The sequence below is a fragment of the Mastigoproctus giganteus genome, chromosome 4 (genome assembly GCF_048544385.1).
Source record: "Mastigoproctus giganteus isolate SK-2022 chromosome 4, ASM4854438v1, whole genome shotgun sequence".
Taxonomy (NCBI): domain Eukaryota; kingdom Metazoa; phylum Arthropoda; class Arachnida; order Uropygi; family Thelyphonidae; genus Mastigoproctus; species Mastigoproctus giganteus.
The window spans coordinates 5,382,816-5,454,904 of NC_143578.1; the positions used below are offsets into that span (position 1 = coordinate 5,382,816).

The 72,089-nt window shown below is 37.5% G+C and overlaps 1 long non-coding RNA gene across 1 annotated transcript; it reads left to right on the forward strand.

The window, feature by feature from the left end:
- The first annotated feature begins 7,303 nt into the window (after positions 1–7,303).
- On the forward strand, positions 7,304–33,852 carry LOC150086358 (uncharacterized). The gene is made up of 3 exons (XR_016546850.1): positions 7,304–7,670; positions 23,705–23,822; positions 33,763–33,852. It is a non-coding gene; the product is annotated as an uncharacterized LOC150086358 (long non-coding RNA).
- Positions 33,853–72,089: the final 38,237 nt, after the last annotated feature.

Consider the following 72,089-nt stretch of genomic DNA (forward strand, 5'->3'; position numbering starts at 1 on the left):
TATTTAGTGGTCTATGTTTAAACAAAAGAAAGACTAAATGTCAACAGTGGGAAATGTGCGGTGCATTATACCAGCCAGGGGGCCTCGTGGTCTCAGTAGGCCCAGTAACTATTCTAGGGATACCCTTTGTGAAATGTCCGGCAGTTGCAACTGCTGGGTTCTTGGGAGAATGTTATTGCGGAGTGGAATCTAGGAATGTTATTGCGGAGTGGAATCTAGGAATGTTATCATTTTCGGGGAGAGTTTGTATTATGTGGACAATTCTGGCACCGATTCTGATGAACATTGTATCAGTCACATTTAAGTATGGTGCTTACTCGAAGACTATTTTCTGGTTTTTCTGGAATAACAGGCAGCAGGAAATAACGCAGCAGATATTATTCTACAGAAAGCGAGAAGAGGGTACGCTATACCACATTTGAAGTGGGCTTCTGTGTTAAAGCACATCCGTGCGGCTCTGTGGGGAACGAATGCAGGCGGCCGCTTTGGCAAAATATAATTTGGGGAGATTTACTGGTCTATTGGGGATAGAAGATACTGGTCCAGCAGCTGAAATAATAACGCCATTCTATAAGTTGGTATCAAACATCTACATGAAGAATCGGCATGTGGTCTGGACATGAGGAGCAAGCTTAAAGTCTCAGAGATATATTGGAAAATGTTCGATATAAATGTACCACCAACGCAGTTGCCGCGAGGCTGGCTGAGACTGGATACAACCCAGACGTTCATTAACCTACATCATCATATAGGTTATGAGTCACGGAAAGACCTGACTTGGAGGATAATGCATGAACATTTGCCAGTGGAGACGAATAAGACCAGGTTCCGAGGGCATATGAAGGTAGCTAGCTGGTCTTGTTTTTTTTTTTGTTAGTTGTTGTCGCATCGGCTTCTGTGGCCATATTGCACCTCCCAAGTTTTTGCATTTTCTACTCTGATCCAAGCCCGAGCTGGGATTCGAACCCGCGACCTTTGGGTTGCCAGGCAGGCACTTTACCCTCCCGGCTAGCCTGGTCGGCATAGCTTGTCTCTATTGCAAGGCGCGTGAAACAGTCGAACACGCATTTTTCTCCTGTCCAGCTATGCAGCGTATCTGGATTAGTGTACACAAAACAATGGGAATGCATCTGACCAGGAAACAAGTGCTATTTTTACAGTTTCCGGTCCCGATATTTAGAGCGACGAGTATTCTGAACCCGTGTACCTGCTAAACGATGGGAAATATCAGGCTTGGAAAATCAGGAAAAGAAAAGGAGGATCTACTGTGGAGGTATCACAGTATGCCCAGTATCTGATATCATGACACGGCGAGGTGTATAAAGCCTTGAATGGTTTGAGCATGCTCAATGCTGATTGGATTCTTCCTCTTGCTCAGAATAATTACCTGAGAGGGCATAAATTCAAATTGAGGAAAGACAGATGTAGGATAGATGTGAAGAAATTTGCCTTTAGCCAGCAGGTAGTTGGTTGGTGGAACAGACTTCCATCCTTTGTTGTGAAAGTTGATAGCCTAAATAAATTTAAGGCTGAGCTGGACAGGTATTTGGAATGAACGGAAGGATGAAATGGGAGCGTTTTTTTTCCCCCGCTGATGCTGCATAAACTTGCTTTCTTGCATTGTATGCCTCTGCTAATGCTAAGTTAAATTAACCCTTGACATTTCCGAGCTGGAGGTATTATGCATTAAATACCATTTATTGATGATTTCTTACAGCTATTGGAAACAGAAAAACCATTATTCCATCTATTGGAGCTTACAGTTATGGAAGACCTCGATCAGGCACGTGTATTACTGAGATCTCAATATTTTCATACTTCGTTTGAAATACATTTTTTACCCGTTTATGAACACAATCTACGCACAGCAATTTCTTTTATTACAGTGCAAAAATTTTTAGCTAAATGTAAGAGAGAAGATAGACTAACCAAATTCAACACCTGTGCCATCTACCAGGCTGTTGTAGCTATGATGAGAGAACTAGAGGCCGGTTATTCTCTTAAATATAGTGCTTTCCCTTTCAACTAGATGGAAAAGGGACAGAAAATGTGTTCTGCGTAAAAAAATATGTAACTATTATATTTATGGACACGAATTTCACATTCTGTTGCTATTTTAGAAAATAATTTATATGCTTACTGGTATTTGCTTTTGAATTTGTCTATTGGTTACACCCAATAAAAAAATTATTCTCTTTTGCAAATATTATCGGTGTCTGTATGATTCTTTAGTATTATACAGAAAAATAACCTTTTAAGTGTTAAACAACTGCTTAATTTTAAATTCTACTTTGGAATAAATTTTACACATCAACATATACAGAGGTTTTTGAAAATAACATAATCATTTCGGATAAACTTGATACGAATTCAAGAAAACACACAGGTTTAATTTTTTTAACTTTTCAAGAACAGGCAATAACCTTTTAACAACTGCTTATTCTTAAATTTTACTTTGGAAAATATTTTACACATCAAGTATATACAGAGGTTTGAGAAAATAACAATCATTGCAGATAAACTTGATAAGACGCCAAGGAAACACATTTTTCGACTTTTCAAGTACAGGTGGAACTTCGGAAGAAAAAAATTAATTATACAGATATCTTCCCAGAAGATGGGGAACGGCCTTCCCTCCGCAAAGTAACCCCCTCCTGCCAATAAAAACAAAAAGACTTTCCCAATTAAGACCCACAATGCATTGCCATATAATTAATGTTAAAATATTCACAAAACTTCACTATGACGTCACAACCGATACATTCAAAGACTACATCTATCCCTCCAATACTAGGGGAGCCCATTAACTGAGAGGAAACATCGAAGCCTGCTGAACACAAAGACCCCAGATCGCACCCCACACAAAGGTAAAATTAAATTGAATGTTAAATTCAGAAATTACAACTAACGCCATCTATTGAGAAAAAGAAACCAATGCCAGAAAATATAAACCAATTTTTTCCCCCACTCTCTGAGTGGCAAACCTACCATACCGACGTTACATTCAAATCACCTCCCATTACTACTTTCATTTGCACATCTCCAGTCTGTTGGGACTTCCCACGATGCTCTCATAATTATGGCTAAAGGTTTGCTTACTTCCTTTGCCACCTTCTTTAATATAACTGGAGGTGGAAAAGGAAGTAAGCAAACCCCTAGATTATGATATGGCGAGTGTCTTTCTGGCAGCTGAGACTTAACGTTGGAAGATCAATGTCATTCATGGGGTGCTTGAATCCAAGGGGTACACAACCTTACAATTTTACATATTCATCTCTAAGGTGATGGCCACTTTATGTTTGGCAATGCAATAGTGTATCATGTCAGAATTATGGAAGAATATTTCAGAAGAATGAAACACAGATTTCGAATGCATGGCTCACTGTTTGTGAGCCATGCATTTAAATTCCGATATATACAGGTCGAAACTATATACCAAATGGTTAAAACGATTCCCGGATATTTAGGTCACCGAACAGCAAACAGTGGACCAGAGAAGGACCATCGTCATGAAGAACTGGATAATTCCAGCAATCTTGGAAAAAATCAAGCAGGATGACAGCGATCAACTATAAACAATAAAGAACACGACTGGAAGATTGAGGTGGTCTGTGAAGAGTCACAGACCACCTCAATCGGCAAATAATATAAAATTACCTCAACAACAATGGTGCAACACTTGAAGCCAACCACGCAGTATACTGTGCTCCCATAGCAGCCACTAGGATTAATGGAAGAGAAACGAGAGTCCAGCACCAGAAAAACCAAAAAAAAGAGAGAAACCCCAGCATGGGGGTTATCTCATTTTTTGGTTCTATCTTCTGCCGTGGTCTTCATGGGAAAGAAGACCAGGCAGAAGATACAAGAATTAAGAATCAAGATAGACCAGTTGACCCAGTAACAACAGGGTAATAGGAGTAAGAAAATGGTTGGTAAAGTGAAGAGCATCCTCAAGAGAGACAGCACCCACTGCAAACATAAGACCAAAAATCAGATAATAGGAGAATACTTGGACACACTGAAACAGAACCTCTTCCCACTCACCAGAGACTACGGCGATAAAAAGAGAGCTCCCAGAGGAAAATAAATAACCGAATCTTCGATGAGGATCAAGGAGCCTTCCACAGGAGTCTCAAAGAAGATGAGAAAGAAGGTAACGGACCACCCGAGCAGAAGATGATTGAGGAGTTCTGGGGCAACATATGCAGCAGGGAGTAAGACATAACAGCCGAGCCCCTTGGATGAAACTAGAACGTAAGAAAATCAACGATGTACAAGAGATGAGAGAATGGGAGATTCGAAAGGAAGAAGTAAAACAGTCAATCAGGACCTCCCACTACTGTTGAAGCCCAGGAATAGATAACATCCACAATTACTGGTACAAGAAGTTCACTTACACACACACAAGCTCCTAGCAGAGCAGTTCACCCGAATGATAAGGCAGTCTATGGCAGGAGCACAGTGGTATTGTCACTATCCTCCCCATACCTAGTGGAAAAGGACTGAGTTCGAATCCCGTCGATGACGCGAAGGATTTTTTCATGCTGTGGCTGTATTAGTCGCTCTCAAGTGAATATAGCAAGGTTTTTTTCCCAAGAAACGAGTTTTTCATCCAGCTAAGCGGGTAAATCGACCAGAGAACAAATGCAGTTTACAGACGTAATACACATTGGTATTGTTGTTGTTGTGTTCGGATTTAATGACACATAGGCTGCTAGGAACACATGGGTAGATGAAATTACTTTCCAGGTGACCTTAATGCAATAATTTTTTTTTTTAACCGAGTGGATAGAAACTTAGAATAAAGATAAAACTGTAGATAGAAATTTATCAATGCCCTGTTATTCAAAAATTCTTGATATACAATGAAAGGACAGGATTCGTGGGATACCTGGTTTCTGGACAATGCGACGCTGTCACCCTTCTCACTAGTGGATGAACCCATCACTTGGTAGGTATAATGCATCACTGCATTCACATGGTTGGTAATTCGATGTCAGTATGGATAATCGTGAGTTAACTGACTTTGAAAGAGGATGATAGTGGGTATCCGACGCATGGGTCACTCAATCGCGGGGTTAGTACACAAATTGCACTATCCCCGTTCAACAGTATCAAGAGGGTATCGGGAATACACCTTTCCGGAATGACATCTCATTGTGGACAGCGCTGTGGGCAGAAAGGTTGTGAAAGACATCTGGAGAACACCAAAAGAACAAATTTAAGGTCAACAAGAAAGGGGCCAGAAACGTCTGCACCAGGACCATCAGGAGATCATTAGCCACAATAGGTTATGGGACCACCAGAGTCCCATTGCTAAAAGGATTTTCAAAATTTCCCTAGATATTTTATATTTTTTTTAATGCAAGTATGTGTTTTCATCTTACGAATGTTAATTTTTAGAAGCGGGTCTCCTGTCCGTGCATTTTCGATGTGCACTAAGAAAAAAGGTAAAATGCAAGGAAGGAGTACAAAATAGAAGGCATTCCTTCTATTTTGCATAATATAACCTGGTGGTTTCAACCTTTTTTTAATAACGGCTCCCCTAATGCTGTAACCCCTTCATATTGGTGTTTTTTAAATCTCGGGAATATGTTATCCCGTCTGTCCGATGCGTAGTGTGATTTTATCTTAAGAATTTTTGCTTTTATTTTAAGAATATTAATTTTTACCAGAGTAAAAATTAATATTCTTAAGATAAAAGTGGATTTCGATGCGTTTTCCTTTTAGCGCCCCAGAATGCCAGCCACGCCGTCAGTGGAAATACGGCATTCACTGCAGACCACTTGCGTCGCATTCTACGAAGGTGTAGCAGTGGGTGCACATATTTTCCCTGCTTGTCGCCGAGATCGGAGAAAGCAACGGCATGTCACATGAGCAGTCTATGTGCATGACGTTTCTCCCACGTGACCAGCTTGCGAGACTGGCCAGTTCTGTGGCTATACTGTACATGTGTATACATTAATAACATATGGAAATGTTACCAAAAAAAAAAAAGGAAAAAATTTATATAGTTATCATAGAATGTCGGAAAACAACAATCACAGTTCAATATTAAAATTCGCACAAAATCAAACGTTTTAAGTGCAGTAATATTATAATCTTATTCATCTTTGCATACGTATGGATCGCATTGTTTGTTTATATTTCTGATAATGCAATGTTGCCAAATTAAAAGAAAAATTGCTATTTTTGGCAGGGAGGAATGAAATCCACCTAATATGAAACTCACCCCCCTGTCATCCTATCCTCCTGGAGTCGACACTGCGCGAGAGCGACAGAATTTTTCCTTGAAATTTTGTCACATCAAGTGACTGTATAATTTTAAGCGGTAAAAATAGAAAATCGGATTTCTCCGGATTCGTGAGTTTGACCTCCGGTGGAATTAAATTCCAGTCCCGCTCGCAAAAGAGGGACTTTTATTTTTGTATGCTTTGCTAGACATTGAAATTTTCGCCATATCAATTTTTAAAATTTTCTTCATACTGCGCTTTTTAGGGCCATATCTGTTCACATAAAACTCTAATTCAATAATTTTAGGGAAAAAAACCCGAAAATTTCTCAAGAGTGTACTGCTTCGGTAGATATTCGTTTTTTTTTCTTTTTTTCGTCATAAGTATTCTCTTTAATGTGTTTTCCCTTTGAGCGCCACCGAATGCGTGCTATGCCGGCTGGCAGTCAGGGGAAAGACGGCATTCACTGTGGAGCACTTCCGTGGCATGCGGAAAGGTCAGAGAATGACCACCGCACCGGAGCAATATGGCCTTAGTTGCTAATGCTCCTAAAAACCAAATAATAACAACAACAACTTGCGTGGCATCGTACGAAGGTGTAGAACCCCAGGGGCTCACATCTGGTGAGTATGGGCTTGGCACACCCAGGGTCCTGAGCTGGATATCATTATTCTTCTCTTTCTTGGTGATTCCTTTCTAATTTTGACACACACACACACACATACACTCTCTCTCAGGGTTACTCGGGAACTTTTTTTTTTTTTTTACCTGGTGCAGCATAAGCCTCAGGCTTCCTTGCATCATATGGATATTAATAATAATAAAGTGGGTACACATATTCTCCCTGCTTGTCGCCCAGATGAGATCCGAGTAAGCAACGGCATGTCACATGACCAGTGTATGACGTTTGGCATCACGTGACTAGCTTTCGAAAGTTTAGCCAGTTCTGTGGACATGTGTGTGGCTGGCAGGCACGCAAGCCGGTGGTAAAAATGCATTCATTTTAGCGCTACTTCGCATGCGTACAAGTGGAGTGCCCACATTTTCTCAGACTGCTATTGCAGACGTTCGTGGAATAGCGCCATCGATGCACATTCTGTGAGATGGCCGGTTGCTGAGTTCGAAGAAAAGCGCGAGCATAACGCCATTGATGTCATGTGACCGGCTTACTAGGGCAGTCTCGTCGGTTGTCTTGCCTCCGCACGCACGTATGTCACATGACCAATTACGTCACAAGTCACATGAACGGAAGTGACATCATAAACATCGCGTGACCTCTCCGGAGAAACGGCATCAGGCAGGCCACGTACCCATTTGTAAAGTTTAACCCCGAGATGGATGAACCGATCAAAACAACTCGCCAATTGATGGAAGCCGTACGGAACACAGGTGAAATGTGGCACCGTCATAAACACCGGATATCACAACATTTTTAAGGTGGGTTGTTTGGTGTTTAGGTAAGTTTTTCTTTGAGCTTAAAGTTGTTATTAAGTCTAAGATATACAATATAATTGATTCTTTGGTGGGCAACAAGAGTTTTCTTTTGATTGAAATGCTAATAAAAATTATTACGTATTTGCAAAAATACTCAAGGAACTTAATGTCTGAAATAAAAGAGCTTTCATTTTTTTTTTTTTTTTTTAAGTGTCTCCTCCGAGAAAGAATGGTTGGTGGAACACACTTCCATCACTTGTTGAAGTTGATAGCCTAAACAAATTTAAGGCTCAGCTGGACAGGTATTTCGAACGAACGGAGGGGTGAAATGGGGGTGGTGTGTTTTTTTTTTTTTTTTTTGGCAGATGCTGAATAAGCTTGCTTTCTTGCATCATATGCCTCTACTAATGCTAATTTCCTAAAAATGAGTAAAATACTTATAAGGTGTGAAAAGGAAGCGTCCTGGTGAAGACACTGCAGATTCAGAGAGAAAAAGAAAAGCAATATCAATAAACGGAGGCGGACTGGGTCAAAAATTATTACCCAGGAAAATTTGTAGCAGCTCATACTAGCGTTTATGGCACAAAATCACACCGGCCCACCGGGGTTTCCCCGGTAAGGCTTATGGCCAGTCCACCTCTGTCGATAGAGAAAAAATATGAAATTGTGAAACGCTTTGAGCGAAATGAAAGGCCATGTGATATTGCGCGTGCTACAGACCTAAATGAGGCAACGCCGAGAATTACAAAGAATGCGGAGAAAATAAAAACAACTTTCAGTGAAATTAAAATCCATTAGATTAAGACACAAGAATTGGAAGAGATGGAACGGCTGTCATCTCTTTGGATAGAAAATCAAACAAAAAACAAGTCTGCTTACGAGAGAAGCAAAAGCATTAGCAATATTTTATTACGTAATAGTCATAATAAAATACGTTTTTAAATATTTTATTACGACTATTTTATTTAATATAATAAATTTTTTACGAATAAAATACGTATTTTATTCGTAAAAAATACTTTTTTAGTATTAAAAAATACTAAAAATACTTTATTATAATATAATATTTTTTATTACGTATTTTAATTTATTACGTATTTTTTATTACGTATTTTAATCGTTATAAAATACGTAAGTATTTTATAACGATTAAAATTACCCGATTATTTATTGTATTTGGTAATGTTTTGGTTCCAAATGTGTGTTCAGTCTTGGGTGGTCTGCACCTAACCCTACTTTTCCCATAGTGTCTGTTGTTTATATTGCACGATGAACACAACTATCGTGCTATACGAGGACAGACTGTACTTCCAAATATGAAAAATTAATCTTACTTGCAGCTCATGAAATTGTTTACTAGTATTCATCCTCCAGTTTTGTTTCTTTGATTGGTTATCTACATTATAATAGTTGTTCACAAGCTTAATTAGCCACTGCACTATAATTAGACTTTCCTTTTATGTAATTCATTACTTTCAGGAGTTCTCTTGTTAGCCCCAAATGCCATCCAGTGGCTGTATATCAGGATTTGTTTGTTTGTCTTGAATTTCTATACTTTACTTCAAGCAAACAAATAGTAAGAATAAGAAGTAAAATTCCTCTTGTACCACATGTATGTGGCACTATATTTTTGCTTAATAATATTTCATTTTGTAATACAAAATGAAACACTAAGCAAAAATACTGTGACATCTTGGTGTCACTTTTCATAAACCAATCATCAAGATTGTATAATGCTGTACAAATTGGAGAGGTATGGCATTAAGCATAAGTTGCTACAATGGTAAAGGGATGGTTGAGTGGAAGACAACAGAGAATGGTAATAAATGGACACTGCTCTTCATGGACAAATATTATTAGTGGAGTTCCCAGGGTTTGGTGCCAAGCCCATTGTTTTGGGTATTCAGTGATGTTGATGAAGGTATATCAGGATTAACATCCAAATTTGCAGATGATACAAAGGTTGGCAGGGTTGTTAACAACAGTAAAGATAGTATGCTACTTCAACTGGATCTAGATAATTTGGGCAAATGGGCTGAAAAGTGGCAACTGAAGTTTAACATTGACAAATGCAAAGTACTGCATATGGGTAGCAATAACCCAAGAGAAACATACCAACTGTGTGGTACTACACTCTGGGGAAGTGGAAAAGACATGGCGGTAATTGTGCAGTCAAATATGAAGTTTGCTGAGCAGTGCAGACGGGTTGCCAGAGCAGTTCATGCAGTCTTGTCAATGATATATAGGAACTTTGCTAGCAGGAACAGGGAGGTGATTATCCTGTTGTATAAGCAATGGGCAGGCCACACCTAGAGTACTGTGTACAGGTCTGGATGCCTCATTTTAGGAAGGATGTACGGTTGCTAGAATGAGTACAAAGGCAACAAGATTGGTGAGTGGTACCAAGGGGTGCTCTTACCAAGAGAGGCTTAAGTTCTGCAAACTGCAGCACCTGTGAGGTGATCTGATTGAGGTGTATAAGGTGAATGCTGATGGGATTCTTCTTGCTCAGATTAAGAACCTAAGGGGACAGATTCAAAATAGAGGAAAGACAGTTGTAGAATAATAGGTGTGGAAATTTGCCTTGCCAGCAGGTGGTTGATTGGTGGAACAGACTTCAATCTTTTGTTGTGGAAGTTGATAGCCTAAATAAATTTAAGACTGAGCTGGACAGGCATTTGGAACAAATGGAGGAGCAAAATGGGAGGGGTTTTTTGGCTGATGCTGCATAAGCTTGCATCATTAGCATTAGCATTAGTAGAGGCATATGATGCAAGAAAGCAAGCTTATTCAGCATCAGCCAAAAAAAAAAAAAAAAAAAACCCTCTCCCATTTCACCCCTCCGTTCGTTCGAAATACCTGTCCAGTTGAGCTTTAAATTTGTTTAGGCTATCAACTCCAACAACAAGTGATGGAAGTCGGTTCCACCAACCAACCACCCGCTGGCCAAAGGCAAATTTCCGCACATCTATCCGACATCCGTCTTTCCTCAATTTGAATTTATGCCCTCTGAGGTGATTATTCTGAGAAAGATGAAGAATCCCATTGGCATTGAGCATGCTCAAACCATTCAAAGCCTTATACACCTCTATCAGATCACCTCGCCGGTGCCTAGTCTCCAGACTGTAATTTGCAAAACTTAAGCCTTTCTTCGTAAGAGCAACCCTTTGTTCCATTTACTAATCTTGTTGCCCTTCTCTGTACCCGTTCCAGCAGCTCTACATCCTTCTTGAAATGAGGCCTCCAGACCTGTATACAGTACTCAAGATGTGGCCTAACCATTGCCTTATACAAGGGAATAATCACCTCCTTATCCCTGCTAGAAAAATTCCTGTATATCATTGACAAGACACCATGAGCTACTCTTGCAGCTCGTCTGCACTGCTCAGAGAACTTCATATCTGCCTGCACAATTACCCCCAGGTCCTTTTCATTCTCCACCACTGTCAGTGTAGTACCGCAGAGTTGATACATTGCTCTGGGGTTACTGTTACCCATATGTAGTACTTTACATTTGTCAATGTTAAACTTCATTTGCCACCTCTCAGCCCATCTGTTCAACCTTTCCAGATCCTGTTGCAGCAGCATAGCGTCAGTAGTGTCCTTAACGACCCTGCCAACCTTTGTATCATCTGCAAACTTAGACATTAAACTTGATATCCCATCATCAATATCATTCATAAACACCGAAAACAACAATGGACCCAACACTGAACCTTGAGGAACTCCACTAATAACATTAGTCCACGTTGAGCAGTGTCCATTGATTACCACTCTCTGTCTTCTGCCCCTCAACCATCCCCTTATCCATAGCAGCAATTTGCCTCCAATGCCACACTGCTCCAATTTGTGCAGCAGTCTTCCATGAGCAACAGTATCAAAAGCCTTTCTAAGATCCAAATATATAATATCAAAGTTATTCCCTGCATCCAGTTCTTTTGTGACTACATCATAGTATCCAATCAAATTGGTCAGGCAAGACCTGCCCTTAACAAAACCATGCTGCGTCTGAGCTATAACCGAATTCTTGTCTAGATGATCCTGCAGTGCTTCTTTAACCAGTGCCTCCATTACTTTTCCTGGAACCGAAGTTAAACTAACAGGTCTATAATTACTTGTGTCAGCCTTTGATCCTCCTTTGTGAATTGGGGTTACATTTGCACATCTCCAGTCTATGGGTACCTCCCCTTAGTCCAAAGAAGCTCTCATAATTATGGCTAGGGGTTTGCATACTTCCTTTGCTGCCTCCTTTAATATAACTGGATAGATCCCATCCACCCCAGGTGCCTTTTTTATGTTTATCCTCAACAATCTCTCCTCCACTTTCCTCTCAGTTATTACAAAATCATCCAGCTCACTGCCAATGTTTACTTTACCTACATCATTCTCCTTCCTGAATAACTCCTCATGCGTGAATGTAGATGCAAAATACTCGTTTAGATTGTTAGCCACCTGAGCAGGATCCTCAACTGTTGAACCATCAATATCCAGTGGACCAATCTGATTCATCCCTTTCCTTCTCGAGTTCAAGTATGTAAAGAACTCCTTTCCGTTTTTCTTTGCATCCTTTGCCAAGGATTTTTCGTAGTCTGCCTTCGCCTGCCTAATCTCCTTTGTGACTTGGTTACAGACCAACTTATATCTATCATAGGCTTCCATGTCACCCATTAATTTGTATGTATCCCATGCATTTTTCTTCTCTGCCACATGTCTCATTAGTCCATCTGACAACCATTTAGGCCTAAACCTTGAACAATATTTCTTAGTTGGTATGTAAAGCCTGGTAGCCACCAAGATTAGTTCCTTGAATGCTTCCCATTTTGAGTTTGCTGTTGGTAACATCATCAGTTGGTCCCACTGTATAGAATTTAAATACTGTCTCAGACCATCATAGTCGCCTTTACGAAAACAAAAACCCTTCCCTTTACCTCTGATGGTAGTTACCTGCTTGAGTAAATCCCACTTCAACACACTGTGATCACTGCCACCTAGTGGTTGATTTATCTGCAGGTTCTTAATGCATGAAGAATCACTACTGATAATCAGATCAAGAGTATTGCTCCCTCTTGTTGCCTCACGAACATGCTGATGTAGAAAACAATCATCCAATAAATCCACAAAAGCCTTGCTAGTGTGCGAGTGACCAACCCACAAATTCCAGTCAATATCTGGGAAATTAAAATCCCCCATTATAAGACTCTCTGATTTACTGGCCCACTCTATTTCCCTGTACAATATATTATTATACTCATCAGAGTCATTAGGCCTATAGCACACTCCTACTCTCAATTTTGATTTCCCTATGCTTATGTCACACCAAACTGACTCGACACTGCCCTGTCCATCGATGTCAACTGGCTTCACTTCCTTTGACTTTATGTGTTTCTTAATTAATAGCATAACCCCTCCTCCCCTCCTGTCCTGTCTATCCTTTCTATATACATTGTATTCCCCAAATTCCAGTTCCGCATTACTTATATCTGTGTGACACCACGTCTCTGATATCCCAACAATATCTGCCTTTGATGTTTTGAGCAATACCTCAAATTCATCAAATTTATTTACCAAACTCCTAGCATTGGTGTACACGCAGGTATACATGCACCTGTTTCTATTCTTAGCTACCCTAACACAACCCATGTGTTTACTTGTAACGCAATGACTACCAGCAGTCTCTGAAATATCCTGCATCTTGTTTTTCAGACTTCTGCTCATTTGAATAGAAGCAGTGCAAGAATCACTTCCGCCTCTGCCAGTGGCTACTGTTAATCTATTAGTCCTTGTATCCCCCCCCCAACTAGCAGTTTTCCGATCCACCTAACACTGCCTCGACAGCATCAGCAAAAATTCTTGCACCCTTTTTATTTAAGTGTATCCCATCCCTGTAGAAGCAATCTCTCCTGTTAACAAGTACAGTCCAGGCTGAAAAAAATTCTACCCCTTGAGCCTTGCACAATCCCTCCAGGGCCGAATTGATCGACAAGGCTCTCATCATATACTCCCTCCTATCGTGTCTGGGCAGAATTGCAGACACTTTCAAGTTCAACCCTAATTCACGGCCTTTTTTTCAACAGTGACCTGTACTTGCTAAGTAATTCCGCCGGTCTTCTACTCTTAATATCATTAGTGCCAACGTGTACAACTATATCACCCTTTCGAACTTGTCTGTTTCAGGCATAAAAAATATGCCATAAAGGTTTAGGTTAAAATAAAAATTTGGAATTAGGGCATTAAAAAAATTAAATGCATAGCAGAAATTAACATTGAAATGAAAGTAAAAAAGGGAACGTATTAGACATAATTGTGAATTATAAATACATGCCTAACACATATTTCCCTACTTGTTACTTTTGATGTTAATTTCTGCTACACTAGTTTTTTTAATGCCTTAATTCCAAAATAATTTATATCTAGTTTTAACTTAAACCTTTATGGGATATATTTTATGTCCAAAACCAAGACACAACCATCAAAAGAAATGTCTGATATTGTCATCTTTACTTGCAATCTTGATTGGATTCTTGAAGTGGCACCAAGGTTGCAAATTATATGGCAGTGTCTTTTTGTTTAGCATTATTTCATTTTATTTTTTTTTTCTTCTTGCTATCACTAAAATAATTATGATCGCTCTTTATTACCTTTCTATTTCTCTTATCACTACACTAATATTCATCATGGTCGTTGGATTTCTGATTATCAGTAGCTGTAGTCCATGTAAATCTGTTCTTTTTTTTCTCTCCCCCTATATATTTTTATACTTTATAAATTTTTGAACTATTTAAAATATCAGTTAATCTATTTAAATAGATATACTGATATTTAAATAAATAGATAACGAAAATCTATAGTTGCCCCTATATAGCCAATCTATAGATATCAAATAAATATTGGGTATCAACACTATACTGATCTATGATGGCTGCAAAACTAGTAACAGCAGATATTTTTAGTATGATTTGACTGAGTTAAGTAACATGCTATATCACACACATGATTAACAATAATAAACATCCCCTTCTCAATTTGCGCCTCTGTAGTCAGGTGGAAAGGAGCAGCAGTGCATAGCACACGCTTCTTGATTAGACCGGGGTTCGAGCCCGTCACCATCAAATACGGAGGATGCGGAAAGGTCAGGGAATGACCACCGCATATTCCCGGAGCAATATGGCCTTAGTTGCTAATGCTCCTAAAAACCAAATAACAAACAAACAAACCTTCTCAATTTAATGATTCATTTCAAATATATTTTCTTACATTTAGTGCCATGGCATATTTATACACTTATTAATAAACCTCTTATGTACTCTGTTGTAAGAAGTTCCATGCACAAAAAAACTTACACTGCAACTACTGATGTATTCCTCACTCCAGAAAATGGCAGATGGACAGTTGCAAATGCTCTGTTTTTTGAAAATATATCTGTGACATTTTTTGGCACATAACTAGTAGAGTACATTAAAGCCTTTCCAAAATAATCAAACCAACTTTCTTCTTCTGGCCTCTTCCTATAAAATTAATTAAGATATCCATATCAACAAAATAATTCTAATCTGATGTTTTTATATTAACCAATCTATTACTATGGATTAGAACCAAAAGTAACGCTAGTTAAGTAATTTAACAATACTTAACAATTTCACATTAAACTGTATAGAAAAAAATCCAGTCAGTATTGTGGTTTACTTGAATAATATACCAGCATTCTTAATATTTTAAAGAGTCTCACATGTAGAGCATCTTTTCCAATGCTGAAGTATAAGGGAGGGGGAAGGAATTTAATTGGTAGAAGAAAGTTTGATGCACAACATAACACTTTATACATTGCATAATTTTAATCAACATATCTGTATAAAGTAATGGAAAGGAAATAAACAGCAAGCAACAAAGCAGAAAATTTTTCCATATGTGGAATTTATAGTTAGTGCCAAAACTAGAATACACTATACAGTAGGGCCTCGTACGGTGAATGCCCCATACAATGAACTTTTCGTACCACAAACCCGGGTTTTAACCTCTTCCCTTACTATTTTTCCCAATTTTTATGTCAAAAAAAAAAAATACCAATTTTTTCAATAATGATTTTTATTGCTTTTATGCTGTGTAATACAATGCTTGATTATGGAACAAATTGAAGTATTCAGTGAGATATTCAATATTGTATATTCCTAGAATTATTATCCCAATCAGAACTGCAATACTCCAGTCATTATCCATAATTAATTCTTCATTATTAATTATCCATAATTAATTCTTGAAAATTAAACAGAACCTTGTGCAGCACAGTACTCAGGAAAGAATACCAGGCGACAACAATATGCAAGGTATCAGCAGGTGTCATGATGCCTGTCTCAGATAAAATATTCCAAGAAATGTGCCCACTGGCAAATGGCACAAGAGCCATATTGCACTACTTTACCATGCATCAACAGCTTCTCAGGTGACGCTTCACTGCTTCTGACAGCTTCACTTGGGTAAGTATTGAAAGAACAAATTCGTACACAACCACAAGATACAGTATCTCGGGATAATAATTTTACATTAAAATGCTAACCCAAGTTAACTTGGGATAATCAGGGAAGTGGTTAATACAAAACAACACATTTGTTTTATTTACCATGTCTTTCTTTTGTTTCAAGAAAGTTCCAAATTTGTTTTTGAAAGTTTCTTTTGAAAAGAGTTTAAAAAAGATTCAAAAAATGGGTCCCAAGAAGAGTGTCAGTGTAAGTCAGCCCAATAAAATAACTATTGAAACCAAGAAAGATATCATTGCCAATCATGAAAAAGGAGATAGGGTAGTTGATCTGGCAATTGAATATGGAGTTGATCTGGCAATTGAATATGGAGTCAACAAATCCACCATTGGAACCATCTTGAACAAGGAGACCAAGAATGCTGAGGTTGCAAAGGGAGTAACCAGATTAAGTATCCTAAGAAACCCCATCGTCATTGAAGAAATGAACTTGCTGCTACTGTGGATCCACCAAAGGCAAATGGCAGGAGATACCATCAGCAGAGAAGCCATCTGTCTGAAAGCCAAGCACATCTATGCTTACCTGAAGGAAAAAACTCCAGGGCCAAGCTCCGAAGAATCTGAATTTAAGGCAAGCAGGGGATGGTTTGAGAAGTTTAATGGGAACACTGTCATTCTTGGTCAAACCAAGTTTTTAAAAGGTGATTAACCTATCTAAGACCTTTAAGTAGATTCCAAAACAGACCTGCAAATAGATATTTTATGCAGAAAATTGTGCTTTCTCATAATGAGAAGGATCAATACAGAATAGCTGCAACTAAGCAATTGTAAACTAACTTATAAAAGACAGTGGAAGGAATAGCTTTTTGAAATGGTATGGTGAAAAAAAAAAAAAAAGTTTAATTGGCTGGGAAACATTATCCAGTCAAGTTATGAGCAAAATTTCATATGCAAAGTTAGGTTATGAAATTTATGTGATACAGCTCAAGTTTCAAAAAAATATGAAATTAGAAAGTGCAACAGAAACTAACAAAGTGTTGTTTGGTTTTTAGGAGCATTAGCAACTAAGGCCATAATGCACCGGGGATATGCGGTGGTCATTCCCCGATCTTTCTGCATCCTCTGTATTTGGTGGTCATGGGCTCGAATCCCGGTCTAATTAAGAAGCGTGTGCTACGGCACTGCTGCTCCTGCCCACCTGTGACAACAAAGGAAGAACAGTAATGGTCAGAAATTTAAAAAAGCAGAGTAAGAAAATAATTCTGTTCAGATATTTTAAGAAAATATGGGAGAAAGATAAACCTAACAACTGCAAAAAGCTACAAGAAATTTGCACAAGCCATGCTCTCTTAATTACAATCAAGAAGTCAGAAAAAAGATAGCCATTAGTTTATATGGAGACAGTATAACAGAACCAAGAAAAACTGACTAGATTGATTATTATAAATAATGCAACCCATTCATGGGTATGCACACACACATGAAGAGGCTGATAAGAATTCCTTTAATCTGATGGGATTTGAATCCACCATACTGTCCAAAGAAGGAAAGCTAAAATTAGCATAAAATAATTTGTGCTAATTCTAATTGGGGGAGGGGGAATAAACATTTTAGATAAACCTGTCTTTAACAATCATTTTGCCAGTTGTACCCACATAGTCACAAAAGTTTAGATGAAAGCAAATTTGCAAAATTTATAACAATGCAACATCATTCCTAGTTAGAGAAGAAAGGATTAAAATCCAAACAAATCTCTGCCAATAAATGTTGACTGGAAAGGTCAGCAGTAAAAATAATCCAGGAATTATACATTAGTACTAGGATTAGTAGGAACAGATAAATAAATACTTAATGACTCATAGAAGAATATCTGCTTAATCTAAAATTAAGATACAAGGGTATCTTTATGTGGATAAAACAGACTCAGTTCACTAGTTTAGTTTAATTTCCTGATAGCAAATAACTGTTTTCAATTGCTGCTACCAGCAGATTAGTGAAGCCACTGACTTTTCTTTTAGAAGTAATCAAATCACAGGAAAACTTCTATATAATACTGCCTTCCTTTATAATCTTATTTCTTATCCACTGTCTTTTAATCACACATGCCAACAAATTGCTTTTATTCAGATTATTCAAATGCAAAAACCTTTCATTTAAATTTAACTGACAAATTTGCAGTTACAAGACTGATTTTACCTTATCATTCCTCGCCTAAGCTCGCAAATAGTTTGTCCACCATCTATATTAAAAACTTTAATAACAGTTCTCTAAAAATAAAGCACAAAAAAAATGTTTCAATACACCAGAAAACAAATGTGTATAAGCATGTGAAATTGAGTTGGATTAACTATATATTCTCCAATATCCAAATTTAAAACATGTTTATATCAAAAAAACAAGTTAAATGAAAATACAGGGAATTCCCATAATTTTAAACAACATTAAAATAAACTGAAATCAAACAATATTCACATAAGGTTGTTTTTATTATTTTTTTTTTGTTTTTATTAAAAAAGCAACTTATACTAAGAGACAAACATTTACATTACTTGGTATTTTTTTTAATTAAGCATGGGAAAGGAATTCAAACTTGTATAGCACTTTCAATCACCAGCTAATTAATTATATAGGGTGGTGGTTATGATTAAAGATTGGCTGCTAAAAATAAACTTTCAGGGATTGGCTGCTAGGCAATAACACTTCCAGCCAGGCTAACAATATAGGACACAAATAGGTGTATCAGGATTAAGGAAGGATGCCATCCTTTGTCCACTAAATGCTGAAACCACATTTTCAAAAGTAGCAAAATTTGGTAATGTGACTGAGTCGTACAGCTACATTTTTATAACAGCATACATAAAAAACAAATTTTTTAAAGTCAAATAATTTAATGAAATTTTATAAGGAAAAATTATCATTAAGAGCGAGGGTGATACCCCGTGAGCTCTCTCCTTGTGGATGACCAGTAAAAAGTGGAGTGGAGAAGGAGATAGTGAGAGATGCCCTGTGAGCTTTCTTTTTGTGAACAAGTTTGAATAAGGTGGAGAAAGGACGCCAGATCCATGCAGCAAAAAGTTCCTGATAATTATCTATAGCAGATTCAGGTGAAAGCAGATGAAGGAGATCCTCAGTGAGCCAAAAATGGAAGTTTGAAACCTCCCCGGAAAGGAAGGAAAAGGACAATAGTAAGTACTGTAAGTTAACAAGGACTGTTAGTGAAACAGTATAGTGATTAATTAATGAAAAAGGGCTAGCACTAGAAGTAAATTGATAGATAAATTATCTCTGAAGTAAATTATGTATATACTAACAGAATTTAATTAATTTAAAAGGGTTATTGTAAAATGCAAGAGAAACAAAAGGATGAGTAATAGAAAAATTGTTGTTCAAATACTTGTGTTAGAAGGATAGTGAGGTTTATATGAGAAGTTTTGATTATGTTTTAAGGATAGATAATTGAATTATATGAGAAGTTTTGATTATGTTTTAATGATAGATAATTGAATTATAGGAGAATCTTTGAATGTTTTAAGGATAGATAATCGAATATAGTGTTTGCATTGATGAAGAATTGTTGGTTCATCTGAAAGACTAAATACATATAGAGACTTTAGGAAAGTTAAGATTAGTCTTCAGTGTATTGTAACAGAATGGTGAGAACACATAGTATAACCATGGAAGTAGCATATTGATTGTTAATATAAGGAACACAATTGTATCAAGAAGTAAATGAAATAGGTATGGTGAATGTGTATAAGTCTTAGGAGTTAGTTAGTTAGGGCAAGAAGGATGAATCTGTGTTTTCATATAATGCCCAACTTAGAAACTTAGATTAGCTAGTGAAGGGAAACAGGAATAAGAATAATTTATGCAAGGTATCCTTGATTTAACTTTGTATGCATATTACATGTTTTTGTATTCAATTGTATATTATGTTGTGTGTGTATGTGTATATATATATATATATATATATGTGTCACCAATGAAAGTAAAATAAAATAAAAATAAATATAGATGGAGAAGTTATTAAACACAAAATGCCGAACCTAGTTGAAGAAAAAAAGAGAAAAAGAATGTTAAGAACCTATATAAAATTAAGTAGAATTAAATCTGAATTAATGCCGAATTAACAGGCCAATCATATGTACAAAAGCTGAAAGAAAAAGAGGGGAGGGTAATAGAGATAAAAATTATAAAATTTAAAATTATAAAATAAAAATTAAAAATTAAAAATTGGTACATAGATCAGGTATTTCATCAGGGGGCTACACCTGATCATGTACCAAACACTGTGTTTCTATGCAAATTCATGCTGATGGAGAAGCTATAGAAATGAAATGGATAAAAAAAAATTTAAAAAAAATTTTTAAAAATCTTTTAAAAATTTAAATCTCCAGAAACATGAGTGAGGTAGCCCCAACGCAGTGTATTTAGATTAATAAATTAAGTAACGAAGTGTATTTAGAAATAAATTGAGTCGATAGTATCTAAGAACGCAAACGCAGTGTGTTTAGTAAATTAAGTGTGTAAGAACGTAAGTTTAAATCAAAAGTATGTAATTTAAATAATAATCAATAACAAGATAGCGGTATAGAAAAAGGAAGCAATGCAAGGTGGGGGAGGGAAAAGAAGTTAAAAATATAGAGGCGAAGATAGTGAGAATAAGAAAAGTGAGAATGTCCGAATCACCCTCGTATTACACTAATAGTTCAACGGACGGAAAAACGAAGATCAGAAAGTAGAAAGATGTAAAGAGAAGGAAAAGAGTTTAAAGGATACTAGGCAAGCTGGGTGTGTAAGTACCCAACCTCATAGAGAGGGCCTTGGCTGTGAGAGTGTTAGTAGAAGTGGAAATTATTGATTATTATTTAAATTACATACTTTTGATTTGGGCGTCTCCGTAGCCAGGTGGGAAGGAGCAACAGTGCGTAGCACACGTTTCTTGATTAGACCGGGGTTCGAGCCCGTCACCACCAAATACGGAGGATGTGGAAAGGTCAGCGAATGACCACCGCATATCCCGGAGCAATATGGCCTTAGTTGCTAATGCTCCTAAAAAAAACCAAAAACAAACAAACAACAACTTTTGATTTAAACTTACGTTCTTACACACTTAATTTACTAAACACACTGCGTTTGCGTTCTTACATACTATCGACTCAATTTATTTCTAAATACACTTCGTTACTTAATTTATTAATCTAAATACACTGCATTGGGGCTACCTCACTCATGTTTCTGGAGATTTAAATTTTTAAAAGATTTTTAAAAAATTTAAAAAAAATTTTTTTTTTTTTATCCATTTCATTTTTTTTTTTTTTTTTTATCCATTTCATTTCTATAGCTTCTCCATCAGCCATGAGTTTGCATAGAAACACAGTGTTTGGTACATGATCAGGTGTAGCCCCCTGATGAAATACCTGATCTATGTACCAATTTTTAATTTTTAATTTTTATTTTATAATTTTAAATTTTATAATTTTTATCTCTATTACCCTCCCCTCTTTTTTCTTTCAGCTTTTGTACATATGATTGGCCTGTTAATTCGGCATTAATTCAGATTTAATTCTACTTAATTTTATATAGGTTCTTAACATTCTTTTTCTCTTTTTTTCTTCAACTAGGTTCGGCATTTTGTGTTTAATAACTTCTCCATCTATATTTATTTTTATTTTATTTTATTTTACTTTCATTGGTGACACTTATTTATATACATGTATCCTGTTTTGCTGCTTTGCGCATTCAGGTACACGTACTGTTTTTCCTTTTTCTGTTTTTCCTTTCCCTTTTTTTTTTTTTTCCACTTCTTCCTTTTCATATTTCATATATATATATATATATATTAGATAGTATGAATCAGAGCTGTAATAACTCAATATGTTCTACGTTGATAATAATATTAGTAAATAAATAAATAAATTATTTATTTATTTACTTACTAATATATATTAGTATATTTATTTACTAATATATATATATATATATATATATATATATATATATATATATATATATATATATTTGGAAAATTAAATGCACAAGGCATAATCCTTGTGCATTTAATTTTCTTTAAGTAGTAGTAATAATTTAATTTAAGTAGTAGTAGTAGTGGCATGTGATGCAAGAAAGCAAATGTATGAGCTTATGCAGCATCAGCCAAAAAAAAAAAAAAAAAATCACACCATTCCCTCCAAATGCCTATCCAGTTCCTCCTTAAATTTATTCAACCTATCAACTTCCATAACGACAGATGAAAGTTTGTTCCAGCAATTAACCACCCGCTGGCTAAAGGCAAATTTCCGTACATCTAATCTACATCTGTCTTTTCTTAATTTGAATTTATGCCCCCTTAGGTTCGTAATCTGAACAAGTGGAAGGATCCCATCAGAATTCAGTGTGCTCAACCCATTCAAGGCCTTATTATGGGTTTTGATAATTAACTATATAATATCGGTGTAAATACACCATAGTTAACCCATAGATTTGAGCTACGATTGTAGCGTAGAAGGCATCGTTTTAATTGTATCTCATAATGTGGTTGCCTTCACAACAAGATAGCTACTATTGCATTACTTCAAATAAATAACGCTTCTCTAGTAGAGAAGGCTACTGTTATTTATTTTCAGCGGTACCACCACCCAGACGATTGTTTCGAAGCTGTTTGGCTTCGTCATCAGTGGGCGGGCAGGTACCCAGGTAATACAAGCCATCTCAGTTGCGAAGTTATATCCACATTAATGTAGATGTGCGAAGTTATATAAAAATAAATGGGGAAAAATAAGATAAGGTGGACAAACACATAAGGGAACAAAACAAATAAATAAAATAAATATAAAATCATCTCTCTCTCAATTAATTCCACCCCCCCCACAATGTACATGTATATTATTTACAAAAATATTGTGCAAAATCTGTATATAATTTAATTTTACGTTAAACGTTTGACGATTTTTCTTTCTCTTGTGTATGTAATTCTATATTTACAAAAATATTGTTCAAAATTTGTGTGTGTGTGTGTGTGTATATATATATATATATATATATATATATATATATATATATACACAATTTTAGGATATATATATATATATATAGTATATATACACAATTTTAGGATATATATATATATATATAGTATATATACACAATTTTAGGATATATATATATATATATACAAATTTTAGGATAATTGGCATTATCCTAAAATTTGTATAGTTTTTATTAATCGGATTTAAAATTCGAAATTATACAAGGGTTATCGGGCTACTATTACTATTCTTTTTTTTTTCGTTCGTTTGTTTATTTGGGTTATTTTTATGTTAATTTTCGCTCTACAGTTTTCGCCATACTACTGGCTTATGTTTTATTTTATTTAATTTAAAATATTGGATGTATTTCAGCTTCATATGGAGGAATTGCATGTCGCTGCCTCTAATGAACGCCTAATTATTTATTTATTCACTTTATTATAATTTAATTTATGTTAATATTTAATATAATTCAATGATAGTATATATATATTATTATATATTTCTGTATATATGTACGCAACGAATTTCGCATTTAGCGTTCCAGTGACGTCGTGTCACGTGATCAAAACCTGTCAAACAGTTCTTTTCCGTTTATTGAAGCCAAATAAAAGAACTCATTTTAAGCAAACCTGATGCTGATATGGATGACTCACGGTAAGTGCTTTCATTTGTATCTATCGCCATATTTTTTACATAGGTAAAAAAAAAAAAAATGAACATTTTTCGAAGTCCCTGACTTCCTCAACTATGGATTTACTTAATTTTTTTTTTTTTTTGCTCAATTTGTTTTTTTTTTAGAATTGTAAAATTTAAAACAAAAATAATAAATAAATAAATAAAATAAGCTATCAAATACCGCGATTGCGGCATGCAGAAATTGCACAATTCAGATACGGAGAAACAAGCAAAAAAATAGGATAGGAAAGGACATAATGTTTATTTGTTTTTCTTTTTTAACCCTAAACTTATCTCCCAACAGTTAACGGGATATATATTTTTCAATGTCAAGTATTAATTATCTACGAAGTTCTCTTGATATAACTTCCGTATCAGTTAGCTATTAATTAATTATGTTACGTTTGTAATCTAAGTCGTTATATGTATTTAATTAAATAATCAATTTAACACAATTCAAAATCAATTTAAAACAATTAAAATTCAAATTAACGCAATTAAAAGAATCTAACGAAAATATTCAAAACGATTCATCGTTTTGAATATTTTCGTTAGATTCTTTTCATTGCGTTTTGAATTGTGTTAAATTGATTATTTATATTTTACTTTAATTATTTATATTTTACTTTAATGTACCGGTAAGTTGTCGATTTTTTCGTTTTAATTTCTGGAGGGTATCATACGGAAGTGTTCTACGTACTATATTGAGGGAAACTCCTCTTATTAATTTACTAATATTAGCATTAGTAGAGGCATTTGATGCAAGAAAGCAAGCTTATGCAGCATCAGCCAAAAAAAAAAAAAAAAAACCCACTTCCACTTCACCCCTCTGTTCGTTCAAAATACCTGTCCAGCTGAGCCTTAAACTTATTTAGGCTATCAACCTCCACCACAAGGGATGGAAGTCTGTTCCACCAACCAACCACCCGCTGGCTAAAGGCAAATTTCCGCACGTCTATCCTACATCTGTCTTTCCTCAATTTGAATTTATGCCCTCTCACGTGATTTTTCTGGGCTAGAGGAAGAATCCCACCAGCATTGAGCATGCTTAAACCATTCAAGGCTTTATACACCTCTATCAGATCACCTCGCTGGTGCCTAGTCTCCAGACACTGTAATTTGCAAAACTTAAGCCTTTCTTCGTAAGAGCACCCCTTTGTTCCATTCACTAATCTTGTTGCCCTTCTCTGTACTCGTTCCAGCAGCTCTACATCCTTCTTGAAATGAGGCCTCCAGACCTGTATACAGTACTCTAGGTGTGGCCTGACCATTGCCTTATACAATGGAATAATCACCTCCTTATCCCTGCTGGAAAAATTCCTGTATATCATTGACAATACTCCATGAGCTACTCTTGCAGCCCGTCTGCACTGTTCAGAGAACTTCATATCTGCCTGCACAACCACCCCCAAGTCCCTTTCATTCTCTAACACTGTCAGTGTAGTACCACAGAGTTGATACGTTGCTCTGGGGTTGCTGTTTCCCATGTGTAGTACTTTACATTTGTCAATGTTAAACTTCATTTGCCACCTCTCAGCCCATCTGCTCAACCTTTCCAGATCCTGTTGCAGCAGCATAGTGTCAGTAGTGTCCTTGACAACCCTGCCAACCTTTGTATCATCTGCAAACTTGGACATTAAGCTTGATATACCATCATCAATATCATTTATAAATACAGAAAACAATAATGGACCCAACACTGAGCCCTGAGGGACTCCACTAATAACATTAGTCCACAATGAGCAGTGTCCATTAATTACCACTCTCTGTCTTCTCCCCCTCAACCACCCCTTTATCCATAGCAGCAATTTGCCTCCAATGCCACACTGCTCCAATTTGTATAGCAGTCTTCCATGTGCAACAGTATCAAAAGCCTTTCTAAGATCCAAGTATATAATATCAAAGTTATTCCCTGCATCCAGTTCTTTTGTGACTGCATCATAGTATCCAGTCAAGTTGGTCAGGCAAGACTTCCCCTTAACGAAACCATGCTGTGTCTGAGCTATAACTGAAGTCTTGTCTAAATGATCCTGCAGTGCTTCTTTAACCAGTGACTCCATTAATTTTCCTGGAACAGAAGTTAAGCTCACAGGTCTATAATTACTTGTGTCAGCCTTTGATCCTCCTTTGTGAATTGGGGTCACATTTGCACATTTCCAGTCTATGGGTACCTCCCTGAGTCCAAGGAAGCTCTCATAATTATGGCTAAGGGTTTGCTTACTTCCTTTGCTGCCTCCTTTAATATAACTGGATAGATCCCATCCACCCCGGGTGCCTTTCTTGTGTTTATCTTCAACAGTTTCTCCTCCACTTTTCTCCCAGTTATTTCAAGATTCTGTAGCTTACTGCTAGAGTTGAATACACCTCTGGCATTCCCCTTGCTGAATAACTCCTCATGTGTGAATGTCGTTGCAAAATATTCATTTAGTTTGTTAGCTACCTGGAGGGTATCATACGGAAGTGTTCTACGTACTATATTGAGGTAAACTCCTCTTATTAATTTACTAATATTATTATCAACGTAGAACATATTGAGTATTACAGCTCTGTTTCATACTATATAACCTATACTATACTAACGCTACTAGGTTTGGTATGTAACAATCGTATGACAAAGAAAAAGGCGGGAAGATAAAATCTTTAAATCTACGGACACCTAATTAACTTTCAAATCTCGCTGTCTCAATTCAGAATAAGCTAACAACCCTGAATAGGTCTATAAGCTACTTTCTGATTTACTGGCCCACTCTATTTCTCTGTATAATTGTTCATTGTAGTCATTAGGCCTATAACGCACTCCTACTCTTATTTTTGCTTTTGCAGTGCTTACGTCGCACCAAACTGACTCAATTTTATGGAATATGTGATAAAAAACAAATTCCGGATGATCAATTTCCCGGTTAACCTAAAAATTAAAAAGTCACCGACATAGGTAAGAGATACGTTCCAGGACTTTTTACTTCGTCAAATTTTACTTACTCGGGAATGACTAATAACATATTGCTACTATATTATTATTATTGACAAATCTGAATTCCGCGCGATACTTGTTAATGTTTGGCCATTTTCATACATCCTTATTAGTTTAATTTTCTGATCCAAATCGATGGCTTTCCTTTTGTTGGTAAATTTCCTAGTAGTGCTGTCGCTGATAATGGGCAAAACAAAATTTTCTGAAAAGAACTTAGCCTTAGCATTAGTAGAGGCATTTGATGCAAGAAAGCAAGCTTATTCAGCATCAGCCAAAAAAAAAAAAAAAAAAAAACACAAACACCACTCCCATTTCACCCCTCCGTTCGTTCGAAATACCTGTCCAGTTGAGCTTTAAATTTGTTTAGGCTATCAACTTCAACAACAAGTGATGGAAGTCGGTTCCACCAACCAACCACCCGCTGGCCTAAGGCAAATTTCCGCACATCTATCCGACATCCGTCCTTCCTCAATTTGAATTTATGCCCTCTGAGGTGATTATTCTGAGCAAGATGAAGAATCCCATTGGCATTGAGCATGCTCAAACCATTCAAAGCCTTATACACCTCTATCAGATCACCTCGCCGGTGCCTAGTCTCCAGACTCTGTAATTTGCAAAACTTAAGCCTTTCTTCGTAAGAGCAACCCTTTGTTCCATTCACTAATCTTGTTGCCCTTCTCTGTACCCGTTCCAGCAGCTCTACATCCTTCTTGAAATGAGGCCTCCAGACCTGTATACAGTACTCAAGATGTGGCCTAACCATTGCCTTATACAAGGGAATAATCACCTCCTTATCCCTGCTAGAAAAATTCCTGTATATCATTGACAAGACACCATGAGCTACTCTTGCAGCTCGTCTGCACTGCTCAGAGAACTTCATATCTGCCTGCACAATTACCCCCAGGTCCTTTTCATTCTCCACCACTGTCAGTGTAGTACCGCAGAGTTGATACGTTGCTCTGGGGTTACTGTTTCCCATATGTAGTACTTTACATTTGTCAATGTTAAACTTCATTTGCCACCTCTCAGCCCATCTGTTCAACCTTTCCAGATCCTGTTGCAGCAGCATAGCGTCAGTAGTGTCCTTTGTATCATCTGCAAACTTGGACATTAAACTTGATATCCCATCATCAATATCATTCATAAACACCGAAAACAACAACGGACCCAACACTGAACCCTGAGGAACTCCACTAATAACATTAGTCCACGTTGAGCAGTGTCCATTGATTACCACTCTCTGTCTTCTGCCACTCAACCATCCCCTTATCCATAGCAGCAATTTGCCTTCAATGCTACACTGCTCCAATTTGTGCAGCAGTCTTCCATGAGCAACAGTATCAAAAGCCTTTCTAAGATCCAAATATATAATATCAAAGTTATTCCCTGCATCCAGTTCTTTTGTGACTACATCATAGTATCCAATCAAATTGGTCAGGCAAGACCTGCCCTTAACAAAACCATGCTGCGTCTGAGCTATAACCGAATTCTTGTCTAGATGATCCTGCAGTGCTTCTTTAACCAGTGCCTCCATTAATTTACCTGGAACAGAAGTTAAACTAACAGGTCTATAATTACTTGTGTCAGCCTTTGATCCTCCTTTGTGAATTGGGGTTACATTTGCACATCTCCAGTCTATGGGTACCTCCCCTTAGTCCAAAGAAGCTCTCATAATTATGGCTAGGGGTTTGCTTACTTCCTTTGCTGCCTCCTTTTTTGGCGCGCCTCCGTAGCCAGGTGGGAAGGAGCAGCAGTGCGTAGCACACGCTTCTTGATTAGACCGGGGTTCGAGCCCGTCACCACCAAATACAGAGGATGCGGAAAGGTCAGGGAATGACCACCGCATATCCCGGAGCAATATGGCCTTAGTTGCTACTGCTCCTAAAAACCAAATAACAAATAACTAACAAGCTGCCTCCTTTAATATAACTGGATAGATCCCATCCACCCCAGGTGCCTTTTTTATGTTTATCCTCAACAGTCTCTCCTCCACTCTCCTCTCAATTATTACAAAATCATCCAGCTCACTGCCAATGTTTACTTTACCTGCATCATTCTCCTTCCTGAATAACTCCTCATGCGTGAATGTAGATGCAAAATACTCGTTTAGATTGTTAGCCACCTGAGCTGGATCCTCAACTGTTGAACCATCAATATCCAGTGGACCAATCTGATTCATCCCTTTCCTTCTTGAGTTTAAATATGTAAAGAACTCTTTTCTGTTTTTCTTTGCATCCTTTGCCAAGGATTTTTCGTAGTCTGCATTTGCCTGCCTAATCTCCTTTGTGACTTGGTTACAGACCAACTTATATCTATCATAGGCTTCCATGTCACCCATTAATTTGTATGTATCCCACGCATTTTTCTTCTCTGCCACATGTCTCATTAGTTCATCTGACAACCATTTAGGCCTAAACCTTGAACAATATTTCTTAGTTGGTATGTAAAGCCTGGTAGCCTCCAAGATTAGTTCCTTGAATGCTTCCCATTTTGAGTTTGCTGTTGGTAACATCATCAGTTGGTCCCACTGTATAGAATTTAAATGCTGTCTCAGACCATCATAGTCTCCTTTACGAAAACAAAAACCCTTCCCTTTAACTCTGATGGTAGTTACCTCCTTGAGTAAATCCCACTTCAACACACTGTGATCACTGCCACCTAGAGGTTCATTTATCTGCAGATTCTTAATGCATGAAGAATCACTACTGATAATCAGATCAAGAGTATTGCTCCCTCTTGTTGCCTCACGAACATGCTGATGTAGAAAGCAATCATCCAATAAATCCACAAAAGCCTTGCTAGTGTGCGAGTGACCAACCCACAAATTCAGTCAATATCTGGGAAATTAAAATCCCCCATTATAAGACTCTCTCATTTACTGGCCCACTCTATTTCCCTGTACAATATCTTATTATACTCATCAGAGTCATTAGGCCTATAGCACACTCCTACTCTCAATTTTGATTTCCCTATACTTATGTCACACCAAACTGACTCGACACTGCCCTGTCCATCGATGTCGACTGGCTTCACTTCCTTGGACTTTATGTGTTTCTTAATTAATAGCATAACCCCTCCTCCTGTCCTGTCTATCCTTTCTATACACATTGTATTCCCCAAATTCCAATTCCACATTACTTATATCTGTGTGACACCACGTCTCTGATATCCCAACAATATCTGCCTTTGATGTTTTGAGCAATACCTCAAATTCCTCAAATTTATTTACCAAACTCCTAGCATTGGTGTACATGCAGGTATACATGCATGCATGCGCAATGACTTTAGCATTAGCATTAGCATTAGTAGAGGCATTTGATGCAAGAAAGCAAGCTTATGCAGCATCAGCCAAAAAAAAAAAAAAAAAAGTAACATAAATAAATAAAAATAACCACTTCCACTTCACCCCTCTGTTCGTTCGAAATACCTGTCCAGCTGAGCCTTAAACTTATTTAGGCTATCAACTTCCACGACAAGGGATGGAAGTCTGTTCCACCCACCAACCACCCGCTGGCTAAAGGCAAATTTCCGCACATCTATCCTACATCTGTCTTTCCTCAATCTGAACTTATGCCCTCTCAGGTGATTTTTCTGAGCTAGAGGAAGAATCCCATCAGCATTGAGCATGCTCAAACCATTCAAGGCTTTGTACACCTCTATCAGATCACCCCGCTGGTGCCTAGTTTCCAGACACTGTAATTTGCAAAACTTAAGCCTTTCTTCGTAAGAGAACCCCTTTGTCCCATTCACCAATCTAGTTGCCCTTCTCTGTACTCGTTCCAGCAGCTCTACATCCTTCCTGAAATGAGGCCTCCAGGCCTGTATACAGTACTCTAGGTGTGGCCTGACCATTGCCTTATACAAGGGAATAATCACCTCCTTATCCCTGCTAGAAAAATTCCTATATATCATTGACAATACACCATGAGCTACTCTTGCAGCTCGTCTGCACTGCTCAGAGAACTTCATATCTGCCTGCACCACCACCCCCAGGTCCCTTTCATTCTCTACCACTGTCAGTGTAGTACCACAGAGTTGATACGTTGCTCTGGGGTTGCTGTTTCCCATATGTAGTACTTTACATTTGTCAATGTTAAACTTCATTTGCCACCTCGAAGCCCATCTGCTCAACCTTTCCAAATCCTGTTGCAGCAGCATAGTGTCAGTAGTGTCCTTGACAACCCTGCCAACCTTCGTATCGTCTGCAAACTTGGACATTAAGCCTGATATACCATCATCAATATCATTTATAAATACAGAAAACAATAAAGGCCCCAATACTGAACCCTGAGGGACTCCACTAATAACATTAGTCCACGATGAGCAGTGTCCATTGATTACCACTCTCTGTCTTCTCCCCCTCAACCACCCCTTTATCCATAGCAGCAACTTGCCTCCAATGCCACACTGCTCCAATTTGTGCAGCAGTCTTCCATGTGCAACAGTATCAAAAGCCTTTCTAAGATCCAAGTATATAATATCAAAGTTATTCCCTGCATCCAGTTCTTTTGTGACTGCATCATAGTATCCAATCAAATTGGTCAGGCAAGACTTCCCCTTAACAAAACCATGCTGTGTCCTAGCTATAACTGAAGTCTTGTCTAGATGATCCTGCTGTGCTTCTTTCACCAGTGACTTCACGGGGTTAAGGGGGAAAACACACTATTATCACCTCACGCGAACTCACATTTTATTTTTAAAGCACATTTCTGAAGGTCATTGAATTTAAACAATTTGTACCTTCTGGCTTTTTTCTGAAATTATAAACGAGTAGTAAACTCGATCTTATTGCATTTCCGATAATACCGATAGCTGAAATTGTGTGAGATTTTACGTTATTATGGTGAAGTGTGTATCCCTTCACTGAAATCTTCAGTCATATTATAAACTGAAATTGAAGTTTTATTTAAATTAATAGAAATCATGACTCTGAGTAGAGCAGCAAAACAAAAGGCTGATTACAGACTAGTTTATATCTGCCATAGGCTTCTGTGTCACCTGATACTTTATATGCATCCCATACATTTTTCTTCTCTGCCACCAGCCTAATTAATTCATCTAACATCCATTTAGGCCTAAACCTTGAACAGTTTCTTAGTTGAAATGAAAAGTCTAGTAGCCTCGAAAATTAAGTCCCTGAGAAATATACATTTAGAATTCAACTTTGGCAACATCATCATTGATCTAACTGAATAGAATTTAAAAACTGTCTGAGACCTCTGTAGTCACCATTACGAAAGCAATAGCTTTTATGATAGTTAAATCAGTACATTGTGATCACTGTAACCACCCAGTGGTTCCTTTATCTGCAAATTCTTAATTCATGAATAATCACTGCTGATAATCATATCAAGAGTATTACTCCCTCTGGGTGCCTCTTGAGCATGTTACTGTAGAAAACAGTCATCCAATAAATCCACAAGTCTTGCTGGTGTGCGAGTGACCAACCACAAGTTCCAGTCATATCTGTGAAGTTAAAATCTCCCATTATATGACAACTTTATTTACTGGCTCACTCTATTTCTCTGCACAATTTGCTCATTATACTCATCAGATTCATTAGGCCTATAGCACACACACCTACTCATTTTTCCTCTACCACTGCTTATGTCACACCAAACAGACTCAACATTGCATTGTCCACCAACATTAATTGGATGCACTTCCTTTGATTTTGTGTTTCTTAACTAACAGCATAACCCCTCCTCTCTTCCTGTCTTGTCTGTTCTTTCTGTTTACACTACTCCCCAAATTCAAATTCTGCACTGCTTATGTCTGTGTGACACCATGTCTCTGATATCCCAACAATATCTGCCTTTGATATCTTGACTAGCACTTCAAGCCCATCAAATTTATTCACTATGCTCCTAGCATTGGTTATACTGCACCTGTTTCTACTCTGTTACCCTAAAACAGCCCATGTATTTATTTGTTCTACTATGACTCCCGGCAGTCCTGGAAATCCCCATTGCCTTGCTTTCCTGGCTGCTGTTGCTCAATTGCATTTCAAAAGAAGCAGTGAAAGAATCACTTTCACCTCTGCCAGCGGCTACTGTTAGTCTGTGTATCCCCCCCCAAGCTAGCAGTTTTCCCGACTTACCTAACTCTGCCTCGATAGCATCAGCAAATATTCTTGCTCCCTTTCTATTTAAGTGTATCCTATCCCTGTAGAAGCAGTCTCTCCTGTTAGCAAGCACAGGCCAGGCTGAGAAAAATTCTACTCCTTGAGCCTTGCACAATCTCTCCCTGTCCGAATTGATCGACAAGGCTCTCATCATATACTCGCTCCTATCGTGTCTGGGCAAAATTACAGACACTTTCACATTCAACCCTAACTCGCAACATTTTTTTAACGTTGACTTGTACTTGTTGAGTAAATCTTCAGATCTTGTACTCTTAATGTCACTAGTTCCAACATGTAAAACAATATCAGCTTTTGTGCCCTTAAAAGATGATATCTGCTCTACAACATCATCAACTTTTGCCCCTGGCAGACATACCTTGATCCTGTTCCATCTATCCTTCTTGCATAGTATATTCCGTATTTCCCTGACAATAGAGTGACCAACAACAACAACTAGTTCCTTTGGGACCAGCGCATTCTGCCTTGAAGATTGCCTCTGTGTTGTCTGATGCACAGGAGTGAGCTCTGCCATTGAGGTGGGCAACTGAGAGCTTGATGGTCCCCTCATTAATTTCTTCGAGAGCATTTACCCTACATCTCGAAGTTGTGTTTAACTGATTTCCCTCCAATTCCATTATTATTCATTTAACAGTGAAGTCTTTTTTTACCCAGGAAGTTCTGTAACACCAACTTCCTTTTGCAGGCACTTTAATCCGATAAATTGTTTAGATATAATAGATATTTACTTTTTACCTAAAAATAAGTACAATTAAAAAAATGAATTTTTTTCTTTAATAAGTTGTATTCCTTTCTATCCCATAAAGTTTTGAAGAGTCCTTAAAAGAACAAATGTATCGCCTAGAAGTAGAAGAAACTCATGTGAAACAACAAATAAATATCTGTGAAATGAACATCTCAGAACTGAAAGAAAAATCGCTTCTCTTAAGAAGAAGTTATTTGGAACTTCAGAAGCAATTATTGAATATAAAGAAAAGAGAAGAAAATGAGAAGAGAGAAGATCTGCAAGAAGGCTAAAATGTAAGTTTCAAAAATTATTAATTTCATTTTTTTATGAAGCTATAAATAACCTTATTTTTTTAAGTTATAGAATGTGCCACAAATGGTGACCAATACCCCCGTAGTGATTAGCATTGGTAGAGGCATATGATTCAAGCCTGATTTCAAGGAAATTAAGCCATTCATTAAGCCTGAAATGACTTCTTCATTAATATAGAACACATAAATGGGTCCAGTACAGAACCCTGCAGGAATCCACTAATAACATTAGTATACGAGGAACAATATCCATTGGTTACCATTCCTTGTGTTCTCTCACTTAACGATCCCTTTATACCTAGCAGTAATTTGTCCTTAATGCCACACAACTCCAATTTGTACAGCAGTCTTATATGAGCAACAGTACCAAAAGCTTTCCTGAAATTTTCATCTTGTGAAACTTCTTGGTTAAGGTGAGAGAAGGAGCGATTTGTCTGCTCTGATGCCACGTCATGGGGTATGGCCTCAGGTAGCCCACTCTGCCGAGTATCCATTGACGATGAGGGACAGTTGAAACACTGAGGTTCATCATCAGGAGGGCTAGAGGGATCAGCTGGGCTGTAGCCTAAGTTATTTTCATGTTTCGACTGCTTTTTCTTTGATTGTCTGTGATCTATAGGGCCCTTCCATGAGTCGATCGCTGCCTGTGACTTTTTTTTCCAGTTGGCAGTTGACATATCTATGCATTTGATGCACTACACAAGACCGCATTGCATTGAAGGAAGTCTTTGCATTTCTTTTTGCACAATTGCAAATAATATGCACTTGTGGAGCCATTGTAATTAACAATAAGTACACAGAATTTCTTTTGAGATTAAACAATAAAAATATACAAAGTATGAGATTATACAACACAGAATTATCGCTATTTGAAATAATTTTGTACTAAACGTATCCATGAACTTCAGTTAAAATTTTTCAAAATTCAATTACAATTCATTCAAAGAGCGAATTTTAAAGATATACTTAGTGAATTCCTAATTTAAGCAACATACATTCCTAAATTTAAACAACAGTTCTGGATTTCACACCACTGCAGATTAACTAGCAGAGGGTCTTTTGAAAGGCTCAGTTCTCTTCGTAAGAACAATGGCAGGTAACCTTGCGTGCTATTATTGGACAAAAACAGTGAAGTGACTGACCTTGGTTATACTGTGAGGGAGTAATCTTTTCGTTGATACTTCCCAGCTTCTGGGGTGCCTACGGAAATGATCCAAGATGCCTTGTAGAAAGGAAACATAAATTTCATTCATTATAGTATGAAAACTATCTTTCCAAAACCTCTTCTTTCTTGATGGATGTGACGAATATAACTCGTTGATTCAGACAGTATAAAAATGTTGGAGCAGATTAATCAGAAACCATTCATTTAGCTCACTTTTGCAGGAGCACAACCATTCGTGCAAGCACACATGTGCATTTGTGATAACAGTTAAATTAACGCTTAAGACCACAGACCCAACATGAGTTTTCATGTTTGTAATTTTTTCTTTGTATCATTAATTTTGAATTAAAATACTTGTCTACAATTTGCTTCTAAAAAATTATGTTCATTTTAATTAGGAGAACAATTCAAACTCCTAGCATCGGTATACATGCACCTGTTCTTATTCTTAGCTGCCCTAACACAACCCATGTGTTTGCTTGTTCTGCTATGACTCCCAGCAGTCTCTGAAATATCCTGCATCTTGTTTTCCAGGCTGCTGCTCATTTCAATAGAAGCAGTCATTTGGCTTATGAAACTACACGAAAAAACTTATTTCAAAGGGAAACTTTTAAACTTACTCCACGAGAACTGGTTCATCAGGAACTTTAAGACATGAAATCAGCTGAGTTATTTCCTCTTTCCTTGTACTACAAAAGAAAATTAAAAATAACTTTTACAGATTTTGTTAGGCTACTCTAAAATAATTATAGAAATTAAATCTAAAATCAGTTTTTACAGTTTGAGAGAATGTCTACTTTAAGGAAAAGAATCATAAAATTATAGCGAAACCATTTTCCTGGAAGCTTGTGTTCACCTCACAACAATTTTAAAACTGAGAGGTGAATACCACATATCTGTTACTTTATCTGAACTGAAACTTAAAATTAGATGATCCAAAAATTGATGTTTAATTAATTGACATGGAAATAAACTAACCAGGAGGATCACAGTTCACAAATCTCTACATTTAAAACAGTTTAATCAAGTCTTTGAAGCAAAAAACTCTTACAAATAAAAAAATTAAATAATATTAAAAATACTGAAAAAAACAATAAGAAACTAAATTGAAAAAAAAAAACAAAAAAAAACAGAAGTATATATAACTATACTTTAATTATATATTAAATCAATTATTTACATAAATAAAAAGAATTCACATTATAATCTTTGCATTTGATATGTATTTTATTTATTTGTTTATTTTTTTGTTAGTTGTTGGCACATCAGCTTCTGTGGCCATAATGCACCTCCCAAAGTTTTTGCATTTTACTCTGATTCAAGCCCACGGCGAGATTCAATCCCATTACCTTGGGTTGCAGGCAGGCACTTTATCCACCTGGCTAGCCCAGTTGGCAATATGTATTAGGGCAGTAGCCAACAACTTATTTTGCACACGTGAGCCATGATAAAATGGTCCAATGTGGGATGAGTGCTACATTTTGAAAATGATTTGTATGAGAAGGAAGCACCTTGGCAAGAAAAGTTATGCTTAACATAAGAAAATCAGTTCACTTCTTTCAAAAGTCACTGAAATTTTGAAACACTGTTAAGTTTGAGAATTAGCAATGTGAACCTCAACTCCATGAAGAAAGTTTTTAGCTAAAACTAGAAAAACAAAATAACAATTTTTAAAGAAAAAGTTAAAAATTTATATGTAAGTATTTGTTTACAAATCAAAGTAAAAAACAAATTACAGTATTAAAGGCTGAATTTATCATATTTTCTTCTTTATCTCTTCTTTAAGTTTTGATATTGGTATCCTCCAGGATGGCTTGGTTTTGTCTCTAGTAATTCTTTTGAAGAATGATGGAAAACTCTTTGTCAGCCTTGCTTGTGTATTGTGTGATCACCCTTTAGGGAAGGGGGCTGCTGTTCCCACTCCAGAAAGATTGCTGATTCTGTTCATTGGTTTGGTTCCTGGAGTCTCTATTAAGCACGTGACATCAAGAGAATCTCTCTCTCTGATGTACATACATGTAAAAAATTGATATCGTCTTTGTTTTCAGAAGGTATCAAAAATTGATACCTTCTGCAAATTTAGGCTCTCCCTGGATAAAACAACTTCATCTCTAGACAGCATTTTGCTAATACAGATTTTGATGTATTTTTACTTAGTGTCAACCCTAAATGCCATGGAGGAGGTCTCTTTGTGCTTGTGTTCAAAATGCAGTTCACTTACCTTTGTTTTGATTGATTGCCAATGGCTAAGCTTGTCAACTTTTGGTTGGGGGGGGGCACAGCATACTAAACTTGTAATCCAACCAGTTGCTATGAGCTAAAAAGATAGATATGGCTCTACAGTGGTGACAAGTTGCTCATGAAAATATTCAAGAAAGAAGAGCCGTGATATCTTGTTTTTTAGCACACAGCAACCAGCTGGATAACCAGTTCCCTAGATCGTTCCCCCCCCTTCCTGACCCTGGAAAGCAATACAATGAAGTCAGCCACTAACAACCACCCAAGAACAGGAATATGACCTAGATATCCAATATAAGCATAGAAGAGACCACCAGTCTTCTACACAAGTCTGAGCCAGAGAGAAAATCATAACAATGATTAATAAAACAAATTGAAGTCTATCCTGGATGACACCAATTTAATGAGTCCTTAAACATGATTTCATGTTTAAGGAGTCGTTAAATTAAATTGTCCATCATACTGAATTCATTGTATATGGATCATATTTATTGATGGGAAGCAGCAAACAACTTTACAGAAGAGTTTTTATAATGATATTGGATGGATTTTCTCTTTTCTTTTGCAAAATTCCCATTCCATTATCTTGGTGTTTTTAATGATTTTTAGAAGAACTTATTTATTCCCTTGTAGACTTGTTTTGCAGTCTACTGTCCCATTAGCACAGAGCTTTTTATGTGATCTGCAGTGAATTGATTACTTATTCTTTTGACATCTTTATTTTGTGAGTGAAATCATTACTGGGTGTGCAATCATTAATGAGATGGCAATTGCCAAAATAGCCACTGACAGGGCAGGGATGGAGTGGGGTTGAAGATACTGCATTACAAATAAATAACATTATTTGTTGTTCGATTGAAATTAATGGATTCTTCAGAATTGCACAGAATTTGATTTCAGATTAGCAGATTTTATCTAAAGTAATGTTACTGTGTTTTTAATGCAGAGAAATTATTAGATATTTGTTAATTTAATTTTTGATTCTGATGTGATGATAGTTCGGTTGCATCCATTATGGTAATGTTAATTTTTTATATTAGTGGATAATAAAAAAAAAGAAAAAAAAAACTTAAGATACTAGTAGCTGCTATTTAGAAATGTTGCCAAAAGTGCTTGTATCACGTTAAGTATTTTAAGTCACCTGTGCACTTTGTGTCATTAATATTATAGCTTCTTTAAGTAATACATTCATCAGTCATATTAATAAGAATTGCTATAAACATTTGTACTGATCAGATCAGTGCTAGTGTATGATCTTGTCTTATTTCTAATGTAATACTCGTATGGCAGTGAGCATTTTTTGCCTTAAGTAGAGTAAGGCATTAGTGTTTAAAAAAAAAAAAATTTTTCATTTTTAGCGTATAAAAGTTTCAAATGTAAATTTAAATGCCACCTCTTCTTAGATGAGTTATGTTGAGTCTGTTCTTGTAATAAAATGTTTGTAATAGTTGACTTTATTTGAAAAAATTATCACCTTGTGTAATACAGATTTTGATGTCTTTTTACTTAGGTCTACTTTACTGAATGCCATGGAGGAGGTCTCTTGGTGTTCCTGTTTAAAAATCTAGTTGACTTACATTTGTTTTTCTTGGATGTCATTGGCTAAGCTTGTCAACTTTTGGTTGGGGGGGGGCACAGTTTATAACATCTCAGATTCTTATGTTTCTCATGTTGAGTAATTGTAATTACTCAATAAATGTAACAAAATTCTTTTATTTAATGTATTGGATTTTATGTTTTATATTCATAAAATTCATATTGTATAAAACGCTTCTATTACAATTACTTGTAATAAAATAATAATAAAATAAAATTTTTTATTTGGAAAAAGTATGTCACCTTGGTAATAATTTATTACACCAGTCTTGTATTGAGATTAATTATTTAACTTGCTTTGAGTGAAGTGTAGTAATGAATGTTATTTTGGTTATTACCCACACATCTGATAATGATGCAAGTACATTTAAAAATTTCAATCTCTTCCCTTGCATTATGTCAAGTGCATGCATGGATGAGCTTGTTCTGCACTTGTATTGTTGACTTGGTATTCCTGAGATCCCACTCTCCACATACTTGCTAGCTAGCAGAGTTGGTGTGGTTATACTTAATTTTACAGGAATGTTCACTTTGTAAAAAAAACCTTGGAATAAATTACAGGTAAACTTTATATTGATATACCTAATCAAGGCTGTTCTTAATTCTATTTCACAATTCATTTCACATTAATTGTGAAATATTGAGGTTGACATAACTAACATCAGGGGAAAAGCCACAAGTTACCAAAGCTGTAAAAGGAGGAAGAGGTTGTGCCCAACATGCACAATTGTGAAAAATAAGCAAACAAGTACATAGTGTGAATAAACATTTTAATAGGTATGTGACTGCTTATTATTTTTTGTCACTGAAAATCTCATAGCCATATATAAATGTTTATATAGTGTTTTTTTTTTTTTTTTTTTACATTTTTCAGATCATGAATTGATCCTGAAAGCATAACATACATAGTATGAAACACCCTATTTGTTAGTTTTTAGTCACTAACCAGTTGTACTTTGTTTACAACAGGTGCAACACGTTTACTTTTTTACAAATTTTTTTTTTTTTTTTTTATCTTGTATTGCTTTGAAAGGAGTGGCATGCATGTGCAACTTCACCTGTTGGAACAATAATTTTAAATTTCAGTAAGTGCTCAAACATTGTCAAGTCTCATCAACATCTCATTGGTGAAAAGAGTTTCTGCTTACATTTTAGGAGGTAGGAGGACACTTTCAGCATTTACTGCAATTGTTTAAATTATTATAAACATTGTTTATAGTAATAATTCAAAGTTTGGTTGGTCTATAACTTCAACCTATGTAAATATTTCATTTAATAAAAAGTGCAATGCATCATGCTTTTTATCTCCTTCCTTATGCAGCAAAACTATGATTGCATTATTCCACTGCTTAGGTGTCACACCTTTTCTAATGCACTTTGTGAAGAGCCTTGCCAGTTTTTGTGTTATGTCTCTTCCTCCCAATTTTAACAACTCTACAGTAACTTCATCTTCCCCCGGAGCTTTCTGATTCTTCATTTTCTTCAATGCATGTTCTACCTCATCAGGAAGAATATCGGGTATGTCATATGTGTTGCTACTTTGCAATCCATCTTCCCAACTGCTGGCATCATTCCCCTGCTCCTAGTATAATTCTCTATAGTAGTCTTCTGCTATTTGAATTATGCCTTCTCTGCTGTTTATAAGTACACTTTCGCTATTCTTCAGTTTCAGTATCATTTGTCTTTCTGTTTTACTGCTCATGGCTGCTGATTTTAATGCTTGTTCTACTTTTCTTGTGTTAAATCTTCTTATGTCCTCTGAGTCTCTTTCTAATGGCTTTGCATAATTCAGTATACTCAATTTTCTCCCTGTCAGTGTTTTTCTTGCTTTTCATTTGTCGCCTTCGGTTCATCATGACAAGTGTTTCTTGATTAATTTTTTCTTCTTTGGATTTCTTTTTCCCTATAAGTTTCTTGGGCTTTATCACTTTCAGAAAGTTGTAATATTCCTCGTCAATATCTTGGTCCTGAGCAGTCTGCAGAAGCTCAAACTTGTTCTTAAGTTCCAGTACATACTGCTTTTTCTCCTCTTCTGTTATCTCAAAGACCTTTGTATTATTTACTCGAGTCAGTTTTTTTCTTTCCTTTCCTACATCTATATCAATCTTACCATTCTGTGATCACTGCCAAAATTTACCTTATTCAGGATGGTAACATCATTCACAATATATCTTCTGTTAGTGAGGATGAAGTCGATTTCATTAGTAGTTAATCCATTTGGACTCTTCCATGTCCACTTTCTGTTCTTTCTTGAAAAAAGTGTTCATTACTGACAGTCCTTGAGATTCTGCAAATTCCACAAGTCTTTCATCAATTCCAAAATTTCCTATAGTTCCCCTTTCTGCACTGTTTTGTCTTTTTCCAACTTTAGCATTGAAGTCCCCGATAGTAATAGTGTAGTGGGTCTTCTGCTCATCTAGGAGACTCAAGTTCGGTGTACATTTCTTCAACCTCTTCATCATCATGGCTCGATGTTGGTGCATAAATCATTATAATCCTTAGCTTGTACCTCTTAGAAATCTGAGTATTAGTCTTGACACCCTTGGTGATGTACTTTTGAATTCCAAAATGTTGTTTTTAAAATCTTTATGGAACAGAAACCCAACTCCACCTTCACTCCTTTCACTTTTTCCATTGGTGTACAGCAGATTTCCACTTGATAAACTTATAAGTGATTCATTTCTTCTTCTTGTTTCAGCCAAATATTGGTGATGATATTCCAATTCACATTTTCCAATTCCTTTTCCAGCTCTAATATCCTGTCTTCACTGATGAGTGATCTAACATTATAACAGGCGAAGTTCAGTTTCTGTGCATGGCAGTCCGGTTGTACCCAGAGATTCTTAGCACCCTCTGATCCTCTCGCTGCCGTAAGAGGGAGAGTGAAAGCTGCTGGGGACTGAGGGCCATTCATTTTGTCGTGCTGTCATATGCTGGAGGGTTTGGTCTTTTCCTCTTCACGCTGACCAGGCGCCTTGAAGAGAACCCACAATATTTCATTTCAAAGATTGCAAATTTCAAATTAGTGGTAACTTGGTAATTAGCATTAGCATTAGTAGAGGCATTTGATGCAAGAAAGCAAGCTTATGTAGCATCAGCCAAAAAAAAAAAAAAAAAAAAAAACCACTTCCACTTCATCCCCCTGTTCGTTCAAAATACCTGTCCAGCTGAGCCTTAAACTTATTTAGGCTATCAACCTCCACCACAAGGGATGGAAGTCTGTTCCACCAACCAACCACCCGCTGGCTAAAGGCAAATTTCCGCACGTCTATCCTACATCTGTCTTTCCTCAATTCGAATTTATGCCCTCTCAGGTGATTTTTCTGAGCTAGAGGAAGAATCCCATCAGCATTGAGCATGCTTAAACCATTCAAGGCTTTATACACCTCTATCAGATCACCTCGCTGGTGCCTAGTCTCCAGACACTGTATTTTGCAAAACTTAAGCCTTTCTTCGTAAGAGCACCCCTTTGTTCCATTCACTAATCTTGTTGCCCTTCTCTGTACTCGTTCTAACAGCTCTACATCCTTCTTGAAATGAGGCCTCCAGACCTGTATACAGTACTGTAGGTGTGGCCTGACTATCGCCTTATACAATGGAATAATCACCTCCTTATCCCTGCTGGAAAAATTCCTGTATATCATTGACAATACTCCATGAGCTACTCTTGCAGCCCGTCTGCACTGCTCAGAGAACTTCATATCTGCCTGCACAACCACCCCCAAGTCCCTTTCATTCTCTACCACTGTCAGTGTTGTACCACAGAGTTGATACGTTGCTCTCGGGTTGCTGTTTCCCATGTGTAGTACTTTACATTTGTCAATGTTAAACTTCATTTGCCACCTCTCAGCCCATCTGCTCAACCTTTCCAGATCCTGTTGCAGCAGCATAGTGTCAGTAGTGTCCTTGACAACCCTGCCAACCTTTGTATCGTCTGCAAACTTGGACATTAAGCCCGATATACCATCATCAATATCATTTATAAATACAGAAAACAATAATGGACCCAACACTGAGCCCTGAGGGACTCCACTAATAACATCAGTCCACGATGAGCAGTGTCCATTGATTACCACTCTCTGTCTTCTCCCCCTCAACCACCCCTTTATCCATAGCAGCAATTTGCCTCCAATGTCACACTGCTCCAATTTGTGTAGCAGTCTTCCATGTGCAACAGTATCAAAAGCCTTTCTAAGATCCAAGTATATAATACCAAAGTTATTCCCTGCATCCAGTTCTTTTGTGACTGCATCATAGTATCCAATCAAGTTGGTCAGGCAAGACTTCCCCTTAACAAAACCATGCTGTGTCTGAGCTATAACTGAAGTCTTGTCTAAATGATCCTGCAGTGCTTCTTTAACCAGTGCCTCCATTAATGTTCCTGGAACAGAAGTTAAGCTCACAGGTCTATAATTACTTGTGTCAGCCTTTGATCCTCCTTTGTGAATTGGGGTCACATTTGCACATTTCCAGTCTATGGGTACCTCCCCTGAGTCCAAGGAAGCTCTCATAATTATGGCTGAGGGTTTGCTTACTTCCTTTGCTGCCTCCTTTAATATAACTGGATAGATCCCATCCACCCCGGGTGCCTTTCTTGTGTTTATCTTCAACAGTTTCTCCTCCACTTTACTCCCAGTTATTTCAAGATTCTGTAGCTTACTGCTAGAGTTGAATACACCTCTGGCATTCCCCTCGCTGAATACCTCCTCATGTGTGAATGTCGATGCAAAATATTCATTTAGTTTGTTAGCTACCTGAGCAGGATCATCAACACTTGACCCATCAATATCAAGTGGACCAATCTGATTCATCCCCTTCCTTCTAGAGTTTGCATAAGTAAAGAACTCTTTGCTGTTTTTCTTTGCATCCCTTGCCAAGGATTTCTCGTAATCTGCCTTCGCCTGCCTAACCTCCTTTGTAACTTGGTTGCATATCAACTTGTATCTATCATAGGCTTCTGTGTCATGTGTTAATTTGTATGTATCCCATGCATTTTTCTTCTCTGCCATATGCCTCATTAGTTCATCTGACATCCATTTTGGCCTAAACCTCGAACAATATTTCTTAGTTGGTATGTAAAGCCTAGTAGCTTCCAAGATAAGTTCTTTGAATGCTTCCCATTTTGAATTTGCTGTTGGTAACATCATCAGTTGGTCCCACTGTATAGAATTTAAATACTGTCTCAGTCCATCGTAGTCGCCTTTACGGAAGCAATAACCCTTCCCTTTACCCCTAATGGTAGTTACCTCTTTGAGTAAATCCCACTTCAGCACACTGTGATCACTGCCACCTAGTGGTTCATTTATCTGCAGATTCTTAATGCATGAAGAATCACTGCTGATAATCAAATCAAGAGTATTACTCCCTCTAGTTGCCTCCCGAACATGCTGATGTAGAAAAACAATCATCCAATAAATCCACAAAAGCCCTGCTAGTGTGTGAGTAACCAGCCCCCAAAATCCAGTCAATATCTGGGAAATTAAAATCTCCCATTATAAGACACTCTGATTTACTGGCCCACTATATTTCCCTGTACAGTTCCTTATTAGCATTAGCATTAGCATTAGTAGAGGCATTTGATGCAAGAAAGCAAGCTTATGCAGCATCAGCCAAAAAAAAAAAAAAAAAAAAAAAAGTAACATAAATAAATAAAAATAACCACTTCCACTTCACCCCTCTGTTCGTTCGAAATACCTGTCCAGCTGAGCCTTAAACTTATTTAGGCTATCAACTTCCACGACAAGGGATGGAAGTCTGTTCCACCCACCAACCACCCGCTGGCTAAAGGCAAACTTCCGCACATCTATCCTACATCTGTCTTTCCTCAATTTGAATTTATGCCCTCTCAGGTGATTTTTCTGAGCTAGAGGAAGAATCCCATCAGCATTGAGCATGCTCAAACCATTCAAGGCTTTGTACACCTCTATCAGATCACCCCGCTGGTGCCTAGTTTCCAGACACTGTAATTTGCAAAACTTAAGCCTTTCTTCGTAAGAGAACCCCTTTGTCCCATTCACCAATCTAGTTGCCCTTCTCTGTACTCGTTCCAGCAGCTCTACATCCTTCCTGAAATGAGGCCTCCAGGCCTGTATACAGTACTCTAGGTGTGGCCTGACCATTGCCTTATACAAGGGAATAATCACCTCCTTATCCCTGCTAGAAAAATTCCTATATATCATTGACAATACACCATGAGCTACTCTTGCAGCTCGTCTGCACTGCTCAGAGAACTTCATATCTGCCTGCACCACCACCCCCAGGTCCCTTTCATTCTCTACCACTGTCAGTGTAGTACCACAGAGTTGATACGTTGCTCTGGGGTTGCTGTTTCCCATATGTAGTACTTTACATTTGTCAATGTTAAACTTCATTTGCCACCTCGAAGCCCATCTGCTCAACCTTTCCAAATCCTGTTGCAGCAGCATAGTGTCAGTAGTGTCCTTGACAACCCTGCCAACCTTCGTATCGTCTGCAAACTTGGACATTAAGCCTGACATACCATCATCAATATCATTTATAAATACAGAAAACAATAAAGGCCCCAATACTGAACCCTGAGGGACTCCACTAATAACATTAGTCCACGATGAGCAGTGTCCATTGATTACCACTCTCTGTCTTCTCCCCCTCAACCACCCCTTTATCCATAGCAGCAACTTGCCTCCAATGCCACACTGCTCCAATTTGTGCAGCAGTCTTCCATGTGCAACAGTATCAAAAGCCTTTCTAAGATCCAAGTATATAATATCAAAGTTATTCCCTGCATCCAGTTCTTTTGTGACTGCATCATAGTATCCAATCAAATTGGTCAGGCAAGACTTCCCCTTAACAAAACCATGCTGTGTCCTAGCTATAACTGAAGTCTTGTCTAGATGATCCTGCAGTGCTTCTTTCATCAGTGCCTCCATTAATTTTCCGGGAACAGAAGTTAAACTCACAGGTCTATAATTACTTGTGTCAGCCTTTGATCCCCCTTTGTGAATTGGGGTCACATTTGCACATCTCCAGTCAATGGGTACCTCCCCTGAGTCCAAGGAAGCTCTCATAATTATGGCTAAGGGTTTGCTTACCTCCTTTGCTGCCTCCTTTAATATAACTGGATAGATCCCATCCACCCCAGGTGCCTTTCTTGTGTTTATCTTCAACAATTTCTCCTCCACTTTGCTCTCAGTTATTACAAGATTCTCTAGCTTACTGCTAGAGTTGAATACACCTCTGGCATTCCCCTCGCTGAATATCTCCTCATGTGTGAATGTCGATGCAAAATATTCATTTAGTTTGTTAGCTACCCGAGCAGGGTCATCAACAGTTGACCCATCGATCTCAAGTGGACCAATCTGATTCATCCCCTTCCTTCTAGAGTTTACATAAGTAAAGAACTCTTTGCTGTTTTTCTTTGCATCCCTTGCCAAGGATTTCTCGTAATCTGCCTTCGCCTGCCTAACCTCCTTTGTAACTTGGTTGCATATCAACTTGTATCTATCATAGGCGTCCGTGTCACGTGTTAATTTGTATGTATCCCATGCATTTTTCTTCTCTGCCATATGCCTCATTAGTTCATCTGACAACCATTTAGGCCTAAACCTTGAACAATATTTCTTAGTTGGTATGTAAAGCCTAGTAGCTTCCACGATAAGTTCTTTGAATGCTTCCCATTTTGAATTTGCTGTTGGCAATATCATCAGTTGATCCCACTGTATAGAATTTAAATACTGTCTCAGTCCATTGTAGTCGCCTTTACGAAAGCAATACCCCTTCCCTTTACCCCTAATGGTAGTTACCTCTTTGAGTAACTCCCACTTCAGCACACTGTGATCACTGCCACCAAGTGGTTCATTTATCTGCAGATTCTTAATGCATGAAGAATCACTACTGATAATCAAATCAAGAGTATTACTCCCTCTAGTTGCCTCCCGAACATGCTGATGTAGAAAACAATCATCCAATAAATCCACAAAAGCCTTGCTACTGTGTGAGTGACCAGCCCCCAAATTCCAGTCAATATCTGGGAAATTAAAATCCCCCATTATAAGACTCTCTGATTTACTGGCCCACTCTATTTCTCCGAACAGTTTCTTATTATACTCATCAGAGTCATTAGGCCTATAGCACACTCCTACTCTCAATTTTGATCTCCCAATGCTTATGTCACACCAAACTGACTCGACACTGCACTGTCCAGCGATGTCGACTGGCTTCACTTCCTTGGATTTTATGTGTTTTTTAACTAATAGCATAACCCCTCCTCCCTTCCTATCCTGTCTATCCTTTCTGTAGACATTGTACTCCCCAAATTCCAGTTCTGCATTTCTTATATCTGTGTGACACCACGTCTCTGAAATCCCCACAATATCTGCCTTTGATGTTTTGAGCAATACCTCAAATTCATCAAATTTATTTACTAAACTCCTAGCATTGGTGTACACACAAGTATATATGCACCTGTTCTTTTTCTTAGCTACCCTAACACAACCCATGTGTTTACTTGTACCCCAATGATTCCCAGCAGTCTCTGAAATATCCTGCATCTTATTTTCCAGGCTGCGGCTCATTCCAATAGAAGGAATTATTATACTCATCAGAGTCATTAGGCCTATAGCACACTCCTACTCTCAATTTTGATCTCCCAATGTTTATGTCACACCAAACTGACTCCACACTGCACTGTCCAGCGATGTCGACTGGCTTCACTTCCTTGGTTTTTATGTGTTTCTTAACTAATAGCATAACACCTCCCCCCTTCCTATCCTGTCTATCCTTTCTGTAGACGTTGTACTCCCCAAATTGCAGTTCCGCATCCCTTATATCTGTGTGACACCACGTCTCTGATATCCCAACAATATCTGCCTTCGATGTTTTGAGCAATACCTCAAATTCATCAAATTTATTTACTTAACTCCTAGCATTGGTGTACACGCAAGTATACCTGCACCTGTTTCTATTCTTAGCTACCCTAACACAACCCATGTGTTTACTTGTACCGCAATGGCTCCCAGCAGTCTCTGAAATACCATGCATCTTGTTTTTCAGGCTTCTGCCCATTCTAATAGAAGCAGTGCAAGAATCTCTTTCACCTCTGCCAGTGGCTACTGTCAATCTATTGGTCTTTGTCTCCCCCCAAGCTAGCAGTTTTCCGACCCACCTAACACTGCCTCGATAGCATCAGCAAATATTCTTGCACCCTTTCTGTTTAAGTGTATCCCATCCCTGTAGAAGCAATCTCTCCTGTTAACAAGTACAGTCCAGGCTGAAAAAAATTCTACCCCTTGAGCCTTGCACAAACTTTCCAGGGCCGAATTGATCGACAAGGCTCTCATCATATACTCCCTCCTATCGTGTCTGGGCAGAATTGCAGACACTTTCAAATTCAACCCTAATTCTCGGCTTTTGTTCAACAGTGACCTGTACTTGTTAAGTAATTCTGCCGGTCTCCTACTCTTAATATTATTAGTGCCAGCGTGTACAACTATATCACCTTTTGTGCCCTTAAAAGATGATATTCGCTCTACAACGTCATCAACCTTTGCCCCTGGCAGACATACCCTGGTCCTGTTCCACCTATCTTTTTTACAAAGCATGTTCCCCGTTTCCCTGACAGTAGAGTCACCAACAACTACTAGTTCCTTCTGGACCAGCGCATTCTGCCTTGGGGGTTGTCTCTGTGTCACGCGATGCCGAAGTGCAAGCTCTGGCGTTGATGTGGGCAGCTGAGAGCTTGATGGGCCCCTCAATTTAGTTTCTTCGAGGGCATCCACCCTGTCCTTCAAGCTCTCATATAGGCCCATTTATTTTAACTGCAAATGGCCAAATAAAATATAAACAACTGCACTTAAAATATATTTATTACATGCATTTAACTATGAAAATTAACTTGGGAATAAGCAGGCTAAGTTTGTACTCCTTACTGTTTACATAAAAATTCTGCAATTCTTTTTAACCACATTTATAAAAGGGCCATATCCATTCTGAATTTTTTTTATTACCACTTTTATTGTATTTAAAGTTGCATATCCTGTAAGATAAGACTGTACTTAAACAGATTATCTTATGCTTGAAAGGAACACTATTAAAAGTGTTACCTGGATGTGGCAAGGGAACGAGAAAGAGAGAGAAAAAAAAAAAAAAAATCACCAAGAAAAAGAATAATAATATCCAGCTCCTGGGTGTGCATTAATATCTAAAATGTGAATTTTTACATTTTAGCCTTGTTATGCCTTTTTCAAGAGCTTCTGTTTTCAAAAAGTCATCTTGTTGCATCTTTACAACCATATACCTGTTGTGTCTTCTGGCAGACTTCATAATATTATACCATCAATCCGGAACATTGATAATCTTGTTTTATAATGACTTGCTATCATCACTATTGAGTAAATAATCCAACATTTCTTGAGATTTCAACTAAAAAGACATCTTGCTACAACAATACAAACTTGAAACATAACCTCCATCACCCAAGCTGTTTAGGAACAGAATTGTGTAAGTCAGACTTCATTCACTATGATTCTAAACCTTTTGCTCATATCATTAGCTATTCAAAACAAGTGCTGACATTTTTTTGGTTAGAACCCTAACTCTGACTTACTTTGCTATAAAACTAAACAGTGGATGCCTATAGAAGGAGGGAAGTATGAACAACCCATATTTAAGAAACTGCTGGCAAGGGGGACAATGGTACTCTTCTGTGTCACCTGCTCAGGAAAGTCTGGATTGGTCATGTGACATGATACAGTTGTTTAGCATCATGTCCTTTTTCTCAGTATCTAACTTCTGCATCACCCATGAGTGCATGCATGCACACCTTTGACATCCCCAAATCTTTGTGGGTAATTGGAAACTCTTAGAAAGGCCTTTGTACAGATGTCCTCAGTTATAAATCACCTATTCTACACCAGTCAGTTTCTCCACATAAGCAGTGTTCAAGTATGTGGTGAGTGAGTTTGGGCATGCTGTGGTTCACCTTGAACAGCTGGTCACCACAAACTGCAACATGCTTACCTGCCTTTTGCAAACAAACTTAAATGGCTGCTCATTCTTCCTCCTTCAAACACTTCAGAAGAAATGAGCAAGCCCAACAGCAGAATTTTGGAAATTTAATTTTGTGCAATATTCCCACTTGCTTTATGCAATAATGTCAGTGGACAGCTTCCTTGTAGATTTAAGTACTGTTATATTTGAAATCAGCACCAGAGGATGTGCTGAAAGATTTAGGGTGACTGAAATTTTTAGTGTATAAGTTTAGCCCAGCTGTTAACAGTAATGTTGGGTTAGTAATACTCAGAACTGTAACATAATACTCCCTTTTATCATTTTCATCTTGTGTATCTAATAAGTCAGTACATTCAAAATATGTGTCATTATGGTGGTTCTGGGTTACAAATAATTGTCTTTATTTTATTTATTTGCAGTACTTAAAGCATATTGTGGTATTGAACCTGCCTCACTGTGTATGTGATCTGTCAATCTGCATATGATAGATCAATGCATTACAGGCAAGATCTTGCAAGATAGACAATGCCCCCCTCCCACAAGTTATAATATATTATGTGGCGATAAATTTTATTGCATTGCAAACTTATTTTTTTTAATAATAATATATTTTATTATCATTTTCAGGTAGAGCCCAGAGTTCAATTAGAGGAAATAACAGTGGGAAGCAGTTGTGAAATATTTATAATTTTTAAACTCAGTGATTGCAAATATTAAAATAAATATTAGACATGTTCTTGTGACATATTTAGACAGTTGTGAAATATTTATAATTTTTAAACTCAGGGATTGCAAATATTAAAATAAATATTAGACATGTTCTTGTGATTAGTACCAATTGTTCCATACTAGCAGTTCTGGAATGTATTTATTTTTAACAAAGTTCGATTTAATAAAGCAAAGTCCCTTTTATTAAATTACTGTCTAAATTAAAGGAAGACATATAAAATCAGTGGTAAAATCTGAATAAGTGGAGCTGCCAAACATGTCAACAAGTTGGTTTCCTCTTGCTCATCGGAAGGTGTGTGTGTGCATGCACACATGCGCTTATTCCATATATGATGCTATTTTTATTTCTTTAAGGTGTTATTACGTGGAACGAACATAAATTTCTGAATGGAACTGAATTTTACCTGCTGCTGGAACTGATTTTTGCACTGCATTTTTAACTTGCATGTTTCCTCAGTAACATAGAGCTTGTTGCATGAATTCATGCTGTCAGAGCTGATTTCCCCTTCTGCAGGTGTTACAGATAAGTTTCATAGAATTTTTTTGTATCTTGCCCAACAATCCACCTTGCCAGGGACAGAGTGATGTGTGTATTTTTTACCGGTGGCATAAAGGTTAAATAAAGGCATAAAGGTGGCATAGCGTTTAACATTCGTTTCTATATGCATGGTTAAGTAAATTCCAAACATTGCCTGAGTATTTATCTTCAAACAGACCTATTTTGCGTGAAAGTTTGGTGTGTTTTGTTCTGCTATTTTCCCTCCTTACATGTTATCACTGTGTTTTACAGTTGTTTTTTTTTTTTTTTTTGGCACCCCACATCTGCTATTTTTCCTGTCACCTTTGAAGGAAGGTAATGCAAGATCATCTTAATAAGAGTAGAGCCACAAGGCAAACAGCATGGATTTGTTAAAAGCAAATGGTATCTGACCAGTCATGTCTTCATGGGTAGCACTGTTGGTAGAATCACTTTCTAGCCCCACACTGGGTGGAAAAGACAGAGTTCAAGTCCCATTGATGATGAGAGGAATTTTTATTGGTCATTTTCACAATGTGGCTGACTAATGCAGCAAAACAAAATCGACCACAGAACACATGTGATTTACAGACAGTATATACATAGCAATTATGGCCTTAGTTGCTAATGCCCATAAAAAACCCAACAACTAGTCATAATTAACTACCCTGAGATTGTAAAGGAACTGGATGCAAAAAAATAGTTTTGATATTTGGATATCAGTAAAGCCTTTGATTAGGAGCAAGTAACTAGGGATAAAGGAATGGTTAAGTTGTATGAGACAGAGTGGCTGTAAATGGCTGCTCTTTGTGTACTAATATGATGAGTGGTTGGTTGTTGGGCCCGTTACTGTTTTTACTATTTATTAATGATATTGATGTAGGTATTTAAAGATTATTTGCTGATGAAGTGCACACTGGTTGATGAGAGTAATCAGGGTTTGTATTTCAAAAGGATTGAAATAAACTAAGCAGAACAACTGGAAAGATAAGGTTTAACAGTGTTAATTGGAAGTTGCAATTTGAAACAGTAATCCCAGAATAACATCATTTGGGTGTATACCAAACTTCAGGTAGTCAATTGTGAGAATTTCAGACATGAAATTCAGAAAGGGATATTCTTTAACCAAGGAAGACTGATGGAAAGGTTCTGTATATTACAGCCCGCAAACTAGGCACCTATGTGGTGAGCTAACTGCAGAGTGTAAGGCTTTAAAAGGGATAAATAAAGTAAATGCTGTGGTGCAGCTGCAACCTACAAAAGTAACAGCAATTGTGGTGTAGCTTGTAATGGGGTGGGACAAAATTTGCTATGGTGGTGTTCCATAGAATAACAATGAAAGTCACATTACAGAAGTTGATACAAGATGCCTGAAAATATGGTCACATGACATCAGTACACTATATGATTTCTGCAAAGTCTAAACATGCCCGACAGTAGTGAACCATATTAAATGTAAGGGTGTCTAAGATTCTGTGCCAAAAAATCCCATTCTTCCACCGGTGCGCTTCTGCTCACTAAGTGACCGAGAAGTTGGCATGCAATATGAAGTACAAGGGCATCCCACACATGCTCCATCAGACAAGTCTGATGATCGTGCTAGCCATAGCAGTCAGATATCTTGTTTCAAGACATTCCTCCACCACTTGAGTTCTATATGCAGTTGCATTGTCATGCATGAAAACATCAGGGCCTAACTACACCCCTAAAAAGTTGCACAAAGGCTTCAAGGATCTGTTCTCACTAACTGCACAGTTATGGTACTCCTATCAAAAATGAGGGGTGTGGCCATTGATCATTATTCTGACCCACAAGAGGATACAACCTCCACCATATGTGTCCCTTTCTCTGATGTTGGAGGGGATGGTATCGCATTCCTCATTGTCTGCAGATGAAAAATAGTCTAAAATCTGTATGCTAAAATGAGACTCAGAGTACAGAACTTCACCCCATTTGTTGGGGCTTCAAGTCACGTGTTCATGGTACCACTTTTGATTAACTCTGCCGATGGTTTGGGGTTAATGGGATACATACCAATACCTTCCTTGCATAGAGACCACTTGAATTGTGCCTTCTGAACACAGTACAGTTGGAAATGTTTTCACCTGTGGCTTCAGCAACCTCGAGACAGTTGATGACAAGACATTGTAAGGTTCTGTCTTGCATTAGAACCAGGACACCGTCTGTTCTGCTTCATGTAGCCCTTTTGGTGACCTTGGCCAGCCTTTATAATGGTTCCTGTTTCCTGAAACTGCTTCCATAGTGCTGAGATGAAACTGCATAACACATTAAGCAGTGGTGGCTCGTGACTCTGATGTATGGGGTTGGGGGTGCTGCTTCTTAGTTACATTAAATTCCATTTGCTATAAGACATGGAAACAATGTGTATTGGCAACCCACAAACCAGGCATTGACTCGACCACTGGGAGAAAAATGTGGAACTATCCAGCACACGGTTCTGCCTGTTAAACTTTAAAGTTGAAAACAATTTCGTGTTTTTATTTGTTTATAATTGAAATGATTATAAAATAGTTGTTTTCCCATGAATCAAAGGCCTTGGGCTATGGTGGATGGCCTGGGCTCTGTTTAATGTTTTAAATAAAGCATTTTTTTATTTTTTTTATTTATTGATTATTGGAAATAGAGGAGGAGCATAGTATATGCAAGTCCAGTTGATAAAAATATTCACTGTATTGCATTGTTCTTCACAAAATTTCATATAACTCCGTTGACTGTATATTTAGATTTAAAAGGCTAGGAGTGCTACAGTGCCTTTCCAGCGAGCCACCCCTAGCATTAGACCAATGTGTCACCTCTCCCTGTGATTGCCCAGCTTCAAGTTGTCCAGCAGCCTGCCAGCTCAAAGAATCATAAATGATGTCTTGCCATCCTGAATACTGGAGATGTGGCTATCCCACTGAGCAAGCCAAAACACCACAATGAAGTGTGGTTGCAACCCATATTTTTATAGGCATGAATAATTTGCATAATGTGTGGCTCTGTAAGGTGTTAAGTCAATTTCTATTGGTTACTCGGAATTTTCACACCAGGATGCCTATTATATCAAATTCAGCAACACTATTTACAATAAATTATTCCTGAAAAACATTTTTTGTTAATTTTGTTAACCAGTGTAGCTTGAAGGTTGTGGCATCAGAATCCAGCTACAGGCTGGTTACAAAGTCCTTTTCCACTTTTAAAAAATAATTCAAGAACTATAGACAGTATCAAAAATTTTTTTTTTTTTTTAAATGAAAAGGTATGAACTCAGAGATCGAAGAATTCGAGTACTGTCTTTGCTTGCTGTGATCTTATTCTTTGTGGTTAAGATAAAAAGATTGATGCAGTAGCTATAACTTAGTAACCAAGTCTGAACAACCTATTTAAAAAAAAAAAAAAAACGTTATTAGGGTAACCCAAAAAGTTACCTCATCTATCCAAGTGTATTGTGTCTGTAAATTGCATGTGTTCTCTGGTTGATTTGCCTGCTTTGCTGGACGAAAAAGAAAATGCCCAGGTTCCAGAGGAGCAAACTTTGTTGTCTATGCATGAGGCCGTCTAGCTCAGTCATGGAGTGAAAAATGCCCATAAAAGTTCCAAGTCATCGATGGGATTCAATCCTGGGCCATTTTCACTCACTGCAGGGAAGATTTATGACATCACTATGCTACCTGCGGAGACTCTAAGTTCGGTTTAAAATATTGCCTAAAATGAAAGCACTTTTAATTCAACTTCATTACCATTGGTAGAGGCATTAGCTTAAGCAGCAGCAACAAAAAAAACAAAAAAAAACTTCATTGCACTCATCCATTTGCTCTAAAAGTTTGTCCAGTTCTTCCTTGAATTTAATTTATATAAGTTATCAACTTCCACAACAACCACCAATGCAAGTTTGGTCCAGTAATCAACCACCCTATGGCTAAAGGCACGTTTCAGCACATCTACAACTGTCCTCAACTTGAATTTGTGTGCAATTTGAGCAAGAGGAAGAATCCATTAGCATTAAGCTCAAACCATTCAAGGCCTTGTACACCTCAATCAGGTCACCTTGCAGGTGCCTAATCTCCAGATGTTGTAATTTGCAGAACTTAAATCGTTCTTGGTAAGAACAATACTTTGTTGCCTTCACCAATCTCATTGCCAGTCCTGAATTAAGGTACAGGCTAGTAGAATTCCTGCCCAGAGTGCCATTCTCTAAGGGACACCTTAAAAAACAATGAGGCAAGAAATATATATATCCTTAGTAAAAGGGTGCCAAAAAATATTTCTTCCCAGAAAATACCTTGGGCCAGCGCTGCTCATTGCCATCTCTGTACTTCATTCCAGCTCTACATCCTTTCTAAAATGAAGCTTCAGACCTGTATGCAGTACTTGAAGGTGTTGCTTGACCATTGCCTTATTACGTAAACCAATGTCAAAGAGAAAAATGTCTGAAGGCATCTTTGTTCGAGATGAACTGGACATTGTAGGCAATTCGCAGATAATTTAACTCCCAAGTCTAGAAGTGATTCAAAGAATTGATTAGGCAAAAGTTTATTTAATCTACTGGTCTAAAGGATGTCATCCGTCCACAGGTAGTGAACATTACTGGAAATTTTTAAGGCAAATATGATGGGGATGTGATTTAATCGCCAATAGAAGTTGGTTAGTGTTATTTTTCAAGATTAATCCTAGTCAAATTTAAACCAATTTTTTTGTTAAAAAAAAAAAAAAAAAAAAGACCCTTTATATATACTGATTACAGTGAAAAGAGAGGGGTGGGGGGGTAAGTAATCAGGAAACTAGACAGCATTTATTTTCCAGTGTAAAAAAAAAATTACCAAAAACATTTATCCCATTTTAGGGCAAGTTTAAGAAACAACTCCAGAAAACGCATTTAGGAATAACTCTTACCAAAGAAATAAATGAATATTGTAATCGTAATAAAAACAAACTTTTTTTTTTAATTTCTTTTTTTCGATATTTTTCGACGTTTGCATTGCAATAATTTACTTTTGACCTGTATTTAAAGTTTGAGAGGTTATAAAATTATGCACAAATATTACAGAGGCCGCGAGCATTGGGGGTTAGACATAAAAACCAAAGTTTATTGAAACAAAAAAAATAGAAAGATATTTAAAATTAGACTTAAAAATAAAACAAATTAATTTAAAACATTAAAATACAAAGTAGGAGTAAAATCAAGCAAATGAGGAAGTAGCTTTCGAGGCAGAGGCTCTTTTACTTGAAAGGCATATTTTTTTCAAAATATATCAGGATCTTTTGAGTAAGAAACAAAGTAAGAAATATATCAGGATCTTTTGAGTAAGACTTAAATGGCCTACAGCCCTTTGTTGCTACATTATCTGTTAACCTTGACGACGTTGGTGACCTCGGATTTTTGTTCTTCAGGAACATGGGATATTTATAGCGAGAGGGGTGATACTGGGAGGGGCTGTTGTTGAATCAGTCAATAGACAGGAGGACGGGGTGGGCAAATGTCGCCTTTTTTGATGTTTACCTAGAGCACCAGGGGCTCACATCTGGTAAGTATGGGCTTTGCACACCCAGGGCTGGATATCATTTTTCTCTTTCTTGGTGATTCCCTTCTCTGTCTCAGGGTAACTCGGGAATTTTTTTTTGTTTTGGTTGGTACAGCATAAGCCTCAGACTTCCTTGCACCATGTGGCTAAGTAGTAGTAGTAGCAGCAGCCGCTTGGCATTTTAGGTCACGTGAAGCGGACCAACTCGAACATCCCCACAGGTATGGCATTGCCGCGGGGTTTTGTTGATTGGCAAAGGCCGACGCCCTGCGGGCGAGTTTAATAGATCTCTCAGGCTATACCCAGCCCAGATGTTCTCATCATCTTCCTGGGGTTCGGTTGAGTCTGGAAGTGATTAAAACAGATTCTGGGGTGTGTTTTTAATTGTTTCCTGGTGTCTTTGACTTGACTCTTGCTCGTGGCTACTCTAGAGATGCCTCAGTGGTAGGAGAAGGTGAAGAGGGATTTCTTTTTGCTCAGTGCTTCCCTAAATGAATGGGTGGCAGCTAGAATTTCTCTATCATGGGAGATATTATTTTGTAAAATTTCTTGGGATATCTGTAGTTCTCTAGGAGTTGTGAGTTTTGTGATATTGCTAACCTCTGTCCTAAGTCTGGGATTTATAAAAGGTTATCACGATATCTCAATTTGCAATATGGCTTTCAAAAATATTAGTCTGACGATAGCTTACCCTGGTCTTTTACAACTTGCAGCCATGAAAATAGAAAATTAGAAGTTGTAAGATTTATAGTACATAAAGCTAAATTTCATATGGCTATTATTTGCATACTCATAAGGAACTATATATCCCCATGGAGTTAATCGAGTGTATCGTGTTTTTTTAGGATTTTTTTTTTTTTTTGGAAAATTTCCTGTCCATAACACGATTTTTTAAACCAACGACTGTGCATAATGATATCATCCCTAGAAATCGTGACAGTTGGGTCTTGATTTTCTTTTTCTTTTTTTTCTTTGACACCAATCCGGATAGCTTTCTAAAAATTCGGTAATTTCCAGAATAACTCTTAAAAACGTATCAACTAACTATAACACCCCTGTATATATAATTCGAAAGGTGTTAAAAAAAAAAAAAAAAACGTATACAATCCTAAACAGGATTAATTTTAAATTACAAAATCATGCATTTGAGCGAATCGCATGATCGTTTTTGGTACAGTTGCGCGATTTTCATATCAGATATACAGTAAAACTCTTGGAAACCTGCGAAAACAGCAAAGGAAGAGACGTATCGCACACTAGGTGTGGTTGTCTAACCGCACAGACAGGCTTCAGTTATGGCGATTCTGGCCTTGTACAAAATGATGATTTAATTTGGCAATAAGTTGGTATGTATATATATATATATATTTTTTTTTTTTCTTAAGTCAACCGTATTCAAGAATATTTTGCGTAGTTTATACAAGTAAATGTTAATAATTCCTGGAACCTCAGGGACTCACATCTGTGAGTATGAGCTTGGCATATTACCAAGAAATATGATATCCAACTCAGGAGACTCGCATACCCAGGGTCCTGAGTTGGATATCATCTTTCTTGGTGATTCTCTTCTGCTTCTCTCACAAGGTAACTCAGAAATTTTTTTTTGTCTGGTGCAGCATAAACTCCAGGCTTCATTGAACTTCATTCATATAAATTTTTATTCCCATATTTCCACTTACATGCCTTTTTTTTTTTTTTTATGAAAACCCCAAACACGAGAGGTATTAGAACCTATAGTACTTATTGCCGTGTTAGGGTTGGAGGTTGAGAAGATGAAAGAAGATATTTCTTGACATTAGACTTCAACTTCTGTAGACTAATTTTCAGGAAATGCGTATGAAGGAAGGTTGTTCCAGAAAACGTCAGTTGAATGAATAAACAAGGAAGATAAAAAAAAGTTGGTTCTGTGAGTTTGAAGTTGGACAGTAAATGGATGTTGGTTGGTGGCAGTACGTCTTCCGACTGTTTTGAAAGAGAGAGCGGGAATTATAGACGTCAATTCAGAAAAACAGTGCCCATGGAAGTATCTGTAAAAAAGGCATGCAGCAGAAACAGTGCGTCTATGAGCGAGTGGAGAGACTCTGTTAGATATGAATCATTAATTAACATAACTACCCTCTTCTGAATGGAATCAAGAAACCTGAGAAAGGTTTTGGGGGCATCACCCCAGATGTAGGAACAATATTCCACGGTAGGGCGGATTTGCGATTTGCACAGAGTGAACAGCTGTTTGGAAGAAAAGTAACGCCGAGAGCGAAAGAGGAAGCAATATTTGTAATGTGCTTGTGCCAAGAGAGATTAGAAGTCAGGGTAATCCACAAAAGAGATATATCATTTTTCTAGAAATCTGAGTGTCACCGAAGATGAGCATAAGACCAGAAGAATCCTTTTTGTGAGATATAAGACGACTGAGTTTTAGAAGGATTGAAATCAACTAAGTTGTCTTTGCCCTACTGAAGAATTACATGGAGATCAGCATTTAAGGAATTGGCAGCGGATATTTCGAGAAGGTGAAGCTGATTGAGCAGGACAAGGTTTCTCAAAATGGAAAGTGGAATGCAATGTGCTATCATCGGCAAAACTATGGATAGGATTTCCAGTCAATGGAAGAAGGTCATTAATATACAAGAGGAAAAGAGTGGGGGAAAGAACTGAACCTTGGAGGACACCAGCATTAGTGGAGAAGTTGGAAGACAGAGAGCCATCACCTTCAGTGAGCAATCAGAGAGAAAACTGGATAACCAATTACAAAAACAGTAGGCAAACCATAAGACGGAAGCTTGTTTAGAAGACCTTTATGTCAAACACGATCGAAAGCCTTTCAGATGTCAAGAGCAACTACTTGTGTTTCATCAAACTTTTCCATTGAATTTGTCCATAAATGAGTAACATAAGCCGAATATCGACAGTGATCGAATCCATACTGGCGATCGTTGAGCAGACGGAAGGTTTCTAGGTAGTTTAAGAGTTGGCGGTTAATTGATTTCTCCATTTCTTTAGAAAGAGTAGACGTAATTCCAATGGGACGATAATTGGATGGGAGGGATTTGTCACCCTTTTTAGGAACTTGCTGGATATGAGCAAATTTCCAAGCAGAAGGAAAAACACCTTTGGAATAGGAAAGTGAAAAAAAGGCGGCAAAGAACAGGAGTAAGTTCAGAAGCACAGGTTTTGAGAACAAGTGGAGAAATACCATCAGTATCTGGAGCTTTCTTATCATCAAGATTCGTTAAAATCCTTTTGATTGAAGACCACAGGAGGCATTTAATGGAGTGTTCTAGGAATGGTGGGAGGTGTTTTACCGAGATCATCGATAGAGGAGTTGGATGAAAAATGGGATGCTAGCAGATCAGCTTTATCCTTGGCTGAAGTGACAATAGAACCATCTGGTTTTGACAGAGGTGAAAGCAGAGATGGGTAAAAGTTACGGCCGATAGCTTTGGCAGGAGACTAGAATGCTTGGCTAGCGTTAGGGCAAGAGGCAAGTTTTCTACTCAGCCTGTTCAAAATCTAGTTTGGACTGATTAATAATTGTGCTTTATAATTGTAGTGAGCTTTGATGTAGGCAGAAAACGAAACTGAAGAATTGGAAACAAGCCAATTACGATATGCAACGTTCTTCTCTTGAACAGCCTTAGCACATTTATTAGAAACCCAAGGTTTAGATAAAGGACGAGATTTTAAAGTGGGGTGTGGAATAAAGGATTTCACTCCTGCAAGAATAATTTCACTGACACGATCTGAGCAAACGTTAACATCAGAAGTTTTGAAACAATAATCCGACCAAGGAAATGAAGAAAAGAAATCTTGCAAGTCATCCCATTTTGCATTGTTGTAATGCCAAACAACACGAGGTTGGGAATAGCCATGAGATAAAGGTTCCATTGGAGAAGAGACAATCACCAAGTTGTGATCTGAGGTGCCTAAAGGACACTCACATCGACCGTGTACTGTACTTAGAAGGGTTCTTTGTGAGAAAAAGATCAAGCGTATTGGCTCTATGGGTAGGATTGTCTGGTATTCTTGTAGATAAATGAGCAATCTGCGCAAGGTCATTAGTAATTGCAAAAGCCTCGGCATCTTGACCAGCTGGATCGGGGTAACTAAAAAACGGAAGCCAGCTGGAGTTGTGAATATTAAAATCACCAAGGAAAATTACCTCATTGTGAAGAAAGTTGGATTGGAGAAAGTCAAGTTGCAAAGAGAGTAAGTCAAAGAACTCCAAGTGATTAGTGGAGGTGGGAGAACGGTAGAGACAACAGATGAATTTGACACAATGAGGTAGAGAGATTTTAATGCAGAGGAGATTCCTAATTACGAAGTCTCTGACTGGGAATATCAGAACGGACATATGCATAAGTACCACCTTTGAGACGAAAGGAATCATACAGCGAATAATTTTGGCAAATGAGATGAGCAGTAGTTGAATCAACCGATAACTGAGATTCTGTGAGAAAAAGTACATGGGATTTGGCAGACTGCATTTCGAGGCAGTTATAGAGTATTGTGGAATGGTGCCCAATAGTTTTTTTTTTTTTTAACTTGCTTTCCATCAAAGAAATGGTATACGCTTGCAGAGTCTTAACATGAGTTGTCTTTATTACCTTAAGCCTGCAATTTAACGCAGATGTTTTAGTTTAAACTTTTCTCCAATTAGGATCTGTAGCAACTCAATCATCAACGTATTACTTATGAACTATTCTTAAGTAAGGGATAAAAAAACAGATTCTTGACTTAAAACAACAAATTTAGTGGATGAAATTTAGATGAGTTAAACAAACACATAGAGATGAGTTCTAAAAAACCATTGCATCTGAGGAGTACTGGCTTCTTCTGTGGGTCCTCTCCAGCATAAACTGCCACCCCCCCACACATATTTCAGATGTTACCAAAGATCTTCATTACAGAAAGGTCACGGATCGTATCTTCACCCTCCGCTTACTCGTCTCAATTAAAATGATAGCTGGTGAAATCAATATGCCAAGTTTTTAGCAGGCGTGCAATTGGGGGATGGCGTAGAGGCTCAGGATTGATGATGATTCCTGCCCAAAGAGATACTGCACAACGTTTATCCCACAATTATAAAAGTTACTGAAAGAAACTAACTTATTCGTACATGTTTTCTGTTCGTATGTGCATCTTGGTGTCCTGATGAGTACGTTCAAAGTGATGATATTAGGAAAGAAATAAATTAACTCTTACCACCGTTATCTTTTAGAATCTTTTCAAAAGTCTGTCGTAGCTTCTTGATCGAATTCTTACTTTGAAGACAAATAAGGAATAAGAGAGGAAGAGGTAGTTAGCCTGCGCGACTGCAGCCAACTGTATAACTTGTAGTTTGGGTTACAAATGGTCAGTAAGTAAGTTTTTATAAAAGAAACTAGCATCCCTCACCACACATTCATACATACACTTCATATGAGCCACCAAAGCTCTCTTATGTTCCGTGAGACCAGGTCAATATTATTTCTTGTCTAGGGCCTGGGCACCCGACAGGAAATTATTTCCTATGGTACATCTCACACACACTATTTATTTTAGTTGTTATTACTGGTAGTAGGTTTAAGCACATCAGCAACTAAGGCCATATTGTGCCATACATAATATTATCTGCAAATTTCTTGTGTTCTGTAGTAGATTTTTGTTTGTTGGACATAAAATCTCAATTAAAAGCAGAAAATTTATGCTACCCTTGCCTGAGACCAACTAACTCGGCCTTAAAAAATTCCTCGCGTCATTAGTGGGATTCGAAATCAGGTAAAGACCTAATTTCGAATCCCATCAACTTTTATAATCTCCATTCTCCCTACAAAATTATGGTGCCCTCATAGAATGTGGAGGGAACGGCAATTCTACCAATGGTACCAACGAGGGCAGTCATCGTAGCTTTTAGAAAAAGTACAACTATCCGTTAGAAAGTAAAAGAAAACAAAGCATTCTAAGTAGTAATTACATAACTGAATTTTCTGATGATTATCAGCTTCAATCCGGTGGTGGTCATCACTGACTCAGTACAATAAAGAAAAAGAGAAAAGAAGTAAAATATACTATCAAAACGAAAATATGGACAATGGACAATTTTTGTCAGTAGTTCTTCATATACTTGTAAATAAAGAAGCAAACTGAAAGAGTTTTTACATATTCAGATGAGAGCATGCAGGGCAAAACATGTGTTACTGAACCTTTCTGTCCAATTCAAGCACTGCCCTTTTCCACCAGTCCACCTGATTCCCAAATTATTATCCAGGATCTGAGGAAGTTCACCTGCCTTTTCCTTCTCAACACTCCTGGTGGGCACTGTACGTAAAATTTGATGGTAAGTCAGATTTTGTTATGACTTAGAGGTGAACAGAACAATTTCAGCATATTTGGATTCCAAAGGAATACGATGATGGTATTGTACTGCCCAAAAACAATTATAATATAATTCGTTCTGTGGCAAACAACATATTGTTGTTGCCTCTGCTGAATATTATGCATGAAAAAAGGAAAGTTGAGAGCACAGTAGAGAATAAACTTAATCTTATTCTAGCTTACAATCAAACAATAGCAAGAAATGAAGCTGCGTACAAGATTAATGATTTTTGATCGAATTGAAATTATTAGCATTCGCAGACGAACAAGATGCAGGAAAACAAGCTTATACAGCATCATCAAAATTAAAAAAAAAACAAACCCTTCCCATTTCACTGATCCATTCATTCCAAATGTTTGTCTAGTTCTGCCTTGAATTTATTTAAGCTATCAGCTTCCACAACAACCAATGGAAGTTTGTTCATACAATCAACCACCCACTGTTTAAAGGCAAACTTCTGCACATCTTTTCTACAATTGTCCTCAGTTTGAACCTGTGCTCCCTCAGGTATGTAATCTGAGCAAGAGGAAGAATCCGATCAGCATTGAGCATGCTCAAACCATTCAAGGCCTTATACACCTCAATCAGGTCGCCTCGCAGGTGTCTAGTTTCCAGAAGCCTTTCTGCATAAAAGTACCCCTTTGTTCCGTTCACCAGTCTTGTTGCGGTTCTAGCAACTCTACATTCTTGCTGAAATGAGGTGTCCAGACCTGTACGCAGTATACAAGGTGTGGCCTGACCATTGGCTTATACAAGGGGATAATCACCTCCTTATCTCTACTCACAAAATTCCTGTATATCATTGACAAGACCCTATTACCTACTTTGGCAGCCTGCTGCACTTCTACGTAAACTTCATATCTGACTGCACAATTACCCCCAGGTCTCTTTCATTCTCCACTACCCTGAGTGTAACACCACTCAGTTGGTACATTTCTCCGGGGTTACTCCTACCCATATGCAGTATTTTGCATTGTCAATGTTAAACTTTAGTTGCCACTTCTCAACTCATTTACCCAACATTTCCAGATCCTATTGCATCATACTCGCATTACTGTTATTAACAACCCTGCCAACCTTTGATCATCTGCAAACTTTGACATTAAACTTGATATACCTTCATCAATATAAAATAAAAATAAATAAAGTTCTTGTTTATACTCCGGGACGACCAAACGGTTAGAGGAGTTTACAAGATACACAGAATACAAGAAACAGCACCGTATTCAGCAGTCACGGGCTTGAACCCCGGTCACTCAAAGCATGTGTACTTATGCACCCGCGCGCCTGACCACTAGGCTACGGCAGCCATTGATAAATACAGTATACAAAACAACAATGGGCCCAACACCAAACCCCGAGGGACACCGCTAATAACATTAGTCCATGTACAACAGTATTCATTGATTACCACTCTCTGTCTTCTCCCACTCAACCATGCTTTTATCCATTGTAGCAACTTGCCCTTAATGCCATACTGCTCCATTTTGTACAGTAGTCTTTCATGTGCAACAGAATCAAACGCTTACTTGAAAACCAAGTATATCACATCAAAATTACTTTTTTTATCCAGTTCCTTTGTAACCACATCTTAGTATCCAATCAAACTGGTCAGACAACACTTCGCTTTGACAAACCCTGCTATGTCTGAATTATTATTGTTGTCTTGTCTAGATGATTCTGCAATGCTTCTTTAACAACTGACTCCGTTATTTTTCTGGAACAGAAGTCAAACTAACAGGTCTGTAATTAGTCGTGTCCCCCTTTGTGAATTGGAGAAACATTTGCACATCTCCAGTCCTTGCGGACTTCCCCCAAGTCCAAGGATGCTCTCATAATTATGGCTAAAGGTTTGCTTACTTCGTTTGCCACCTCTTCAATATAACTGGATAGTTCCCAGCCACCCCAGGTGAACCTTTAGCAAAATCATTTAACTCCTTGTTAGAGTTTGATTAACGTCTGGCCCTCTCCTCATTGAATAATTCCTCGTATGTGAATGTAAATGCAAAATACTCATTTAGTTCGGCAGCTATCTGGGAATGATCATCTACGGTCAAATCATTGATATCAAGTGGACCAATCTGATTCATCCCCTTTCTTTTAGAGTTTATATAGGCTTGACGTAGCCGAGTGGCCAGGAGCACGAGTGGAATAGCACACGCCCTTTGAATGGAGAGCTCAAGCTGTTAAATACGATTGAATGGAGAGCTCAAGCTGTTAAATACGATTAACATTTGTATTGATTGGTTTATTGTAAACTCCACTGACATGGTGGTCGTGCCGGAATATAAAGAAGAACATTTTTTTTTTAAAGAAGTCTTTACTCTTTTTCTTTGCATCCTTTGCCAAAGAATTTCATTAATCTGCCTTCGCTTACCTAACCTCCTTTGTGACTTGATTACAGACTAGTTTGTATCGACCATAGACTTCTGTTTTGCTTGACAATTTATGTGCATCCCATGCATTTTTCTTCTCTGCCACGAGCCTCATTAGTTCATCTGACATCCATTTGGGCGTAAACCTAGAGTAGAATTTCTTAGTTGAAACAAAAAGCCTAGTAGCTTCCAAAATTACTTTCTTGAATGCTTCCCATTTAGAATTTGCTGTTGGTAACATTATCAGTTGGTTCCACCGTATAGAACTCAGACCTAAAAAATATCTGAGACTACTGTAGTCGCCTTTACGAAACAGAAACCCTTCCCTTTATCCCTGATGGTAGTTACATCTTTAAGTAAATCCCACATCAGTACACTGTGATCACTGCTACCTAGCGGTTCCTTTATCTGTGCTCATTCCAATAGAAGCAGTGCAAGAATCATTTCTACCTCTGTCTGCGGCTACTGTTAATCTATTAGTGTTATTTTTGACAGACTGTGCCCTGTGGATGATCTCTCAACTGATTCTGTTGTACATTCTGAAGGTCAAATATTCCAGTTGCAAATTCGCTTTATACCACCAATATTCAGACAGATGAATTTACCATTGATGAGTTAACCTCTGTTGCTAAAAAGATTAATATTAAGAAATGTCCAGAGATAGACCCGGTTGAAAATACATTTATTTTGCGATGCTGCTTTTGCTTTTTAACAAATGTCTCCAACAAGGTCTCTTTCCTGATATGTGGAAAATTGCGCTTTTAAAACTGATTACAAAACCAGATAAACCAGCATTAAATCCTAGATCTTATAGGTCTATTGCACTTTTGCCAAATCGTGTGAAGTTGCTAGAGCATCTGACTCTGCTTGTTACTGATCTTCTTCAGACGAAAAATATGGTGTCCTCTAATCAATACGGGTTCTGTGTAGCAAAGTCCTGTGAAGATGCACTTGTTGAATTTGCTGGCAGCATTGAGAGTTCAACATCAAAGTACACATTAGCTACCTTTGTTGATTTCGAGGGCGCTTTTGACTCTCTATGGTGGCTGAGTGCTCTCGAACGGTTACGATCAGCTGGATGCTCTCAGCAACCATACTACCTGTTCCCAAGCTATTTCAGTAATCGTCACATTTTAATGAAATCTAAATTTCAGGAAAGTGTCTAGAGAAGTTTCACGAGGGTACAGGGATCTATCTTGAGTCCTCTTATATGGAATATGGTATTACAGGATTGGATTTCCCGTTGTTTCAGTAGTACCAAAATCATCGCTTATGTCGACGATCTTACTATCTTAATTCATGGTTCATCTAGATCTGCTATCGACAGTAATGCCAATGATGTCTTACACAATTTATTTCAATGGACAGTGGATAATAAATTGACAACAAGTTCGTCTAAGACTAAAATGATGATCTTTGGATCACATTTAAATCCTCAACGACCTCCTTTAGTGAAGATTAATAATAACAGGATTCCACTTGTCTCTGAAACTAAATTACTTCGGATTACAATCGACTCAAAGCTTCATTTTGTCTCTCATTTAAATAATGTAACAACAAAGATCAGAAGATTCACTGGTGCTATTGTAAAAATTTCTCGTTCAGACTGGGGACTTTCTAGAAGTACCATGAGAATATATTATAACGCCGTATTCCTTCCTATGGCTACTTACTCCAGGTATGGTTTCACAGGGTTAGAACTGAAATTTCGATTGAAGTTGGCTACTATGCAACGTATAATATTCTTATGCATGTTAAGAGCTTGTCGTACAGTTTCAACTTCTGCACTGCAGGTTCTTGCAGATGTATTGCCATTGGACCTTCACGTAGCTTACAGCGGTCTTTGTTATAGGTTAATAAACCAACTATCAACTGAATTTATGGGTTTGGTTCTGAATATTCATTCAGATGTTAAGCAAGAACGTAATCATTTGTGGAACTGTAAGATTGGAAGAAATCAATCTTACAAATCAATCTTAGGGTAAAACTTAATGTGGCTAAACTAGGCAGGTTCGTAGTAATAATATAAGTAGGTGGAGTGGCCTGAGAAAGGAGTTTGGCAAAGCCAGCTGTTGAAAAGGGGCGAAACTAGGCTATCTACTGTTCGAGCTATAAAATGACGGGTTAGCGAATGAAGGGGGAGACTCTTTTAAAAGTTGTTAGTATTGGTGAAAAGGAGTGAAAGTTGGTAAGTGAGGGAGAACAAAATGCGTGGGAAAAAGAGAAGAGTAGAAATATAGTGAGGAGATAGAGTCGAAGAGAGTTTGTGTGAGAAAAAGGGATGAACGTGTAAGGGGTAGTTAAAGGGAGTTCGTTAAAACAGTAAGAATGAAAGAAGAAGATATACATAGATGACTAAGTCCACTGAGAAAGGCGATAATATCCTAGAAATCGCCCTGGAAACAGAAAGTGGCAGCCCTGTATGCAGAAGATAGCAGTCATAGAACGCAGTAAGAAATGGCCCTGGAAGCAGAAAGTAGCTGTCCTGGATGCAGTAAGAAATAGCTCTGGATGGCAGAAGATAGCAGTCCTAAATGAGGAGGAAGAGGAAGTAGAAGGCCCTTACGAAAACATCTCACCAGAACATAGAAGTGCCAAGTTAGAATAAGCACACTATAGATTATTGGAAGGACTATAGGGAGATAATAAGAAATTTAAGGAGGAAGGTCATATGATTAATATACCCTAAGATATATATGTATATGTAGATGAGTTGAGTATTGTTATTAGAATACAGTAATGAATAGAGAAATAGAAGGAGAAATTAAATATCTCTTTAATTATGTATAATTACCTTCAGGTTGGCTGAGTGTCCAGAATAACAATACACACCATTATCTTTCGGACTAGTGTTGTCCATTTGGCTATGACTACAACAACGTTAGGTTATTAGACTCTTACTGGACCCTTACATTACAACAGGGCCTACATACAGTAATATAATTATTCTTAATGTCTCTCCTATTCTTCCCTTCCAAAATTTCTTTAATTATACATCTCCTAAAACAATACGATTATCATATATCTATCTATTCCCTTTTGTTTAATGTCTTTCAACACTAATTCTTCACTAACCTATCCTTACATTTATGTACTTCTTTGAATATTTCCAACATTATCTTTCTTAAATTTCTTTTAATCCATTATCAGTGTCCTTACAGTCCTTTATATATGAATTGAGTATTGTTATTAGAACATAGTAATTAAACATAGTTTGAAATGTCTAGGAGTTGAGAAGAACTAATTCTTCTCAACTCCTAGACATTTCAACGAGCTAACATTGACTATGTTTTTCCTCCTCGTCCACTTACTTGTCATGGGCACTTACTAACAACACTTCTTTTTTTTAATTTTTCTTACTGTTCGATTTCCCACTACACTACAATACTCCACGCTCTTCAACACTCCTGCATACTCTTTTTCTCTCCCCTACACTAACCTTAAACTTCTCTATCTTCTTTTCCACACCAACAATCCGTTTTTTTTTTTTTCTTTCTGCCTCTGTACAATTTTTCATTCCTCCTCCCCTTTTTTGTTCTTTTCCTCTCTACATCGTACTCCTAGGCTGCCACACCTATTTTTGAGGCTCTATCCAATCCTATCATTACTATAAAACTTTGTTCCGTTTCATTTGTTAGTATTTTTCCTCAGACTGCCGTATAGCAATCTTCTTTTTGAATATTCCTCCTGTTCCGTTCCCAGACCGTACACCCTTTGATGTTAACCGACCATCCCCCTAAAACACGCAAATCTCATAACGCCTTGCCTTCAATAGCGTCGGAAAACACGCACCCCAATCTGCTAACCGCAGGGTCTAATTAGGAACCGATTGCTGGACAAGTACCCACATCCTGTTTGTTCTGAGAGTGTTCCGATTAAAGTACGTGGGGTAAGGAAACGAGAATAGAGTAAAGGTTTAAACAGACTATAGGCATTCTTACAGGTTACAAAATAGAAAAATTTAAATTAAAGTAGAAACAACAACAACAAAAAAATCCACCACAGAATGAAATGATAAATCTATGGCAGACCCGCTGGGATACGTCATCTGTTGGATCTGTTACTAGGACTTTTTTCCCTGAGGTGAGCTTTTGTGTAAAGCAGAAACCTGTCTGGTTCTCTTTAGACTTATATACATCCTTCCTCTTAAGGACATGGATCTCTTAACGAAAAACTATTTCCTTTTGGTCTTTCTAGGACCGAAGCTTGTCAATGCGGGGAAAATGAAAATTGGAGCCACATTTTATTTGAATGTCCGCTGTATGTCCGCCGAAAGTCTCATGGGCATGAAACTTTGCTGGTGAGAGACAAGAATTCTTATGTTGCTCTTGAGCAGTTTGCATCTGATGTTTTCACAAGAAGAAGAGTTAGTTATATGGCTACGAATAATTCTACTCCTTTGGCTGGTGTAGCTACTCAATAGGGAGCAACATTCCCTAATTTTATTATTATTATTATTTATTTATTTTACTTTATTTAGACAGTGCGAGCTCCACTGGGACTGGCCCACCTTCCCGTGGTGTGGATGAGTACCCAGAATCATCTGTCCGGATGACTGATGCTTCTGGGTAGCCAAGTGGTGAGACACAACAACAGAACACACACTACTCATTTCTGGCCCTTCTACAATGGTACTGTTCTTCACAGAAATACGAGGCGGAGATGAACTGACGTTCCAGGTGCAGCCCATTACAAAAACACATGTCCACATGTGAATCTATCCAAAAGTATTGAGTGAATAGTAATTCATAATCGAAAATCCGAACACATATTGTTTTTTTAACATTTGTTGAGGGTTTAAGTTTCATAATGGAATTATTTCACTAATCTATTATTTCGGTTATGCAACTTGTATGTTCTTCTGTAATGCGCTTTACAGGACAGCATACGAGAGAATTCCACAAATGTATGAGCAGTGCCCTCGCAGCGAGCACATTGGTATAACCAACTAACAGTCACCTTTTGAAAAAAGACCCAAAAAAGGATAAATAATGAATCACATCAATTTAGTTTCTGATTGATTGGTTTAATTTTCTAAGATTACACATGCTTCATCTTTCGTGCCATATACTACAACCGTATTGCAAGAACAACTTACACCATCCTCTAACTTTTGCACAAACTTCAGCATTTCATCTGAGATGGATGCTCGGATTGATACATCCATAAGCCTACCCTGGTTTCAGTTACTCAAAGAATGTACTGACATCAGGGACCAAATTGAGGAGTATCAATCAGCGACAAATTTACTTTATGGATATGCTCAAAGAATGCATGTCCATGCGAATGTCAGTACCACCGCTTCTGTTTTATTCAATTCTTTTTGGTTTCAACCTTTGGCGACACTTTTAAATGATCCAGCTCCCGCGACACACCATGAAATAAAAAGTCATTTTTTTCTTTTTAGTTTAAACGTATCAAAAAAATACTTAAAATTCTTTATTTGAAAAAACATTATATTGTGGGGAAATTTTGACAGCGCCCCTGAGCGCCTTTCCCTTTTTCTACTTCTTATATCATTGAGTACCGAAATGGCAACTCACAGGACATCGAAAAAGGCATTATTATTGTCATAGCTTCTTTGACAAAGATTGAAACTCTTTGGTTAGAGTTATCGAAAAATTGCTTAATTCGACCCCATTAAACTCAATTTCAAGAAGCGATCATTCCTCAATTCGATAAGTTTTTCCAGTCTTTGGGCCCCTTTCAAGAAGCACGTCTTTCTTTAGGTGCGTTCTCCATACTTGAACACAGTGTTCCAAGTGTAGTTTAACAATAGCGTCCTGGCGAATTCCATAAATTGTTTTTCAAATGAAACTATACACTAATTCTAGAAATTTAAAAGGCGAGTTAGTCTAGAGAGTCTGGAATGATTCGATGATTATAAAGAAAGCGGTGTAGAAATTAGAAATCAAGGCCAAGTTTCTCCCCTCTACTCATTGTTTGAAGGAGGTGAAAAGCTCGACGGGGATCTACAAGCATTTCAAAGTCCCTAATCACTAACTGTTCTCAGCAGCAGGTTGACCGATAGTGGTTACTAAGGCTCACTGTCCTCTTCGAAAGCTCTTTTTCTCTAACGGTTTCGAGAATTTCCTCATCAGTCAATATTTCGGCAGTCACAGGTTGTTGTCCACGGTCCATACATACGAACCCAGTGTGCAAGTTATATTTCTCCAACCACATTGTTAATGGAATATTGACATAATTTTCTTCAGTATTTTGATAGACTTCTGTAGGCTTTAGTCCTGCCTTATTAAAACAGTTTTGGATGGTCTGTGATGTGACCTTGTTCCAAGTCCCATGAATCGGATGGCATCAAGAAATGAGATTTTTCCTTTCTTTCAATAGATACTGTAAATTCCAATAATAAAAGTTTTCTAAAATGGCATTTAAAGCTTCTAATAACACTTTGTTTCATAGGTTGCAGAACAGAAGTTTAGTTAGGTGGTAAGAATAAAAGTTTGATGTCGTTTAGATTGAGAAGAATGGGGTGTGATGGTGCTGGAAGATTTTTAATGTTTCTAAAACACCTTCGGTTCTTGAATTTGCCTATTACTAAGAGGTTTCTGTTCAGTTCCACTGATATTTGAACAAATCAGAACAGTCAGTCGC